We start from the raw sequence: 71,326 nt of genomic DNA on the forward strand, positions 1-71,326 counted from the left end.
AATGCTGCTTCTCAAGACGCAACGCAATCTGCTGGGTTTCCTAAGATTAGAAACTTTTTGACCAATCTGTCTGATTTTAATTCTTTGACTTTGTAAAGTACCTTGAGGTGGCGTGTGATGAATTGAATAGTGATTCTCTTATTGCAGTATAAAATAAGTTTGACACCTCTCAGTACTCAATGTAAAGAAAAGCCCAAGGAATAAGATAATGGATCAGATTAAAATTCATGTCACATTCATCCACCTTTACAAATAGATCGGTGTGCAATGTGGGTTCAGTGCCTTGGCCAAGGACCATTTGGTGTGTGGTGGTGTTTTTGGTTGGTCACCAGATGTGAACTTTTCCCCAGTATACTACAATCATTCAAACGTGCAGGAAATATCTAAGAATGAGAGACTTAGATTTTCACAACTTGGAAAAGGTTATTGTGAGTCAATGCTATTTAGCTACAGCTTCCATAATCATAGTTATGATTCCAATGTTCACCACTTTGCCAAGATCTAGAAGAAAACCGAAACAGCTGCCAATCAAATGGACACAAATTTATTAGACTGTTTAGAGAAGAGAAATCATAGAGATTAAGCCTTGCAACAGGCTAGAAACTGTTCTTTCATGTCTCTTTTCACAGTAAAGTTGGTTTAACATCAACATGTACTGAGAGGATGCCAACCCAGACGGACAATAGGACTCCAGAATTGATTTGCAAATGCCAACTGAACAAGCCAAATGCCTCCTGAAGAAAACGTTTATGGTCAGACAAGACAAAGATTGAGCTTTTAGGCCAGAAGACAATTTTTTAAGAAATCAATGCAATAGTTATAGGAGCACCAATTGCCAAGCATGGAGATGGCATCATCATAATGTGTGATACTGGTGCATGATATAAAGCAGGTGGAGTAATAAAGAAGGACGACTTCATCCAAATGCTCAAACCTTAATTGAAATGAACAGGCAAATGGTTGAAACCTTGACACAGTTGTGTGTTCCAGCAGGACAATGATCCCAAACACACATATTTAGAAGTCAATAAGACAGACTGACTACACTTAGGTGTGACTATGGTGGTTTTTCCTGGGTGTTTCTGTGTGTGACTAGCGATCTGTCCAGGTTGTACCCCGCCTCTTGTCCAATATGACCACGAGAGATAGGCAACATCCATGGACCCCACCCCAACCTCCTTCCACGTCCCTGCAAGTCTAAGCGGGAGTAGATAATGGTTGGATGATATGTCAGAGGGTTAAGAAGAGAGACTTTTTTTTATCTTACCCTAAAAACTACCATCATATCTGACCAGTAGCCAAATCTGACCAAATCAAATTTTACAGCATGTTTTGGAAGATATGCCAGCATGCCTCCATATTATCCCAAACCTCACATGTACGGATGCACTAAATAAAGGGGGTATAGACCTTAAGATTTAAACTAAGGAATAACTGCAGCGACGTAATGCTTGATCTTTGTTCCTCCTGAAACAGTCCAACAAAACCTCATCAGTTTATAATTATCACATTTCCCCAAGGTAAACCATACTGAACGGATGAAGAGCACAAGACATGCAGGGCTTTGAAAGAGTGAAGGTATTTTGGGAAGTCGATACTCTCAAAAAAAAGACTCATTTGTCACCCCTGTCTCAGGACCATATGTGATTGCTAAAAGTGAGTATGTGGTGGGGAGACTAGCCTAAGAGAGTGATGAACTCTGATTTAGCGGGCGGAGGACCTGAAAGGAGACTTTGAAGCAGCATCACAGCTCCCTCGGACACGTCCGCCCCAGAGATCTGCTCTTGTTTCTCCATCTTCCTCTGTGCCCCGTCGCTCTAGACGACCACTAAATGCTCTCCCACTTGAGGCACATGTTGATTATGGTGGATCCACATGAAGACATGTCAGTGACGTTATGAAGCACAGACCAATGTCTAACTTTTTGAATCAAGTCCACACTGCTGCCAGCTGTTTCCGCAGCAGTTTTTGGACTGTGTGTGTGTGTGTGTGTGTGTGTGTGTGTGTGTGTGTGTGTGTGTGTGTGTGTGTGTGTGTGTGTGTGTGTGTGTGTGTGTGTGGTTAAAAGCCCCAAAAGGGACATACTCATTTGTCACCCGTGGTTTCACATGTCTGGTATTGAGACCGATGACAAATCTCTGAGGTGTTTTTATATTTTATTTAATTTTATTTTTGTACATGCATTCATACTTGTTGGCACTTCGGTGGGTGATGTCATCCAAGAGAGGGTCTTTCCCTCGCTCTTTATGAGGTCTGCTGTGCCTCTGCAGACACTGACAGATTGTGAACTTGAGTGTACATGTAGAGTCTTTGCAAAAGTATTCTTCCCCCACAATTGTCTTTTGTATTTTATGTCGCAGACCAACACAAAGTAGAGCACAGTTCTGTAGTGATACATGATTTTTTTTTCTGAAATAGACAATCTAGACAGTGTTTAGAACCCCTTTACTCTTATATGCCAAAATAAAATCGAGTGCACATAACCCTGAAAGTACCATTCCCATGTCCTGATGCATTGCAACAATCCAAGTAGAAAAAGAAAAAGGAAAAATTAGTAGGTCCTCTGGGCTTACTCAATCACCAGGCCAGTTTACATTCATCTGCAGTGTACACTCACCTGTAGGCCAGCAGTCACTCTTTCAGGGATGAAGATGTTCTCATCCTGGATAGAGAGGAACATTGGTTTGAAACAGGAGTAAAGGAGGCCATTTTTGTGAAGAGAAACTGCCCGTCATTGAACAGGGGTGCAGCCTGGCAAATCTAACTGCGCCCCTCACAGTGCTGTTATTGCGAGAATAACTTAGCCCTCCAAGCGGCCATCAGACCACTAATGATCATTTGTTGGGCCAATGGTCCTCTTTTGCATGTGAGCAGGCAGTTTGATTGTTGCCCAGGCCTGCAAAAGGTACTGTTTAAGCCAGGCGTACACTGTACGAGTTTTTGCCCTTTTCGGGCCAATTCTTCAGTCGTACGAGAATTTTTTGGATTGGACCGAGTTTTAGCTTGATCATGCGTCCTGCGTCGTGTTATATAAAGTGGGTAATGAGGGGCGATTCGTCTCTCACAACCACCTCCCGATCGGGGATCGGGGATCGGGAACCGGGAATCGGACGGTCGGTTGAAAATCAAACAACTTTGAAATTCAGTCGGCCCTCGTGAGTGATCGTGCGCGCCCTTCTGTTGAAGCGAAGTTACGACCGTCTACGAGCCCATTTCCCCTGACCTCGCGCACTGCGCACGCGCAAACAAGTAGATTCTTCTTCGTCTTCTCAAACGAAAACATAGGAGTGGAGAGAAGCATGACGGCGGTACGTGTGACATGGAGTCAAACTATGGAGGATAAACTCTTAGAATTGCCAAAGCAGCGCGTTTCGTTCTAGTGAGCCTCATGTTTAACAGTGAGCATCGACACTTCTGCCTTTTTCTTCTTCTACTGTTGACATTTTTGCTTTGGGTAGATGAGTCCCAGGAGCCATCTCTCTAAGGGTGCTGAGTCTGACGTGTGGTTTTTGAACGCACTGTGCGAGCAATCAGGTCGCATCAGAGCGTCGGGCTGTACAGTGTAAGAACACATATCGTGAGCAGTGAACTTTTAAACCCTGCAGTTTCAAGTACAGTTTGAGCTGTATATGAGTACCACGACTGAAAATATGGTACAGTGTATGCCCAGCATTATAAGACTGAGTTTACTTGTAACTCCTCATAAGTCTCTTGGAGAAGAGAAGAAATGTTTCAACAAAGAAGAACCCGTCCAGAGGACCTAATTGACTTTTTTATACAAAGACGGTTGCAGCCTTATACTGTGTGATTGGTTTTCTTCAGCAGGAACATGGAAGCTGATTGGAGTTGGTTGGATCGATAGACCTTAAAGCGGAGTAATCTTCAAAGAAAATCTGTTGGAAGTTTCAAAAGACTTGAGACCAAGGTTCACCTTCCAGCCATGTAGCCAGAGCTACAGTAGAGTGGTTTAGATCAAACATGCCTTAGACTGGGCGGGTCGAAAACCAAGCCAGGACAACCTTTGTCCAAAGATGTTCCCCATCAAATCTGACTGAGTCTGACTGAAGTATTTTTCAAAGAACAATTGTGACAAAACTTAATCTTTTGTTTGTGCACAGTTGGTAGAGACATACCCCAAAAGACTTCTAGCTGTTATTGCAGTAAAAAGAGGCTCTAAAGTTGTCAGGTCTAAGCACCTAAAACATCATACAAACAGGGAAAGAAAGGCACAAAGACAATTAGTTTGGTTTCATTCTCAAGGAGAGTAGGAAGAGGCCGTACAGTTACAATCTCCAACTCACTCTGCCGGTCTCAGCGTTCTCCTCGATTTTATTAAGTTTGGGGCGTTTCCCAAGTTACATGACTGAGGCTGTAGTGAGGGGTGGGGAAACAGATAGTTACAGCCTCAGTTGTTAACAAAGATACACAGCTGAGCAGTCACGTCCAGTCAGCACATAATCTTGTAGCTGTATTACCATGTACACTCGGAGAGGATGTGAGTTTACACCTGGTCGACAAATAAAGTTACTATGTTACAATTGTCTTCTTCTTGCTGGTCATCTGCATCGTCACTGGGAGCCAAAAGAGGAAACTGTTTCTGCGGAGGAGCTATTGCAGTAGTTATTAACTGCTGCGTTAGATCTTCGAAGACATGGGATGCAGCAGCACCCACAAAGGGTCAAGATGGGGGCAAACACAGCTGTGGACACAAGCACTGATGAAATAAGGGTGCGGTATTTTCCAAAAACATCCAACCATGAGTCCCACATGGACGTGTCCACGCCGGAATGCTCCTGTTTCGGGGAGCTGAATATAACTTCACATCACATTTTCAGGGTTTTTTTTTTTTTTTACAACTTCTCCTTCCACTTCACAATTAGACAAAACATAAAATCAAACTAAAACACACAGAAATATGTCATGCATGGGTGGGACTGCTTTGTAAATGTGATTTTGGCCTGTGTGTGTTTATTGCATTTAGTGGACTTTTGTTGCAGACTGCAGGGAGTCTCTGGCATTCAGGCTCCATCTTACATGGCTGCCATCCTCCATAATGAGTCCCATTGCCTTTCTTTCGCCTTTGTACAAAAACTGTGTCCATGTATACCTTTTTTTGTTCATTCTGGCAAAAAAAAAAAAAACAGAGAACTTCTACCTCGCAGGCATATGAGGGAGTGTGAGATGTAAACTGGACGGATGGCGGGTTTAATCTGCCGTTAATCAGACCCACGGAAAACTCACTCAAGCATCAGATGCTGCAGATTGCTCTCTTATTCCTGGTAATTCTCGTTCTGTTTTTTTCAGTCATCGCTACGCTCTCTTCCTGAATCCCCCCGTTTCACTCTCCACCTGCTTTTTCCGTCTCTCCCCAAACCCCCCCAAACTCTGTACCGTGTCGTATGCGACGCTGAGAAGCCTGGATGATTAAATCGTAAGCCTTTTGTTTATCAGCTGAGCTATTACTGCTAATGTTGGCTCCCTTTCTTTATTCTAGCGTGTGTGGTGTGTGTTTGAGTCCCTGCATGCATGTGTGGGCAAGCTCTCAGATCAAACACGGCGTAAGACGAGCCCATAAACTAGCCTTCAGAACCACTTAGGATTTCCATTCAGAATTAGTGTGGAGGGGGAGGGAGCGCACAAAGGGGGAGTTAGGTACAGAAATCAGCTGCTCTGTTTATGTACCTTTCAGTGATGATTACCGGTTCAATCGGTCTGTTTTACAGAGGAAATATCGTAGTCTCACAGAGATTGTGCTCACTTATGCGTGTGTTTGTGAGACCGCGAGGCGCACGTGTTGCCGTTGCCCTGGTTTGCTCGGAATTAGAGTGTCAGTGCGGCAGTAAAGTGTTTATTTACTCGTATGTTCAGCCCTGAGAGAAATCAGAGGAAGCAGGGGACCAGCGCCAGCCCCAGACGGAGGGCAGACTGACGGTATGTGTCAGACGTACTGTATGGCCTTGGCGCTGGCCTGTGTTTCCACACAGCACACTGAGTGTTGTGTGCCGCGTGTCAGCCTGAGTGGGCCCACACTCTGGCAGGCAGACACAGTGTGCAAGAGGGGGATGTTTAGAGGTGAATAAGCAACATTATACACTCAAAACATTATTCTTATTACATTACCGGTGTAAGATTGAGTCATTCTTGTGTCATGTAGTTGTGCCACGTAGATGGGCGTGCATTCAGACAGATGTTTGGGCTCTTGTTGGCAGCTGGTTCGACTTGGTACATTGTGCCTTCATCGGTTGCTATAATGGGTAATCCTGATCAGGTGCTGGTAATCTTGAATAGCAAATCGGCTAATCACATGGCACCCACTTAATGCATTTAGCCATGGTGAAGATAACTAGTTGAAGCAAGCATCGTCATCATCAGAACGGGGAAGAAAGGGGAATTAAGTTACTTTGAATTGGGTATGGTTGTTGGTGCCAGGTGGGCTGGTCTGAGTACTTCAGGTCTGATGTTTTGGCATTTACATGCGCAATCATCTTCCAGGGGTTATGCAGAGAACGGTCCACATAAAAGAAGATTTCCAGTAGAAACCAAAATACTGTGTGTTGATGCCAGAGGATAGAGAAGAACGAGAAGACTGGTTTGAGATTATAGAAAGATCACTTTGGTCTTGGACTACTTGGTGGGGACTTGGGACTACGCTTCCTTCTGCACCACCACAACCCCCCAGGGACTTAACGCCAGCTCAGCCTTCAACACATTAAACCCAACATCCACCACCAGAAAGTCACCCAGCTCACAGAGCCATAGCCTGGCCAGCCAGACTAATTTTTGCTTTCTTTCAAAGGGTGTTCTTGGTTCTTTCCTTCTTACTTAAATACACACAGAGTTGGAAATCCTTATGTTTTTGTGACAAAAACACCAAGAATCATTCACCATAGTCTCCACACGACCGCTGCTTGCCATGTTGAATTATATTGTGAGATGTTGACAGCGGAAGTTTGACTGTCCCTTTTTTTTTTTTTTACATCACCTCTGTGGTTTCTCTGAGTGGTTTACTTTGCGCCTGTTCAGCCGTATGAAAGAGAGGCGAAAGTTAGCCTGGCTTGCCAGACTAACAGAAGCGGCCTAAATCGGTCAGTAGATCAACAGCTTCCTGACTGACAGGCAGCAGCAGGTGAGACCGGGGAGCATCTTCTCCCGCACATGAACCATCAGCACCGGTGCTCCCCAGGGGTGTGTTCTCTCGCCACTCCTCTTCCCTCGGTACACTAATGGCTGCACCTCAGTGGACCTGTCCGTGAAACTCCCAACGTTTGCAGACGACACCACTGTTACTGGTCTGATCCAGGACGGTGGCGAGCCTGCATACAGACGGCACTTGGATTGGCTGTCAGAACCACCTGGACCTTTTTTTGTAAGGGTGATTTTTTATTTATTTTTTTATTCCTTTTCCATATGGTAAAAACAACACAGACAAAAAGTGTAACACACCTGTAACACAGAGATTTTAGGGAGAAGCAGGACAATACAAAAATAAAAGGGCTAATTAGAAACATGTTTTGGTGATATTTTATTGCGTTCCCCTCTTTCCATTCTTCACCCACAGTGTGTTTATTTCAGTGGTGGCATTATCTCGCCTGCATTGAGATGGCATTTAGAAGAATGGAATATATTTTAATGAAATATTCAAGTTGATTCAATGGTGCTGAGTGTGCATTGTGTGCAAATATCGGATTCAGTTAGATCCATGATGTACATGGTGTCCTGTTAGGGGTGTGTTCTGTCCAGCCAAACCAAACCAAGCCAACTTTACTAAAAGAAGCAGGCACTAACCAAAGTCCTGAACAAAAGGAATGAATGGTTTAAAATAAATAAAAACATTAACATTTAGAACAAATAGGATACTAATCAAAGGTAGAGCAGATGATTTTGTATTGTATTACCTGTACATTAGTAATGTTGGACAAAGGTTATTGCAGACTTGGTTCCTAAACTGATCATATTGGTTGAGATCTTTTCCCCATTTGTTTATTGGCGTGTGAGCTGCATTAGATGATATAAGTTAATACAGGTTTCAGAGAGTTTTTTTTTCTTTGATCGTGTTATTCTATTGATGCTGTTCAGCATTATTTGGTTTTAGACTAATGAAACTTATCTTTGTTTTGATGGACTGTTTTAGTGGGATGTATTACAGAAATGATTTCCTGTCGATGTTGTACGTGACGATGAGCTATTGGAAAAGTAATATGTTGTTCTGGATGAAGATGCGGTGGAGGTGTGTGATGCCTTTTTCTTTCTAATTAATACCACCGAGGGGTGAATGACCTGCATTCAAGTCATGGTTGTTTGAGTTGTAGGTGAGAATGTGGTGCTGTCAGCTGTTGCGACGTCTGATTGTCTTAGTGATAAATGGTATGTCTAGACTTTTTACCTTCAGATCAGAGCACTATTTGCAAAAACAGTAGCTAAAAAAAGAAACTTGCTTAATCCGAGATATGCAAAACACCAGCTCTGAATGAACATGTAGAGTGTGAAAGCAGATGAGCTACAGCAGCTGTAAAACAACCCAGGTTATCACTGCTGTTAGCTAAGAACAGGATGGAAGTGAGGCCAGAATTTGCACGGGCTTAGCAAAGTGGACCGTAGCATGTTCCAGTAAATGCTGTCTGATCCAATGAGTCCCGATTACAGCTTTTATATTAGTCAGAATTTAATGTAAACAAAAAAAAGTTGTGAGTCAATGCAGCCTTGTCTCAATGATTCAGACCGATGGTAGTTTAATGATATCAGGGATATTTTTTGGTGCAGTTTGGTCCCCTTACTACCAACTGAGTATTGTTTCCATGACACTCCTAATAGTGGTTGCTAGCTCGAATCCTCCTAAACTGATTTACATGAACTAGACAGGGTGACTGGACTCCAGTGGCCTACGTAGTGATAAGAACCTAATCCTACAGAGTGTTTGGAGTTTGTATGTGTGAGGTGATTTTCATTCTCTCTTTGTCCAGGGCAAAACCCACTGCCAGAACCAATAAGCTCTATTTTGAACAAATTCTTACTTTTGCTCTAAACCCAGTTAACTATCCCTGTGCTCTACGTAGACACCACTCTAGACAGTACCCTGAATCCCCAGCTGTAATTGCCCCTTTTGTTGTTGTAAATAAATGTTACCGTTTTCTATCTCGTGCCCCTGTGAGATTTTTTGCATGTGGATGTGGGAAATTTAATGTGGATATTGGTGGAAAGGGAGATTTGCATAATGCATGTTTACCCAAGAAAATCTGCTGCAACAGTGCAATGTCAGCATGAACGAAAGTCTCCGAGGATTGTTTCAGAAACCATGTTGATGCAAAGTCATGGGGAAATAAGTGTAAATGGGAATCAGTGTTTTTTTCTTTTGGGGTGTGTGGTGCAATAGCTTAAAATAGTCCAGAAACATGACTATTAGGTCAATTGTGTGCAAACCTCCACGGTTAAGCAGTTATGTGTACAGATAATGGGTGGGTGCAATTCCCTTTTTCCAAAAATGTGGTACAAATGTTACTCATTGAGAACATATCCAGCAGTCTTTTCTGTTTTTTGTTTCTTCTTAGAGAGAAAAAATAGTTCCATACTACGGCCACCAGATGGCACTAAAGCTTTTACAATGATTTCTAAAAGGACACTATTAGAAGCCAAATTACATTTATTGGTTTTGAACCTCTTACAATTATCGGTCAAATTTACAGCCAACATTTTGCACCTGCAAATATTTGGTATTTAGAATCAGAATTTATTAGTTTAGCCACTGGTTTGTTTGTCTCTTTAATCCCCACAGCCACCGGAAGCGGTGCGGATAAAGCCTGGGTTGCAAACTGCGTCATACGCTTCAGCTGCGGAGAAAACACGACGCAAGAGCTGCAGACGGCCGTTGACAAAAAAAAAAAAAAAACAAAAAACAACAATACATATACATCCACCTCTTCAGTGACTGCGAGACCCGACCAGACGTTTCCGGTCCAGCATGGTGAAGATTGCTTTCAACTCGGCTCTAGCCCAGAAGGCGCTGGGCAAAGAGGTTCCAGCCGCTGCGAAGGTGAGCTAACGGGCTTCGGTGCGGTGGCGGAGCCGGAGCCCTCCTCTCAGCCTGGGAACAGCAGGCCCGAACCGACCGACCGACCGCACGCAAATAATGCACACGCATCTAGATGCAAAACCACGCGCAGGTTCACGGTAGTTATTCTGCACGCTGCGGCATGGTCTCTGCGGAGATCGCAGGTAATTGTGCAAAAAAAACAGCAAAAAAAAAAAAAAACGCTTTTAGACATGATGCACCTGACGCAGGAGACCACCAGGAGACCGCCCATATCCCCAACAGCTGTTCTGCACCTCTGCAAAGACTGAGCCAGGATTATAGGCTTGCGCCTTTGCATGATGTTATGCATGCGTTACGCCGTTGCTGCTGCTGTTCAATGGGTGCTACTGTGTATTATTATTTATTTATTTATTTATTTTTTTTGCCTGTGTGGGTGCAGGATCCAGAGCTGGCCTCTGCTCCGGCGGCCACAGAGGGCTCCACAGGTCGCTGTTTGCTCACCCTGCTCGGCATCGCCTTCATCCTGAGTGGGCTCATCGTGGGAGGAGCGTGTCTCTACCGATATTTTACCCCAAAGGTTGGTGTCAATCACTGACGACAATCTGAACGTGCATGTGGTCTGTGTGCGATTGGTGCCCCCCCCTCCCCCCTTCTTTTCACCAGCCCGTCACCCACAACCATAGACGCACACAGACCGCGTAAGGGACCACTGAATAAGATGTAAAGAAAAAAATAAATAACATTAAAAGCATACAGATGTATTTAACTGATAACAATTCTGACCGATAGACTAGTTATTGAAAATAAGAGGTCAGATAAGAATGCATAAGCATACAACTACATACTAAGGTTTAAAAAATAAAAGCTACAACTTTGGATTTTTTTTTTACTTCTAATGTGCAAACATTTGTCATTATGATATAAAGTATAAAATAAATGACTTGTTAGATAAATATTTCAATGTTTCTCACTGCACCCAAGCATCACTGACAGCCTCATAAACAGGAGGGGGGGAGTTGCCACGAAGCAACATTTGCCGCAGGCTTCTTCCCCAATAACAATAAAGTAATAAGAGTTTTAAGCTTTGTGAATATGCAAGGAGGGCTAAATGTTCTTCACCATTTTGTCCAAGTTTCTGTTCAGCTGAAATCAGCAATGATATGATTTAACGGATGAACGAACTAGCAGGGCCACGAGAACTGATAGTTGCAAACAATATAAATGATTGCTCCACGGGCGCCGCACAGGCGCCCGGGGAGACACGAGCGAGGACCGGGGTACTTGAGGACTGCCCTAAAGAAATGCTGTTAAAGCTTGAACCATCCTTGGCACCAGATTAGGCAGGAGGACAATGATAACAAAGGGCATTCAGAATGCGTTTCTTTTCATATGTTATTGCAGCAGGTTAGAGTTTGTCTCATGGCAAAGGTCAAATATTTTTTTTTTTATTATAGCACATTTCCAACAGCTCTAGCTGCAAAATGTGCTGTACAAGCGAAATGGCTCAATGTTAAAAAGGAACATCGTTAGAGGAAAAACAAGAATAAGAAACAAGATAGATTGTTTTTAATATCGGGTATCGGTTAGACTGATGTCAGTATAATCCGTATCGGTATCGGCCTTAAAAAGCCTGTATCGGTCGACCTCAAATTGTGATCAAGTTTCATCTTAAACCACAGGATATATATCCAGAAATTAGGGTCTCTGTCACTTGGTGTGTTTCCTTACTGTAATCTGATTTTTATGCTGTTTTTGGAACGATGGCTTCTTCTCAGCCTGCTCTTTCAACCCATGTCGGTACAGAACTCATTTCACTCTGGATGATGACAATCATCCAGAGTGAAATGATTGTTTTTACAGTCTAAAACACAGGTGTCAAACTCAAGGCCCGCGGGCCGAATCTGGCCCATCAAGGTAAATTATCCGGCCCTCAAGAGCCAAAAAAAAGGCATATCATTTCATAAAGTAGAGGCATATATCATTTTAAAGTGTATAAAGTGGCTAAAACTGTGCCCCCTGTAAGTGTAACTCACCCCGAAATCAACTTTTTTTGCAGATAAACTGTATAAACTGGGCCTAAGGTTGCTACTTTTATGTTACTGTGCATTTTTTATATTTCTATGTGAACTGGAATGAAATTATGTAATAAAAAGTATCGTCTATACACGTGCAACCGGCCCTTTTAATGACTTCATGACGCGAAAGTGGCCCCATATAGAAATCAGTTTGACACCCCTGGTCTAAAACAACTGTAAAAACAAAACACTTGGGTCATCTTTGTACTTAAAGAAATGAGTCTTCCAAAGTGATGCTCCAGGATTTGTGCAGGCTTAATGTGAAGGGGGCAGGCTATTCCAGAGTCTAGGACCAGCCACAACAAAGGCTCTGTCTCCCACAGGAACAAACTTAGATCTGGGAATAGACGGCATCAATTGTGTCCTAGACCTCAACAAAGAGCAGGTTGGATAGGTAGGCAGGGGGCACAACCATGTAGATGTTTAAAGACATTTAAAAACAAAGAGTAACATTTTTAATTGGACCCTGTATGAGACAGGAAGCCAAAACTGGGGTAATATGCTCATTTCGTTTTGTACCTGTCAGCAAACGGGCTGGAGACGCTGAGTAGAGGACTGGTGCAATCCAAAGTCCAGGGAGTTGCAGTAGTTCAGTCTGCAGGTGACAACCAAGTGAATGAAATGCTCAAACACAGCAGCTGGACGGTATGGCTTAGCAAGCTGTTTGAGATTTAAAAAAAACAAACTAGATTGGACCGCTGCACTCACCTACCTCCACAGTTTAAGGGAACTGTCAAGAAAAACACTAGGGTTTTCGACATTGTCCTTAAAATTGGAGGATAGGGGGCCCAGAGCACTGTCTGTAGCTGAGTTCCCAAAGAAGACAATCTGTTTTGTTTTCGTTTTAAATTGTTTAGGGAGACCCACTGTTTTACATCTACAAGGCAGCGCAATAAAAGCTGAAATGAGTCTGTCGCTGTGTTTAAGGGCAGATAAATCTGAAGGTCATCAGCGAAACAATGGACTGAAAGTTCATGCTTTTGAATAAACAAATCCCAAGGGCAACATATACAGCACAAACAAGGCCGAGCCCAAAACTGAGCCATGGGGCACACCATGACTAAAAGGTGCTATTTCTGAACTAAAGGGGTTCATGTTCACATAAAAAGTCCTGTCAGAAAGATGTCCACGAGCCTTTGTTGTAATAGGCAAGCTTTCTTATCCCTTTGGGGATTTTATATATATATATTATATATATATATATATATATATATAGATATATATATATAGATATATATATATATATATATATATATATATAGATATAGTATATATATATATATATATATATATATATATATATATATATATATATATATATATATATATGAATCGCTGTTTAGGCTGGCTCAAAGTGCCACGGGATGAGGTCACTACCCCTACATGCATGGTTTTTAATCCACCTGCCTCACTGTGGCTTCAGTGGAACTAATCACAGCGCTCTCTGCTGATTCCTCCTCCAGCTTTTGCCCAGAGACGTGTGCTGGGAGCTGAGTGTTCTGAGTTTGGAAAGAATTTTCTGCAGCCAGTCGTGACTGCTGATGAACACATTGTAACCTTGGTGGAACGCAGGGGTGCTGACTCTCAAACGCTTCGTCTTTTAAAGAGTGAGTGCGGGCGTCACTAGTGTGAGTCTGGCTTTGGTATCTGCCCCAGGATTTCTTAGTCAGTGAACTTTGGAATTAAAGTCTCGATACAAACCAGGTTTAATGTAATCCAACTTTAGGTCTACCCACAATAAAACCTGAGCAACCAATTTGGTTCCTAATCAAGGGTTGTCTTACCCTGCAACATAATGACTGTCAATTATACAGTCAAGCTAAAACTAGTGTTTACGTGCAGTGTTGGGAAGGAAGTAGAGTTGGTGAGGACGTACGCTGAGGGCCTGGAAATTTAGCCACAACTCCAGAGGAGCAAACTGTAAGAAAATGGAGTTGATTGATCTGTGAACAGCTTTAAGGTCCTCTGTAAGGCTCACCACTCAACTGTAATTTAGTTCAAATTGTAGTTGTCTTGCAATCGGAAGGTTGTGGGTTTGTATCCAGCTTTCCAATGTCACATTACCGATGTGCCCGTGGGCACACGGCCCGATCTTGTGGAGACGCGAGGATCTTTTCAGAGCTTCTCTTCAATCTGTGTTGCATCATTCCGTCGAAGATGTCTCAGACACAGAAAAAATCCACAGACGTAAAATAGTCAAAGGTTATTGACAAGGAGGCAGATGTGGGTGTAGTCCGCAGAGGGCTCACGCAGGAACTGGTAGGCGGAGATCAGAGCGAGCCTCGGTGTCCTGATGTCGGGTAAGCAGTAGAGATCCGTCAGGGGCAATAATCGGCGGGCATAAGCCTGGTCACTAACACAGAGGCAGGTGAGAGCAGGAAACAAACGCCGCATTTCTACTCACACAGGGCGGTCGATGATCTGGCAGAAAGCCAGAGGCTGGGGAGAGCTTATGAAGTGCAGGTGAAACGGAGAGGTAATGATTGGGTTTGGAACAGGTGGGCCGAACGAGGCTGAGCCAAAACAAAACAAAAATAGACATGGCAGGAGGAGGAACGTGCACATGAAAACCAAACTAAATGCTGACACGACAGAAACATTAATCATTGCAGAAGGACCAATTTCTCACGTTCTTACGTTTTGCTTTCTCAGTCCGTGAGGATCTACGTTGTTGCTTTAAAGATTCATATACACGAGCCGAGCCTGTTCATCTTGAAGAGCTGTTATGGTAAATGACTAACACTCTAACACTGAACATTTTGACTGGAGGCCCCTGAAGTGCTTTGATCATCAAAAATTCATGCAGCACTGCTTGAATTAAGCCCTCACTGCTGGCTTTGTTTACATGGAAATAAGTAATCAGAATAGGGCAGAATAAAAATGCATTGAGTAAACACGGTGATTGAAATATTGTGTTAAGCTCAATCAGAATGTAATTATATTCCGAATGAGACGGACGGTTTATGCCGATCGTTAATCCGAACAGCGTCCATCTAAACCTTTGTTCCAGTCATGTCATTGGGACTGGGGAAACCTGCCCTAATAGCACATGTGCCCCATGGCTCTCATCCTCAGAATCTGGTGCTGATCCAATGTGGGCGCTCAAAAGACACAGAATAAAACACACTTTATGAATGCTTTTTTTTGGGGGGGCAAATTTTATCAACCCTGCACATGTCACCATGCCACTATGCTGAATAAAGTCCGGTGCATGTAAAAATGCGTCATTGTCGGATTACTGACAGACAAAATGTTCGGCCCCCAAGTAAACAGAGTCCAATTTGGAGGTCATTTATGGCACATGCAGAATAATGATGGGCATGTAAACCATTTACATTGGGCATTGAAGAGGATATGTGCTACCGGCAGTTGCTGAAGCACCTGACAGACAAAACCGAGGGAATAAGTTGCCCTTGACAGTGGATTTCCATTAAAAAGTCACAAAGATGAACCCTTCACTAAAGGACCTCTTGCCATTCAGAAATCTCTGAGCAAACCGGTGATAGCCAAACACACACAAGCTTTTAAAAATACTGCTGGCATTGTTGCACCAGAGACAGAAGGTAGTAGTATTCAGGCGGTTTACTAGAGGACACTGCCTACAAAATATGGGGATGTACAGTCATCGTAGTATTCAGGAAGGAAACGTGTATGATCCCCCAGAGATTGTCTTTTGTTGTGAAATATGAGAATCATCGACAGAACAAAAGAAAAAGACCTTGTAAAGTTACTGGCTATAGCTCATTGTCATCATCCAGAGTGAAATGAGTTCTGTACCGACATGGGTTGAAGAGAAGAAGCCATCGCTCCAAAAACAGCATAAAAATCTGATTACAGTAAGGAAACACACCAAGTGACAGAGAACCTAATTTCTGGATATATATCCTGTGGTTTAAGATGAAACTGAACTCTTGATCACAATTAGATGTCGACTGATACGGGCTTTTTAAGGCCGATACCGATACGGATTATTCCGACATCAGTCTAACCGATACCCGATATGTGCCGCCGATTTTATTCTTGTGGCCGATTTTTTTTATTTTATTTTTTCCTTCCTCCATTTCGATGGCAAAAATGACACGATAATAACAAATTTTACACAAGTCTCGAAACTTGATTATACACCAGCTAATATTAACAATTCAGGTGTAACTGCGGTTCAGACCGCTGTTACACCAAAGCACATTTCACAACTCTTATGGCAGTGCTTTGCTTTGTGAGGGGGAGAAAAGAGCTTCTTTAGTTGAATGGGGAGCAGAATAAAAAACACTAACCACCGCTGTAGTGTATGGACATTACTTTATGGAAATCTAGGTGCTGTACACGTAGTGATTGGTAATTACTTTTATGTGGATGGCAAATTCTCCATGGGAACGAACACACGCACAGCAGTGGCAGCTCGCCAGCTGCAGATCAGACGTGGGTTTTTAGATACAGAAACAGACAGACGTCGCTGTTTCCTCTTGCTCACAGTGAGACGGAGACAGACTTTCACAGGCCAAATAAAGCTAAATTAAACAGTTAAAACTACATCAGAAGTTGAAAATGTACCCTTGTTGTCGGCACCCAGTCTTACAAAACTACCAGCCACTCTCTCTGCCAGGGATGGAGTGGCTATATATGAGCTCCACGTGATCTCAAAGCATGGCTGCTGAATCCCTAATTAATCGGTATCGGCCGATATGTAAAAAAATACAGGGAGAAAAAACCCCAAAAATATCAGCCGACCTCTGATCTCAATGACCTTCGTTGGTCACTTGGGGGGGGGAGCGTGCAAAAGTGAGAACATCACCCTTACTGAAGTTTCGGGGTGGTGCCATGTTTACTGCAGGAGCAACACTATTTAAAAAAAGGTGTGATGAGGAAATGTGTATGTGTGAATTTTAAAGCAACATCTCTAGGTATCAAACAGGAAGTAAAAACTTATAAATCCGTCTTGCAAGTGTCCTGAGCAAACCACCACGTTAGTTACAAAATGGCTTGTGGGTAGCAAAGTCATAGTTTTAAAGCGGTCGTCACAAAGTCCCTATATAGGAATAATTGTTTTTAATCTTCTCTTGCGGTTTTCCTTTATCTCATCTTTGCATGATGGTGTGAATGATTATTTTTCTGCCATTGCTCGCTTCCTGCCTGCACCTGTCTCTGTGCGTACGGTGTGAGTGTTATATCGGCTCTTTGCCTGTGTGACTCTCCCTCCGCCAGCGGCTGTACCATGGCGCCATGCAGTTCACCGACATGTCCACCGGGGCAGAGGGCCAGCCGTACTACCTGCCGCGGGTGGAGGAGGAGGTGGAGATCTCGGACAGCATGGCCGTCATCAGCGTGCCCCCACCTCGCTTCCGACCCGGAGACCCCGCGTACATCCTGCACGACTTCAACAGGGTGAGAGCCGGCCGCTCGCTTGGTGTTCGGGTTCCGTGTTCGGGTTCTGTGCTGACGATCCTCGTGTGTTTTGCGACGCAGAAGCTGACGGCGTACCTGGATCTGACCCTGAGGACCTGCTTTGTGATTCCCCTCAACACCTCGGTGGTGCTCCCTCCCCAGGATCTCATTGACCTCTTCTCACAGCTCATGGTCAGTACTCTTCACTTCGCGCTGCGATGGTATAGTGCACGGGTCTTTGGACCTTCAACATCAGCTCTTAAGAACTCTGGCTAAAGATTTTAAAGTACCAAGAGTTTTAAAGAAAAAATGCATGTAACAAATGGAGGTTTTAGCTGTTTTTTTATGGATCGATTGGCATTAAATTTCCACAGCAGAAGTATAAAAAGAAGCAGCAACTATTCTTTTGATCTGTTTTCCTTGTCAATAGAAGAGAACATATCCATCCTCTTTTCTGTTAAAAGTTGTTAAAAGTAAAAATTACAATTTACTTTCGTCTATAGATATCATTAACTCATTTCACTGTGGATGATGACAAATCAGAAATTAACCCAAAAGGTCCTGTAATATTTGTGGCTCTAAACACGTTTTATTTGACCAGGCTGAAGGCAAAATGGCTTTCTGGATTGGAAAAGTTGCAGACCCCTTGTATAGAGGCTTGATTATGAATAACTGTAGAATCAAGCTTTTTAAAGTATGCTTGAATCAATAGACCAATGATTAAAATCAGTCAATTTTCAGATTATTACCTCTGTGCGGCCTTCCTGTTGCTACCTAAAAGTCTTGCTCTCTCTTCGGATTCTGAAAGGACCACAAACATGCCTCAATATGTAAAATAAAATACACTTTTATTTTAAGTACCTGCTTATATTTATGTGTTTCTTCTGACTGTTTGCCACTGATACTGCCACTGATACTGAAACTAGTCAACATTGAGTCATCTTCACTTAGGAACAATTTTGTCAGCATAATAGTGGAACAGTTAAAGCTGTTTCCTCTTTCTGGTAGGGCTTAAGTGTTCATCCTGTGAGAAAAAACTGTTATTTCTTAGTTTCCAGCTCGCTCATCACCAGTCAAGGTAGATTGAACATAAAACTGTCTGATTCCAGTCTGTGCAGTCTGCAAATTTCTGTGCTTTTTTTTTCTGCTAAATCATAATAGTCTTGTTTGTTACAGCTACTAAATCGATCAAAGAACCTGCTCTATATCTTTTTCAGCTATGACCAGCATTCGTGTCATTTAATTCTTGAACTTGACCTGATTTTACACACTAAACTGGTGTTTAGTGTGTAAAATCAGAATCAGCCAAAACTGGAATCTGCAGACAATCGGGAATCGATGTCTGCCAGAAATGGATATCTCTCTCGTCTTATGCATTCTAGGGCTGGGAGATAAATCGATTTAATCGATTAATTCGAATTTCCAATTCTTTAAGATTTCATTTTTGGAAAATCTGGATTTTATTTTGCCAATACACTCATTGGGTTTCCATGAAGAGAACAACATGTGATGCTGAATATATGTTTAGGCAAATGTATTGTCAAAATATTGTTAAGTGGAAACTTTTTTTTTACCATAATACGAGGCACTTCATTTACTTATTTACTTTTTTTTTAACTTAGTTTGATGTTCACAAGTGCAGTGAAGCCTGTTCTTAGCTCAATGTGTAATACCACTAGCAGCAAATGTTTTGTTATATTTTCATTGTTTATAATGGCACGGCTGCCATCTTGTTTTACAAGCATGTTTCACAGCTTGTTTTTAGTTGCACTTTGAATTCAGGTCAACTCCCTGACAAAATACTTGACATAAAAAGCAAGGTTTTAAAATAATTTCTTTTTATGAAACAAAGAGGAGGAAAAAATCGATTAATCGGATTTGGTATGATAAAATCGGAGATTTATTTTTTAATCCATATCGCCCAGCCCTAATGCATTCATGCTCAAGAGTATGTTTATCCTTTTTTTTTTTTTTTTACTTAAAACTGTAAGCAACTTGAAAAATTATTGAAGCAATGTGGCAGATAACGCGACTGGAATCTTTGAACAAAATTTTTTTCAAGATTTCTTCTCTGAAGCATCAATATCATTTGAGTCGCAAATCATCTTCATCTTATACCTTACCTGTATTAGTTAATGATATACTGTTATAGCTGTTGGGTTGTAAATATAACACGCGGGATTCAATCTAAAGGAAATAACTCAGTCCATCATTACGAGTCGAAATACCACTCTTGTCATTAAGCCACTTGACAGAAACATCAAAGCTTAATTTATTTTATTTGTTAAATGACATCTTAGGTGTTGTTTTTTTCACACTTTAAAACTGTAGTTGTCCACACTCTGGCTCATAGACTTCCTCTTAGCCGTTTTGCATAATGTGATGTGTACTGTAAAGCTGCTAAGAATAAATATGTAGAAAAGTGACTGGGAAATGGTGTAAGAGCAGAACGGCACTGCTGCCATTTCGGTAGTGAAAAGCTGTCCATCTCTGTTCCTCTTTCTGACGGTTCTTAACAACTTACTGGCACCTCAAAAGTATTTACAATAAATAGTTTTACATGCAAAATATATGACGCATTTTCCCAGATTTGCCCTATTTTGGTACCATAGCTTAGATATATTTTGTGCATATTTAGTTTTCTGTTTTTATAGATTTGAGCAGTGCGAAATACATTTAATGCGATCTAAAAGAGGAAGCCCCCAGCTTCTGGGTGTTTCTTTGATAAACAGATTGTTTTTAATTTTAGATTAAAGACTTGTTTAGTGGTGCACTACAATGGCTTCACTTGTTCTCTTTGCCCTTTACTCTAGTCTGACTCATACCGCAGCTACCTGGTGCACGAGGACCTTGTGGTCACTGAGCGCATTGAGGATGTCAAGCCTCTGGGCTTCTACATCCGCCGGCTGTGTGATGGAAAGGAAACTTACAGAATGCAGCAGCGATCCAGCCTGCCAGGTACAGATGAGCTAGATAAAAACGGTTTGTGTGTAGGCCAACCTATCTGCCACCTTGACATTAAGGCATCAAAATCTGTGGTGCCTTGCAGAAGATTTCGTCCCCTGTAAACCTTTTTCCACATTTTGTCCCATTTACATCCCCAAACCTTCTTGTGTTTTTATTTGGATCTAATTTCATACACTAACACAAAGTATTGCACAATGTTTTTTCATTGAGTTTTTTCCCCAAAACAAAAATCCCCAAAAAAATTCTTGTTTTGAATCAGCCCCATTTACTCTGATCCCCCAAGATGAAATCTAGTGCAGCCAACTAACAGAAGGCATCTATGTGTCGTTTTGAATGACACTTGCAGTGTTTTTCCAGAAATCACCTTTGAACTATTGTTGCTTTAAATAGCCGCTAAATTGCACTTTCACTCAGAACTATTTGCTTACACAAACTTTGTTTGTTCAGAGATATGTTGGCACTCTGATGCTCTACTGTCTGTACAAGAACCTTCACATTAGTTGGTTCCCCAATAGAAACTGAATACATATTGTGTTGCAAAACTACGGGTTCATTGTCTTTGAGGTCTCCCAGTCATGCTCAGTGGTTTTTTTCTCACCTAAATATAGTTCCAAAATATACATTTGTTTAGCAAGGGAAACATTTTATGGGGTTTCCCTTCTTCGACTCGTGGTGCAGACCTGAAGAGGTCCTGTCAGCCAAAAGGGAAGCTAGACGGCCAAAACAACTTTGTTTTGGTGTCATCTTAAAAAAGAAAACTAAATAAAAAAAAACCCACAGAATCTCCAAACTCATGTGAGCAAACCAATTAAAGCCCCTCAAATCAATTGGTAAACATTTTCTAACGAACATGGGACGCTTCCAGAAAATGTACGAATCGGATAAAAAAGTGAAGCTAACAAGTGAACAGAGGGGGGGGACATCTGCGTTCACGCCCACCTACTTTTGAGCTTGATAAACTTTTTAAAAGACACCCTGACTTGACAAAAAAATATATAAATAAAACCACAGCAGCGAAACACGTTTAAATATTCACAAACGGAGTTTGTGCGTCTTTTGTCAGGCGGAAACATCCAGAAGCGCTCCGCCGACGACTGCTTCACCATCCACCACTTTGAGAACAAGTTCGTGACGGAGACCCGCATCTGCAAGGCCTGATGAGGAAACGGGTGTGACTGCAGGTCGGAGAGAGGAAACGAGGCGAGCCTGGGCGACGGACGGACGGACGGAGGGAGGGAGGGAGGGAGGGAGTGGATGAACGACAGCGACAGGAAAACCCAACTTTCAGCAGAAAGCTACTTTTTGTACAAATCGTTTTGCCTCCCTTGCTTCTTCCCAGCTTGTGTCGAGTGAGTTTATGTTACGGAGTCTCCGCTGCCGTGCTTCCCTTCACCCCGTATAGGTCGTAGCGCTCTCGCTCAAGTATTCACTACCTAGTTTTTAATTAACGTAGACGCACTAAGTTTCATTTGTTCCGTTACAAGCCGTTTTCGTTTCTGTGGCTTCCTGCAGACCGATCTTATCGATGTTATTATATCACAGCTCAGAGCTGTTGGAAACTCTACTAAATGTTCTAGTCACGCTGAGAAGGTGTGAGATGTGTCTTGTGTCTTCTGTGGCCACCTTTCACCGAGCAGCTTGAACAGCGCGTTGCAACTGCAGTGTTTGGGTGGAAACGTCGCAGCGCGTTGACCTTTATGGTTGCCAACGTGGAGAAATGTTCGACAGCTGCCGCTCATCACTTTTGTAGATATTTCCCAGAGTGCCCTGCTGCTCTCGGTGGGGGTGGGGTCCTCCTCTGTCCTGCCGTGTTATGATTTAGTGTAACTGATGGTAAACATTTAGTATTTTTTATTTTTTTTGTGTGTTTTAGGTAGAGACATTTATATATGTTCACTAGTAAAAAGGACGAGTTAAGCTAGAGACACCGAGCTAAAGGGAAATTTCCCATTATTTGAGGCGAAAAGGTTTGATCACCTGGTTTGATTTAGGAATTTCTTGGTATATTTAATTTTAACCTTGATTAAAAAACAAAACGATGTAATGCATTGTTATGGTAATTTGTGAGATTTGAAGTTTTTACATTTTTCACCGGGACTCATACGCTGCTTAGGTTTATTTACATAAAAAAAACGATACGCTTGAGTTGGAAATCCCATGAGAAACAAACAAACAAAAAAAATTCAGAATATTTTTTGAAAGGGCTTCTTGCCAAAAAAAAAAAGAAAAAGGGAAGAACAATGAACCTTTATCAGTTCTTTTAGTGGTTTCTTCTGGGAATCTCACACAGGAAGACAATCAGTAGGAAGTGCGCTTGTAAAGATGGGCTCCTGACTGCTTTTCCAACGAACTCCAGTGAAATAGAAATAAACCTTGTGTGAAGCTACTGAACTGAATTTCATTTTGTTGTTGAATAAAGTTGCTTTTCTTAACCTACATAAAACATTTGTCTGTTTTTATTATGGCATACATCATCTATGTAACTTAATTGTATGGCAGCTGCCCGTCTTCACCGGGATTCATTATAACCTCAGTGAGATCTTCCTGATAAAATAAAAATTTAAAGGAGCATTGCTCAAGCTTAAAGTTTTCTTTCCCATAAATGCCCTTGCAGTTGCTCTGAAAGAAACCCCGACTTGTTTCCAAACAGACACCTTCAAGGTCAACTGAGAGCTGCACCGACCCACAAGGGCAAGCCAGATGCCTTGTGGAGAAAAGGTCATGGTCAGAAAGAGGAAGACTGAGGAATCAAAAGCAGACAGTGTAAAATGTCAAGCATGGTGGTTGAAGTATCATGTCCCCCCCCCTCCAATTCAAAATACCCAGCCAGATCTGAAGGAGGTTGGCGCCTTTAGCCGGTGTCTGGGGTTGTGTGTGTGTGTCTGCATGTACAGTGCAGTTTTCACTCTGTATGGATGAGAAAAAAAATCCCCAATAAATTTAATCTGATTCCTGCTTCTTGGAATATTAATTTTAGGCTAGCGTTGCAGAATGAATCCACTAAAGGGAAAGCAACAGTTCAAAACTACATGAAAGCAGCAGCACAACCCTAAGCTCACCCCGAGCTGTTAACTCATCCTGTTGTTGAATCAAAAGGAAATGCCAGGCAGCTGGAGAAGTCTTTGCTGCTTTTAAAAAAATCTTGCCTCTGAGAGCTGACGTTTAACATCGGAAGACGTTTAGAACGGGACCAACCACATAAAAAATAAAATGCATTTTATTCACATATAAATAGGGAAACGGTTTCACATTTGGTGGCATAGTTTCTGGTATTGATAGATAACTTGTGTCGTCATGCACATGCACAGAGACTTCATCTGGACAATTAGTGGTTGTAAAGGTGCCGCCTCCTCAGCAAGACTAGTCGTCCTCTGCGTCCTCTCCTCCGGTCAAGCAGGACAGACGCCTGTTAAAAGTCTCGGGCATCTCCGGCTTGCTGAGGCGCCTCCTGAACTCGTCGCTTGTGAAGTAGTACATGAGGGGGTCCAGGCTGCAGTTCAGGCTGGCCAGGCAGAGCGTCATGATGTGACTCCTCTGGATCTGATTTCTCAGGGAGCAGTCCTTCAAAGTGTCCGCTTTCACCAGGAAGTCCAGAGGCATGGTGACGTGGTAAGGGGCGAAGCAGAGCAAGAAGACGATGGCACAGCACAACACCATCTTCAGCGCCCTCCGCTTCTCGCCGTGGTCCGGAACACCCTCGCCCGCCACCTTCCGGAGGCTCCCGGCAGTCAAAATTGAACAGGCCACCACCACCACGAGGGGGATAATGAAGCCCAGCAGTTCTGCTAGGATCAGCAGGACCCAGGCTACTTCGGCAGGGATTGGTCTCATAGGCAGTTCTGAGAAACACTGGGATGCAGAGGTTTCCGATTCGGACTCTCTCAGCCAAGGGAAGACCAGACAGGCGATGAAGACTATCAGCCAGCCGGCGGCGCATATGAACACGTCTCCTTTTTGCTTCGATGAGTTGTACTTCAGCGGGCACACAGTGAGCTGGCAGCGACGCACGCTGATCCACACCAGGAAGTAGATGGAGGCGTACATGTTGACGTACTTGAGATAGAAGCAGATCATGCAGAGCGCGTGACCAAAGGACCAGTGGTCGTTCATGTAGTAGTAGATGCGCAGAGGGAGGGACAGCACCTGGGGAGAGTCAACGTGTTTAGGAACGGCCGGGAGAGCACACAAATCACTTCAGTTATTAATGCATAAGAATTATCTTTTTTTTTTTTCTAAATTATTATGTAATTGTTTTCTGAGCACATGGTTTTTAAACATTCTTAATTAGAACCAATGTGAGAAATTTGGTAGAGGCTTTTCAAAAACATCCATAATCTCTCTCTCTTTTGCCATTTGGCCACATTAGGAGCATAGACTTTAATTTGTTTATTGTAATCTCATGTGATTTAAAAAAAAAAAAGTGATAGCTGATTGTGACGTGAAAGAAAACGCGGCATTGACCTTGAGTCATTGCTTTATACAAGAGGCTTTCGCTGCGATCCAGCTCGTTCAGATTTAATGGACAGCAATGTGTGGACATTCATTTTCAGGTCTTATCGCGAGTTCTCGACGGACCCGAGCTTTGACCGGGCCGTTCTCAAGTTTTAAGCGGATCTGGCTGTATGTGCAGGGTTTCTGCCCTGCTGGCAGGGAAACCTCTCCAGTATGAAGTCTTTTGCAGGCTCCAACAGGCTCTGTATCTTCCTCCATCCGTCTACCCATTGGGTCCCACCTGAGGGAAAACATTCTGCTACCACCATCGTTCCAAATATTTGACGTGCCTCCAGCGTGGCAGAATGGCAAGCAAGACTTGTTTTGGCTTTTGAAGTGTAGAGTGCGCTCCTAGAAGTATTTTACCTGGTTAGGTCTGCAGCCGCTCCACCTAAGCTATGAAAATCTGCATATTTCTAAGGTTACTGTGGGACTCTTTGCTCCTTCTCTGATTGAAGTTCACCCTATTTGGGTCTGTCCATTTAGGCGGACGGCCATGTCTTTGTAGGTTTATAGTTTTACTCTCATCTTCCCAGTTTGAGAAGATGGAGTGAACAGAGCTCTGTGAGACGTTCAAAGCTTGGGATGTTGCTTTACGACCAAACTCTGCTTTGAGCATCTTCAGCTTCCTCCCTAGCTTGCCTGCTGTGATCCTTGGTCTCCATGATGCTGAGGTGTGATTGAGTTCCTTCTAGGTGTATCCTAGGAAAGGGGCTGAGCACAAATGCATGCCACACATTTAAGATTGTCATTTGTCCAAAACTTGGGAAATCATAGATGATTTTCCTTGTTGGAAGTTCAAGGGGTGTGAATGCCTGTGCTTTTTCAGCCACATTTCAATTCTGCTTCTTTCTGTTTTACGATGCCCAACGTGAACTCCTCTGTTTTAATTGTTCTTATCACTGTTTTATTTTGTTTGCCATTTTTATGATTGCCGGTGTCATTGCGAAGCACTTTGGTCAACTGTGGTTGTTTTTAAATGTACTTAAAAAAAAAACTTTGATATTTGATATTGTGAGCTTAACAGGGGAATTTCGTGTTTTGTTGTTGAAAACAGAGACACGCCTTTAAGCTGTGCACGTTCACCGGCTGAAACTTTAACCTCATTAGAACTTAGTTCATTTAGTTAGTTGATGTTTACAGGTATTTTTATCAATAGCATTTATCGTTATTTTACCTCAATTCAATTATTCCTACTCCAGTCAATAGCTTAATTGCCTGTCCTCAAAGTTTTCAAGTCTGGAATTTATACTCTTATCATATTATTACTAGGGCTGGGCAACGATTAAAATATTTAATCGCGATTAATCGCCCTGATTAATCGCAATTAATCGCGATTAATCGCATTGTATTTACAAACTCCAAAAATGAATTCAAAAGTAGTGTAAAGAGCACTTTTATTTTAATGTTCTGCTGCCATATGAACAAAAGTGTTGTAACATTTGTAGCACTTATTTTATACTGGATATTTTCAACCCATCTATTGAATTTAGTGCACTAGTTGATCTTTTCTTCATAAGAGAACAGCAAGCACTGCAGCCAAAATATGGCCTTTTTTGACTTGCTGTATATTAGCCAGTCCCTAAGCTTGATATATCATGAAACTGTTGACCTTTTGGGTTTTGTGGTTTTTATTTTATTATTACAATTAAATAATAATAATAATAATAATAATAATAATAATAATAATAATGTTATGTTCAGTGTTTTTTCGCTAATCCACCTCTTATATATTTCAATCCTTATGTAATTTTGTCTGTGTTGTGTGCACCTGCCTGTTGCTTTAATCCTATAAATTTCCCCGTCGTGGGATAAAAAAAAGGATTAGCTAATGTTATCTTATCTTAAATAACACTTTTTAATATATGTACTGGGTTCTTTCAAGGTCCTAATTACATGTTATGTGTGGGCTCCAGTAACATCCATCCATCCATCCATCCATCCATCCATCCACTGATCTACCTGGATGTTCCCTGGAGGACTGAAACGCCTCAGTCAGAGACGTCAGTCTGTGGGTCTGTCGGGGCAGTGAGAGAAGTTTCGTCTCCTCTCTCCGTTTCTGGGGCTCCACGTTTTCATGTTTTTTCACGTGCTTAGATAAATTTGTTGTGTTTCCACTGAAATTAACCGGCTTTTTACAAAACATACAGCTTGATTTCATTACGGTATTAAAATAAAGCCAAACGGTGCTACTTCCCCCTGTTCATGTTTTTCCGCTGCTGCGGTCTCTCTCAGCTGTTTGTTTGTTAAGTTTGTGTGAGAGCTGAGTGGGCGGGCCAGGCTGAGCCTGCGTGCTGATTGGCTGACGCCGCTGAGCCATGTATGAGAGGGGAGGGGGAGCGGGAGAGTGCTGCCGTGACAGCGCGCTGCAGTCAGCACGTGCTGACTGACACTGACTGAAAGCATGTGAGTAACATGCGTTAATGCGCGATAAAATAAATATCGCCGTTAATAGTCTAATGAATTAACGCGAAATTAACGCGTTAACTTGCCCAGCCCTAATTATTACCTATGTATGCTGAATTGCCATATATATCCTGAAATCTGTTGGTTATAGTAATATTTATAATTCCTAATGCTGTTTTTTAAAATAATATCAATAATTAAAATGTGCTTTAGTATTGGCAGTTTAGTTTCTGCTCTGGCTTTAGCTGTGCAGGTAATCGTCAGAGCTGAAGTTATGGACCTTGCTTGCTTTCTTCATGACTTTAACTTGGGACAGCCAATCAGCTTGGTTCTATTAATTTATTTATTTTTTGTTAGTTTGTTTTTGAAGGTAAAGGGTCCATAGAGTTTGTGATAAAATTTTTGCAGCAAAAGGATTGTTGTGAAAATGTGGAAAATGGGCTCTATTGTACAGCGATTTGGGTTGTTGTACAACATGTTTTTCTTCTTCTGGTATGGCTTTTTGGCCTCTGTCATGTAATGTTCTATCAGCATAACATCAGGTTTTGGCAGAAAACCTGGCAGCCAATAAACCGCATTGCAATTTTCCATAGCCACCTTACCAGTTGCTCAGATCCTTCAAAGAGTACAGCAGCTTCCCAGAAGAGTTCAGTGTTGCGGTTGTCAGAGATATTTTTCAGGAGTTTAATCCTTTTAAAAGCTTAACGTTTACATCGTTTTGTATTTCCAAGCGAACACTTTAAACAAGTCTATCCCCTCCCAAAAAAATCACACCCTGATGAAGCCAATCAATTACTTCGACTACAGGCATGTCTTGATGACATCAAAGCCTGGGTGTCTTTAAATTTCCTGCTTTTAAATTCTGACAAGACAGAAATGGTCCTCTTTGTCCCAGAGTACATAAAAATAAACGTCTTAATCCATCACTTAATCTGGATGGCATTAAATTGGCCTGTGGTAATAAAATAAAAAACCTTGGTGTTGTTTTTGACCAAGACATTTAAATCCCATATTAAACAGGTATCCAGGGTGTCCTTTTTTCACCTCCAGAATAATACCAGAATTAAAATATTCTGTCCAGGGGTGATGCTGAAAAACTAGTCCATGCATTTGTTACTTCAAGGCTGGACTATTGTAATTATTTATTATTAGGAAGTCCACAAAACGCAGTTTGAAGCCTTCAGATGACCCAAAATGCAAAAATGCTGCAGCGAGAGTTCTGATGAAAATCAACAAGAGGGATCATATTTCTCCAATTTTAGCTTCCCTTCATTGGCTTCCTGTTAAATCAAGAATAAAATTTAAATTACCTTCTCCTTCTAACGTATAAAGCCCTTAATAATGAAGCTCCATCATATATCAGAGCTCTGATTACCCCATATGTTCCTAACAGAGCACTTCGCTCTCAGACTGCAGGTCTGCTGGTGGTTCCTAAAGTCTCTAAAAGTAGAATGGGAGGCAGATCCTTTAGCTATCAGGCTCCTCTCCTGTGGAACCAACTCCCACTTTTTGTCTGTGAGGCAGACACCCTGTCTACTTTTAAGACTAGACTTAAAACTTTCCTTTTTGACAAAACTTACAGTTAGTGGCTCATGTTACCCTGAGCTACCTCTATAGTTATGCTGCTATAGGCTTAGGCTACTGGAGGACATCAGGGTCTATTTTTCTCACTCTGCTGAATTCTCCAAACTGTTCTCCAATTTGCATATTTGTTATTTAACATTGTAACTTGTTGCTCTCTCTTTTTTTCTCCCTTCATATTAGAATAGAAGAATAGCTATGACATCATCCAGGGGAGGCAGATCATCTGCTATTACCATATAACATAGAAAGGATTCCTGGATCAATGTGTGCTTCTGTGCTTTTTGTGTCTCTGCTCCGTCTTTTTTAACACCCAGTGGGTCGAGACAGATGACCGTTCACACTGAGCCTGGTTCTGCTGGAGTTATTTCTCCCTGTTAAAATGGAGTTTTCCTTTCCACTGTCGCTTCATGCATGCTCAGAATGGGGGATTGCTGCAAAGCAACAATGCAGACGACTGTCCACTGTGGCTCTACGCTCTTTTAAGAAGAGTGAATGCTGCTTGTCAAAAATTGATGCAATCTGCTGGGTTTCCTTAGTAAACTTTTTGACCAATCTGTCTGGGTTCCTTCCTTCCGTTTCATAGCTATGCACGTGTTTGCCTCGTTCTGCCACATGAAATTCAAATGAAACATCAAACTGTGATGTTGACACAATGTGATGAAGGGAGCGGGATTAGCTTTGCAAGAAAAAAGTATTTGGAGAGATGATGATCAAGATATAAATCTAAAAGGGCTGCATTCCAATTCCGAGAAAGTCCCGTTTTTCCCCAAAATGCAGTTGTAGTATTTTGTCAAAGCCATTCAGTCTCATTAAAGCTCCATTATCTGCTCTGAGCACTTAGGGACATAAACCAACACTTTAAAAGCTGCCAGTTAAAAGCAGCAGAGAAACACTCATGTTGTGCTTTCTTCTGAAACCCACAAGAGGATAGATAAATCAATCAATTGCATTCCATATCATGTGGAAATACATTTATTTTTCTCCTCAAACATTAGAAAATCTATCTCTTAGTGTGAAAGGTTTCATTCTGACAGGTGTCTTCCTTGAGTATTAGGCTTAGTGGTAATAATAACTACCTATCCTGCTTCATTTCTAAAAGTCCACAATAATTTCCAAAGGACAACTTGGGCATTGTATTGTCAGTCGGTTAAATTAGGCAAATTTTTTTTAACGCATTAGTTATCGGTTTGGTTATCAGGCTAATCACATGAATCTCCTAACTTTGCTACTATTGGCTTGTCACATGTTCCTAATATTGTCCAGTTATTGAAGAAACAAACTGACACGTGAGGGAGGCTCAACTATCATGCTTCCTCATCGGCGTGAAGTATTTTAGGTTGATATGAATTAAAATATCAGTTTAATCTTTAATCCAGCCATCATTTTGCGATTACATATCTTTTTACATACATACTTACATAGATAAGATCAATTGTCATCCTTGAGAAAGCGCTTGTTGAAAACGAGTTAAATGTCATCCACGACGTGCGAATAGATGATGTCAAAGGAGATAAGGCAGAAAGTGAGCGGGAAGGGAAGGGGTTACCTGAAGCAGATCGGCCACAGCAAGGTTCATCATGAACACCACAGCCCTCTTGGTTTCCCGTATGTAGATCCTGAACACCCACAGCGCCAGAACATTCCCGAGCAGGCCAGGTGCTAAGATCACGCTGTACACCACTGCGTACACATTGTGCTGGTAGTTCTTCAGATCGCTGTCGTCAGAGCAGTTGATGCTGTGGTTCATCTTCAAGACAGAAAGATCTGCCGCCTTTCTTTAGCTGCAGCCAGCTGTTATCAGAAAAGCTGCCTTTGGTTTGTTGAAAGTTTCATTCGGGTACCCATGCCGTCCATTATGCTGAGAAGGGATCCATACAGTGCGCCGTAGTCCCAGAAACTTCCCAGCCGCTTTGCAGACAGAGAAATGACGTCTTCAGGGTACGTTCGTGTCCAACGCTGAGAGAATGAAGGTCTTCAGGCTGGTACAGGGTATTCTGATGGAGGAGAGGAGAGTGAGCGAACTTAAAAGTAAAAAAGCGTACATTTTATCTAGAAAAATACTTCATAAAGATGTTGGTTACGCGGTCAACACAGAGAAAAATATTTGGTCTCTGGGTTTCGTAGCTGGCCTCGTGTCCCAGGGAACGTAAATACTGAACTCCACCTACTCTCTAGGAACAGAGATGTACCTTTGTTGGAGATGAAGTAGCCCTGCCCTTATGTAAACAATGATAGATTGATGTTTTGTCACCAGCTGGTCGCACGATTTGCATGCTGCCCAGATAGCAGATCGGGTGCTGAAAACCCGTCTTTTTACTGATTCAACACTAACGTCATTGTCACAGAAATGTATGCAAGCACACACGTACGCCTGTTGGAGGTTTTCCTCAAATTGTCACGCCTGCATGTAGTGCAGTGCAATTTTTTAGGGCCCTGTCCGGTAAATTATGCAAACTCCGAGGGATGCAGATGATACATGTTCTCACACAGTGTTTACGGCTGAGCGTCTCCACTTGCACGACAACCCATCTCCAGCGTGTGTCAAGTAACTAAGCACAAAGCACTAGTGAAACCAGGTTAGCATAGGCTCGACAGCATGTGGTTTACAGTACTCGGTACGCTGCCCCGAATCCGCCCTGTTTGATCAAATGGGGATCTCTTCTGTGGGTAACACCCGTCAGGTGTTCCGGCACGTTTGAGGGGAGAAGTAAAAACAAGTGAAACTTGTATACCTCCCCAGGAAACACTCAGTAATCTCTCGCCTGCTGCAGAGACTCGTGGGTGTTGCTATATGTGCAGCACACAGGTTGTGCTTTAAAACTCGTTTACACTTGATGCTCTTTTTCCTTCTTTTACTGTCATGCTTCATGTAAGCAGATCTTACTTGAACCAGATGAATCTCAGTGTTATAGATATATTTCTGAACATCCCACATAGCAGACAGGTGTGGGCCAGCTCTGGCTTCAAAGGGACAGTGTGTAACTAATTTGGCTTTTAATTAGCAAAAATTAAGTATTGCTTTTATAAATACATATTCTGGCAAAGTCTAATAATGTCACATCAAAACTGAAAGTGTTCTCATAACTTAGAATTAGCAGTTTATAAATACATAGGTGATGGCGAACCCAGTGGAAGGTGCCATGTCGCGTCGCCATTTCGGATTTCAGATGCCAAAAGGGGAGCAACTTGTCAGCCATACAAGTTTTCCCTATCTGTTTTCTATATGAAGACATGCTGTCAGTGGAGGAGTAGTAGTAAACAAGCAAGGACGACCGTACATCATTCTAATTGCCGTTTTTTGTTGAAATTAAGGACCATACATATTCTTTGCCAAGCGAGGGGGAAGAGATAGTAACCAAGAAAAGAAAAAGTAGTAATAACCAGGAGAAAACACGTCTATATCAGTGTTGCTTTTACCAGGTTGAGACAAGTCAGGAGGGAGTGGGGATTCAAAAACGGACATAGAGGTTGCAGGTTTTCTGACGGACAGGTAGGTTAATTCATTATAACAGTGAAGTTTATTTTGGCATTATACTTGAAAACAGGGGAGTGTAGTCCAGCAACATCTCTGTCCTTCCAGTACACACACACACACACATATATATATATATATATATATATATATATATATATATATATATATATATATATATATATATATATATATATATATGGTGTTTTATTTGTTTGTTTTGAAATCAAATTAGAAAAATTACGATTCTAAACATAAAAAGGGATTTAGGTTTTAAAACAGAAGTAGCAATAACAGAAGTAACACAACAAGGTTATTTTTGTTCTGCGATTTTGTTTTGAAACTAAAAAAATCCTTGATCTTCTCCTATGATGTAATTTACTAGTTCCACCTTTTGGCTAAGTAAAGAAAGACCTTGATTGGAAGGAACAGGTTTGCTTTGGAGCCATTGAAAAGTCAGCAGGACCGAGCTCAATTTGTGGAAGCAGCATCTGATACTGGCACTTCCGGTGGCAGCTCCAGCTACTTGTGGCACTTCCTATTTATTTTTCCTTGCCATCAAGATCTCTTCCAACTGGCACCAAAAAATGCTATTATTGGGCTTTCTTCGTCTGGAAACAGACGCATACAACACCTTACGGGCCTCAGCCATGCTGAACTGGTTGAACTCGCACAGCTGACAATACGCCGATCTGATTGGCTGAGCAGCAAAACTCGAATCACGTGACCTCTTGGACCGGAGCTCAAGAAGTTATGTTTTTTTTATTGGCTATAACTTATTAATGTGCAAGTGAGAACGTGGGAACATTGGCGTTTTGAGATCACTGCTATACTTAGCAACTGATTCCAGTGCAAGAAAGTTGCCCCCAAACATCCCGTTTGCCAATAATGAGCATTGCTTCCATGAAAACAGCGGCAACTGCCATGGGATGTTGGAGGCTTTGACAACCGGTCTGGCATCTTGGTAGCATCCTGGCATTCTCTGGAATTATCGTGGCATCTTTGTGGCACCCAACGGCCACAGACTTCCTAAGTGTGCCAGCGTGTTTTCACATGATGTTTTTACCACATTAGTTTTTCTTATCAAGAGTCAAACCACTCACTCAGTCACCTTATGACTTTATTAAATTGTTTTGAAATGTTTATTAAATGATGTGAATTTAGCCCATGATTAATTCAAAGTAAATATAGAATCGGTATTAAATAATTGCAAAACCAAAGCATTTGCCCATTAACAGAAGTGTGGCAGGCGGCCTGCCACCTTGTGGCAGCTGCATGCCACTGCAGCTGCCACAAGGTGCCAGACCTGCCATTAGTTACGGCAGCTGGACTGGCGGCGTTGTGACACCCTGTGTCAGGCGGCTGGCGAAAGTTCCACAAGCTTTTATTGGAAATTATATCAATAACACATGATTATTTGGAAGTAGTTACAGAATTAGAGGCATCTATAACAAATCGTTTGCCCACACACAGCAACAGGAATGCGGCAATAGCCATGACATCTTCTTGGCAGTGGCATGCCAGTGAAAGTGCCACCAGAAGTGCCACTGTTAGCTGCCGCTGCCACCGGAAGTGCCACTCTTAGCTGGAGCTGCCACAGGAAGTGCCACTTTTAGCTGGAGCTGCCACAGGAAGTGCCACTCTTAGCTGAAGCTGACACGGAAGTGCCAGTAACTGATGCCGCTGCCACAAATTGAGCCTGCTGTCTCTCAGAAAAGTTCAACCTACAGAGCATATATTTGATTGGAAAAATTGTTTAGTATTTTAAAAAATATGTTTGGAAAGATGTTTATCCCCTTGGAGTGAAACTGTAGGAGTAGTTTTGTTTTCTTGCTAGCAGACTGCATTTTCACAGTCAGAAAATAGCTAACTCCCTATTTTTACTAGAATCTGGGAGCAGCGGGGAAGGCATCATATGTATTTAATGTTTTCTCATTAAGTACAGTTTTCCCCCTCAAGACACAGTCAGAAAACATAAGCCTTAAGATATCAAACAGTATCCTCTCTGCTTGTAAAAGCCAGTGGTGGGCACAGCTAACCAAAAAGTTAGCCTTGCAAACTCAAACTCCGCAAACGTAAATATTAGCTAAGCTCCTGTTAAACTGATGATAAATAAGGAAATTTGAGGAAGCTAACGGTAGCCGCTAACCGATAACCAAAGCCTGTCACCAAGTCTGTGTCACACGTCTGCAGACAGATGTTATCTGCACCCATGGTGCCATGAGAAACACAGCATGTTTGAGAGGATAGCTGTTTGTGTTGTTTTTTGCAGAACAGTGGAAGGATTTGAGCATTCTCACATTCTATCCCTCTGTGCGTTAGAAAAAAACAGTGTCACTGTGGGTTGGAAGCCAGTGTTGCCAGTTCTTGTGAGAGGAACAAGCAACCAGCCCTATTACATCTACCTTGTCAACTGTATAACCGAACGCGGCCAACGTTGCTGATAAAAAGTGGGTGGGTCGACACTCCTGGAAGCCTGGAACACAGTGCTGCACCACAAAGCACCACAACTATCTATTTTATTTTAGAAAGTTGTGTGTTGGGGCTATAGATGTTCATTTTTCATCTTTTAATAAAGTGCAGCTGTCATTTTTTTACTTTGTTGATTGCTGTTCATAAAAACAGTAGAAAGTCTTAATGTCTTAATGACTCATGTGCCACGAGTGTTGTGCTGCCAATACAAACAAGGCAGTAATATAGTTTATTATGATGCAGTTTTTATACATGGTACAATATATATATACACTACCGTTCAAAAGTTTGGGGTCACATTGAAATGTCCTTATTTTTGAAGGAAAAGCAATGAAGATAACTTTAAACTAGTCTTAACTTTAAAGAAATACACTTTATACATTGCTAATGTGGTAAATGACTATTCTAGCTGCAAATGTCTGGTTTTTGGTGCAATATGTACATAGGTGTATAGAGGCCCATTTCCAGCAACTATCACTCCAGTGTTCTAATGGTACAATGTGTTTGCTCATTGGCTCAGAAGGCTAATTGATGATTAGAAAACCCTTGTGCAATCATGTTCACACATCTGAAAACAGTTTAGCTCGTTACAGAAGCTACAAAACTGACCTTCCTTTGAGCAGATTGCGTTTCTGAAGCATCACATTTGTGGGATCAACAGACGCCTCACAGGTCCCCAACTGGCATCTTCATTAAATAGTACCCGCAAAACACCAGTGTCAACATCTACAGTGAAGAGGCGGCTGCGGGATTCTGGGCTTCAGGGCAGAGTGGCAAAGAAAAAGCCATATCTGAGACTGGCCAATAAAAGAAAAAGATTAAGATGGGCAAAAGAACACAGACATTGGACAGAGGAAGACTGGAAAAAAGTGTTGTGGACGGATGAATCCAAGTTTGAGGTGTTTGGATCACAAAGAAGAATGCTTGTGAGACGCAGAACAAATGAAAAGATGCTGGAAGAATTTCTGACGCCATCTGTTAAGCATGGTGGAGGTAATGTGATGGTCTGGGGTTGCTTTGGTGCTGGTAAGGTGGGAGATTTGTACAGGGTAAAAGGGATTCTGAATAAGGAAGGCTATCACTCCATTTTGCAACGCCATGCCATACCCAGTGAACAGCTCTTGATTGGAGCCAATTTCATCCTACAACAGGACAATGACCCTAAACACACCTCCAAACTGTGCAAGAACTATTTAGAGCAGAAGCAGGCAGCTGGTATTCTATCTGTAATGGAGTGGCCAACGCAGTCACCAGATCTGACCCCATTGAGCTGTTGTGGGAGCAGCTTGACCGTATGGTACGCAAGAAGTGCCCATCCAACCAATCCAACTTGTGGGAGCTGCTTCTGGAAGCGTAGGGTGCAATTTCTCCAGATTACCTCAACAAATTAACAGCTAGAATGCCAAAGGTCTGCAATGCTGGAATTGCTGCAAATGGAGGATTCTTTGACGAACGCAAAGTTTGATGTAAAAAAAAAATTATTTCAAATACAAATTATTATTTCTCACCTTGTCAATGTCTCTATTTTCTATTCATTTAACAACGTATGGTGGTGAATAAGTGTGACTTTTCATGGAAAACACAAAATAGTTTGGGTGACCCCAAACCTTTGAATGGTAGTATATATATATATATATATATATATATATATATATATATATATATATATATATATATATATATATATATATATAGTATTTATATATATATATTCTAAATATATATATTCTAAATAATATATATATATGTTCTAAATAATATATATTTATATATATATATATATATATATATATATATATATATATATATATATATATATATATATATATATACACATACATACATATATATGTCAGAAAAAATATGTCAGAAATTATTTAGAACCTTTGCAGTAATCACTGCAGCAATCAAACCATTCTTGTAATTGCTTCAAATATTTTTGATCATTTCACCTGATTTGCTAATTTATCTTTGGACTCTTGCTTTGCCACTCCAAACCAATAATAATAATGGCAGCCAGAAATATCTTGGGAAAGTAAAAAAATATATTTTAAATCTTATTCTACCAGGGGTTTGAGTAATGTAAAGCTTACTTGTAGGTAATGTTAAAAACGAACATTTCTGAAACAAAAGGTGCCTTAGGACAGACACTCACCTAAATCGTTAAGGTACTTCCATATTTTGTTATTTATTATTTTTCCAAGAATATATATATATATATATATATATATATATATATATATATATATATATATATATATATATAATCTAATAATATAAACCTAATACCACTACTTCTGTTATTGCTACTAGTACTAAAGATAATAATAAATATTAAATGGAAACGCATATGGCTATAATCCAATACAAGTTAGGGATGAACTCAACATGTCTAACTGACCTGCAGGGGAGAGCAGCAGGATAAAAATGTGAAACATCGGCTGTAAACAGTCGCTGGTTCATTCACCTTCAGTCTGTTTCACTGCTTGATTCTGCAGCGGCTGTTTTCCTTAGTGCTTCAGATAAAGTTGGAAGTTTTGTGTGGAAGTTTCCATGCTTGGACTTGGCCTCTTTCAAAAGTTAGCTGAACAAGCTTGAGGGGGTGTAAAATAACTAATGGGGTGAGCCAAGAGAATAAACAAACTTCTGCTACTCTGATTATTTTTAGTCCTTTTTAGGGGGAGATATGGGAGAGCGCGAGAGAGGGGGCTGAAGTAGAGTGCAGGAGTTAAAATCTGCTTTTTAAGGTTTGACGGTTTAGAATTTCAAGAAGTGTCTTGGTTCCCTGTTTTCAGCTGGAAATATGTGCGAAGAGGTTTGAAACCGCAGTCTTATTGCAACTCACTCCGTTTAATCAACTTCAACAATCTTGAGTCAAAGTAAAAGTTAATGCATTTTAAAATGTATTAACTTTTTAAAAGGTCTCACGCCATCATATGTTGGAGCCAGACAAATCTGCAGATCTTGAAAGTATTTTTCCAAAATAAATAAAAGTTGGCCTTTTAATTAATTTTGGTGAATATATGAGCCTAGTAAGGCCTGAAGAAAAAGCAGCTTTATTTGCTGACCAATGCGTTTCGGGTCATGGGAGGCCCTGGCGGCGGCCCTAAGCCAAAACTCGTTGGTCAGCAAATAATGTTTCGTAGTACTTGAAACGTTGCTGAAATGTTCGATTCGTCAGATTTTTGACTCCCCCTTACAACTTCGGAGTCCATGAAGTTGTGCTGGAAAGACATGATTCTTTTTATTAATTTTCAAAGTGGATAGAGTCAAGCCCCAAATTATTCATACGCCTGTCAGATTTAGTCAGATTCATTCAATCAAGACATACAAGCAACATCAATTTAGCAAAAAATATGATCTATCCCATCTTATTTATGTTTTAATTAAAAAAATATGTCAGAAATAATTTAGAACCTTTGCAGTAATCATTGCAGCAATCAAACCATTCTTATAATTGCTTAAAAGATTTTTGATAATTTCACCTGATAGTTTGCTAATTTATCTTTGGACTCTTGCTCTGCCACTCCAAACCAATACTGGCAGCCAGAAATATCTTGGGAAAATAAAGAATAAAAATATTTTAAATCTTAATCTACCAGGGGTTTGAATAATGTATATCTTACTTGTAGGTAATGTTAAAAACGAACATTTCTGAAACAAAAGGTGCCTAAGGACAGACACTCACCTAAATCGTTAAGGTACTTTCATATTTTGTTATTTATTATTTTCAAAGAAGCACAGAAAAAGAATGGAGAGAGCACACGGTAAACAGATCATGTATGGAGAAAGCATATGTGAGCTCTGTGGAGGTAAACAGGACAGATTAGCCTTCACAGACCAAAAACTGTCGGTCCCTCAAACCGTCTTGCAGCGAGTTTATGAAACATTTGGAGGTTTCGATGTCAGGGAAGGACGAATCCAAACGTTAGGAAAGGGGGCACACCACAGCTAGCGCCATTTCTGCAACAAACAGCTTGAGCAGAACGATAGCAGCCATCGACTACAGCTGTTGTTTCTTAGAGGGTAAGAAAACGTTTTTTTTTTCTTACAGTGATTTTTACTTTTTATGGGTCTTTTTTCTTCCAAACATCTCCTGATGTCTGCAGAGAGAATTCAACCTATAACCTTGCTCCCCAATGGTTCCTATTGCATGTTTAGCCTTGACAGTTAGCATAAGCACCAAGTATCTTTTTCACATTGTCCAAGCACAATGACTGAAACTGTAACTACCCACCACTTATTACAACGTCATTACTGTGGTGTAGTTAAACCATCGTTGGTTAAGTGAAAAACATCACACTTGCCAAACCACTGCAGGGTTCGCTGTCACAGAGCAGACTATTCCATTGAGACATTTGTGGGGGTGAATATGTTGACCTATTTCAGTGTAGCAACTCTGCTCGGAACTGGAGAAGAATTTCCAATGTATATATATATGATTGCTGACAGTTTTCTTTTATACATATAATTGTGTTTTCTTTTTACAGTTTTTGCCACAAGCTGTTTAGGGTGCCAGTTTGGGGGGGGGGGGGGATCTCCAAGCCAATCCTCTCAGAAAACATTTCTCCTGACTTCCTCCTCCTCACTGGATAAAGAGCCAAAAATCATCACTTTATGAACTCAAATCAGAGGCAGAGATCAGTCTACCTCCTGCCTTAGGTGGCCATTGTTCTAGACACGTTCTGTCTCTGCTTCTTTAATTCTGTCATTGACGTTTCTATCATTGAATACGAACGACCCGAGCTACAAGTCTGAACGCATTAAAAATGAAAGCGTTTTAAGAATGATGATGAATTGGGCCCTTTAAAATGTAACGATGAAATGAAGAAGATGACCTGACCTCTCTGGAAAGAGTATTTGGTTGTGTTTGGACGCAGGATTCAAAAAGAGCTCCCAGTAGACTTTCAGTCCTGAGAAGAAATTTTATTCTACTGAACCTCTGACCTCTTCGGGACAGATTGGCCACTTAACGTTCTCGGTATAACAGAGGGCGTCTGTCACTTTCAGAGGCTGTGAATGTTATCTTAAAGTAGTTATTACTGTAACCCTAATTCGACTGGCTTTTACTTCCTCTCAGTTTGGTTGGAGATTTGAATAAATGAGCTGCCCATCACAGCCTTTGACAGTAACAGAGGTAACAGCTTCTGGTTGACGCAACGTGATGAAACGGCGCTCGTCTGCGCATGGAAATGGTCGATTTTTTTTATGTTTAGGTAGGGTTAAAACGACGAGTTTAGTGTCCAGGATGGCAAGCAAAGTAGTAGGTTTCGGTGCCTTGCGTTGGAACATTTTTAGCTCTGAGATCCTGTCGATGGAAACATCCTTTCCATCAGCTGTGACTCACCTCGCTGAGGGGGTTACACCTTTTCCAGTTAGTCATGATCAGCGGTCTCATGTAAGGGTACCCAGGTTCCCTCCACGTGTGCGCGGGACGAGCGAACATGACATGTGACACTCCTCATGAAGTACACTTCACAGGGACTGAAAGTAATCCAGACACCCTGGTACGAACACATCCAGCGTAATAGGCATTCCTCACTATGGAGTAACGTACGAGATCTCCCAGGAGATATGACTCCACACTCAAAGCATCCAGCTGTTTCACACAAACCACCTTTTTTTTTTCTTTTGAAATAAAAAAAACAAAACATTTCAGAACATTGATGGTAAGTCTCACCTCTCTTTTCAAACTTCATGCCGTCTCAGCCTTTAAAAAAAACAGAAGGGTGAAGCATCAGCCAACACACTCTCTTCTCGTCCTCCCCTCCTCTAACATAATTCGCTTCGTCTACCCTTCCTTGTTCTGGCACATTTTCTTCTCTCTTTTGTCTCACTCTGTACTTCCTTCCAGTTTTTCTCTCATTTCACTGTCGCTATACGTCGGCCGCCCGTCTTTATCTGTCTCCAGAATGAAATGGGGATTATAGTACAAACACAGAGCTTCCTGTGTAAGGAGGAGGGGCGTGGCTTGCTGGGTTCTTTTTTTTTCTTTTTTTTTTTGGTTAACACCATCAGTTCTGCTATTATATATCTTTGAACAGACGCAATCATGCTCATCCAGTATGACTGTTCCCTTTTCAGCGCAGAAAAAACATCAGAACATATCAAAAGTAGCAAGCTGAAGCCTAATTTGTTTCAGGCAAACACGGCTGAAACACTAAGTGTTATTTTAGGTAACCGAAAGAACTAAAGTGTTGCAAATTAGTTTCACAGCAGGAAGATACGAGGCGGGTGCACTGTTCTGTGTTTCCAGAGGTGGGCTGAGCTTGGTTTGATGTCAGAGGTGGTTGGGTTTTTTTTTTTTTGCAGATGCAGGAGCAGGTGGGTGTTTGGGGGCCCAGACCCCAACGGTTATTGCCTTTCAGTGCGTCTGCAGCAGCTGCCAACTACAACCACGCTCTTTGACAGGAAGTACGGCGAGAAACGAGACGTGTCAGTCTTCTTTTCTTTTCTTTTTATTTATTTATTTAATGCCCATCAAAGCAACCACAAATAAAACAACAACAACAACTCTGGAGACAAATATCAAAAGTCCCGTGAGAAAGAAAGCGTCACTTTTATTCACAGTAAAGTACAATACACTGTCATGTAGCTTCTTTTACAGATAGCTTATCTGAAACGTTAGCATTGTGCTGAAATTTAAGACTCCGGACAAACAGGTCTAAAAATAAACACGTTTTAATACCTGAGAACTATTATGACGAAACATGTGGTCATCATTTGTATTTTCTCCTTTCTTCTGGTGAAAGGTTTCCAGAGCTGGAAGATCAGAAGCATCTTGTCTAATCCAAACCTTCCTAGGCCTCAGTTTACAAGTCAAACTGTTCGTGGGCAAGGTTGGAGCTCTGGCTTGCTCCCAGACTGTCGCTCATTTTGGTTTAAAGCGACTATTTTTGTTGTATTTGTTCAGTTCAGCATAATTAATACCTGAATGAAAAATGCAGGGCCTTGCAAAAGTATTCATACCGCATGAGATTTTTAACATCCCGTCACGTTGCAACCACAAATGTCAAACGTATCAGTTTATTTCTGTAGTGCATCTTTGTGAAGTGGAAGTAAAATTATGTTTTTTTTTAAAGCATTTTTGCAAATAGAAATCTAAAATCTGTGGAAATCGCATGTTTCCAGAACCCGTTTTCTGATTGCCCCTAAATAAAATCCAGGTCAAATAGCATCCAGGTGAATTACAGGTTAGCAGCCTCATGAAGACCCAGAAATACAGGGTCAAAGGGAACGGCGCGGAGAAGTTAAAAGAAGAGTTAAGACACAAAACAACATCCCAAGTCTTAACGATCTCATAACGTTGCAGAGAATGCGTTATCTGAAAAATGGAAGTGTGTTGCGAAAGTCTAGCAAGCCAAGGCTGTCCACCATAATGGATAAACAAAGAACATTAAACAGTCAAGCAGCCCAGCCATGGCAGCTCTGGAGGATCTGCAGAGATCCGCAATTCACAGGGGAGAAAGATTTGACTGGATAACAATTAGTCGTGTTCTCGTGAATCCAGCCTTTATGAAACAAATGCATAAACTGTAAGCAGTCCCATTTGCTTTTGGCCACAAGTAAGAAGAGACAGTTTCCCCCAACAACCACAGCTCCAGTAAACCTATTTCAAATGGGATTGTGGTCTGCAGAAGCATGTAGATGGCGTTGCAACTGGGAAATGTGTGCATGCAGGATGCAGGGTCCTGAGGAGCAGGGTGTGAGACCACCGACGTAGGAGAAACAGCAAATGTGTTGGAAAAATATGACCAAAATAAACTTTTTAGCTCACACGCAAACGCAATGTGTGGTGGAAACCTAACACCGCATGTTGTCTTCAAACACGGCATTCCCATGGTGAAACATGGTGGAGGAAGGCCCATGCTGTGGGGAGGCGTTCCCCCGATGGAGCTGAAGGCTGATCCTCGAACAAAAACCCGTGAGAAGAATTAAAAGGCTTGAAACCAGGTTTTAGGTTAACCTCCCAGCAGTGGAAGGGGTTAGACTGAAGCAGGTCCGTGTGTTTTAACGGACCAGTGAAAGTCCAGAAAAACAGTTCCAATTCAGAAGTATGACTGAAAAGCTGATGATCACAGACGCGCTCCACCCGATCTGAGAGAGCGTGAGCTATTGTGCAAAATGGATGGACGAAACTGTGAGGGGACCAACGAGTGGCTCAACAACAGGCTGAATGCAGATAAATACAATCAATTTCAGATTTATTGTGGTTAAATTAAAAAAGCAGTGAATCCTTTTTGTGCCAGTTTACTATGATGACAGTAAAAGACTCTACAGCCATATTCAATAAATTAGAATATGCCTTTCTAAGAGGCTTGTTAGTCAGATTAAAAGTCAGACCTTCTGGGGGGAAAAACAGCCTTTAAGCCAATATTAAACATACTCTTCCTTAAGCCCCATTTCTGCTTTGAAAAAATTTAGCTTTTATTTTTATTGGTCTGGTGCAATATTGAAATCCTAAATGCTGTGCTTTTATTAGTTGGAGATGGGGGGAAAAAATAACAATTAATAGATATAAAAACTTTAAAAAAATCATCCGTCTTTGTTGATCTGAATAATGTGTTCCTCTTAGTGAATTGAGTTACTGAAATAAATGGACGTTTCAATGATAATTTTAATGTATTGAATATGACTGCATGTGGCTGCAAAGTAACAAAACATGAAATACTTCAAGAGGCAGTATAAATGTTTTTAAAAGGCCCTGTGGGGTCTTCTCTCAGTAATGCTATTCCCTCTCAGAGCAGGTGCTCTCCATCCTCAGCAGTCTGGCCTGGGCAGGACACTCCTTCGGGGAGGTGACTGGAGAGGAGACGAATGAGGAGGAGAAGGAGGAGGTGCGCCTGAGGTGCATTCTGAATTCAGCATTTAGAAAGTAGTAGAGAAGTGGGTTGAGGCAGCAGCTCATGCTCGCCAAGCAGAGAGACACGGGATGAAACTGCTTGACAGCCAGCCTGGTGGCACAGTTTTTGATGAAGTCCTGCGAAACCATCAGGTACAGCAGGAAGTTGATGTGGTACGGGGCGAAGCAGAGCAGAAAGAGACCCGAGCAGCTCAGCACCATCCGCAGAGCTCGCCGCTTCTCGCTGTTCACATGCTTCTCGTGGCTTTTGTCTCCCTGGCCGTTGGAAGTGATGGACTGGAGTCTGCTACGCGTGGAGGAGCTGGCGGCGGCGGAGTTCTGCTGATTCTCGGCCGGCCTGTGGTTGAGGGACCAGGCTATGCGGACGGAGCAGTAACTGATGCAGATCAGAGGTATCAGGAAGCCGAAGAGCTCGCACCCGCTCATCATGGACACGGCCAGGGGGACGGAGATCTTACGCATGGGCAGGTCTTTAAAACAGCCCGCCGTGCTGGAATTGGAGATCGTTGCGTTGCGGCTGCTTCCACTGCTCCGCATCAGAATGAAGGGAGAGCAAGCGATGCTGACGAACACCCACACAACGATACTGATCAGCAGGTCGTAGCGACGCCTCCACCGACGGGCAGCAAACGGGTTGAGGAGGAAGCCGTATCTCTGCACGCTGATGCACACCTTAAACACAAAGAACATCAATCACAGGGTTTTTTTTGACAGCCTCCCACCAAAAAAAATAAAAATAAATAACTATATATATATATATATATATATATATATATATATATATATATATATATATATATATATATATATATATATATATATATATTATGACTTCCTCATCTTTTAATGCCCCTTACTTCCTATTTTGTCCTGTTACAACCACAAACTTTAGTGTGTTTTATTGGCATTTTATGTGATAGACTGACACAAAGTGATGGATTATTGTAAAATGTAAGAAAAAGTATAAACGGGTTTCAAAATGTTTTAGGGAATAAACATATAAACAGAGAGGTAGGCATTTCTTTTCAGTCCATCATATCAAAAAAATAGAAATGGCTTCTGAAAGCAACCAATTGCTTTCAGAAGTCAGGGATTACGTTTTTGCTCTAAAGCATAATTTAATCTTAAATCGACATCCTGCGTTTTGAACACCTCACAGAACCATCACAGGGTTCAATCTATCATTTTAGAACGGAAAGATTGTGCTACGACTGGAAATCTACCAAGACATGGCCGTTCAATAATCTGACTGGCCGGGCAGGCAGGGAGAGCGTCACTCAGACAAGCAACAAAGAGGTTCACGGTTACTCTGGAGGATGTGCAGAGATCCGCAGCTCAGGTGGGAGCAACTGTCTACAAAGCAGCTATTAGTACATTTCACAGATCAGGTATTTATGGAAAAGTAGCAAGAAGAAAGTCGTCATTGAAGGAAGGATGTCAGACATGTGGTCTAGTCTGATGAGACATCCTGTTAGATTCTGCTTAAGAGTGATGAGGAGGTTCTCCTTCCAGGGAGATGATGATACTAAAAGCATAACCAGAGCTACATTTGAATGGTTTCAAAACACATTCATGAGTTAGAAGGACCCATTCAAACACCAGATCTACATCTGCATGATTTGGAGTAATAATTGTAACTAGATTTTCCTAGAAGCACTCTAAGCAATCTGACTGAGCTTCTGTTATTTTGTCAGAAAGAAATGAACAAAAATGACTCTGACGCTTAAGGAGCTGGTAAAGAGAAAAGTCCCACATCATCTCGGCGGAGGGGGCGGGATCAAAAAGGCACATCCCAGGTTTTAGAGTTGCTTTTTAAGGCTGTTTGTGTACGCTTATCACAGGGATAGTCATTGCATGGCTCACCGGCCACACGGTGGGAGGGGTGACCAAGCGGTTTGAGAGCCAACTGTTTGTGTCTTGGAGAGGGACCAAAGGTCATTGGTTTGAAACTCAGTCTGTCACTCTGGGACTCCTGAGCAAGACCCTTGACCACAGATTGCTCCCCACGCGTCTCTCAGCGTTGGATGCTCACCGCCCCCTAAGGGACGGGTTAAACACAGAGAGTAATTCCCCCTCTCTGGGACTATAAAGGCAAATATTTATTTTATTTATATTTACATGCGGCTCACCATGCCTAATTTGGTGGCTTGCGCGGACGCTTGCAACAACACGCCAGCACGGCCACTGCATCTTTAAAAGGAGCTGCAGAAAGACATGATGCACTCTATAAACATTTGCATTATATTTCTCATTTTACCTCAGGTGCAGTTGTTTCCAGACAGGGGACACTATTTACAACACGCTGCCATACCATGAAGGTATTTTGCAAAACGGGAGGATTTATAACTAAAAATAAGGCATAAAACATACACATGAGACGGTGAGGATAAAGAGTCTGAAGAACACAAAAAAATCAACATGAAGATGTTGGAGCAGAGAAAAGCACACCAGTGACAGATGTTCTGAGTCAAAGAAACAACAGGTACGATGTTTGCAAGGTTAGCACAGAGCATTTCAGGAGAAATAGACAGACACGTTCTTTTTTTTTTTTCCCTCACGGCAAGGATCTTCATCGCTTCATAAGCAAACTAACCCTCTCTGGCTTCAAACGAAGTGACTTGCACATCCAAATTTCAATTAAAGTTATGTGGCTGCCAGCAAACCTCAACAAGTAAAATGATTCATGAAAAAGGATGAGTCATAACTTTTCTAAGCAGCAAAGTCTTATCCACAGAAGGACCTCTACTGCAGAACGTTTAGCAGCCGCTTCTTTTGGGATGCCGTGGATTTTGGGGTGAGCTGAAGAAGCCATTCTCAGGCTCAGAAATAGTAGAAGATGGCTCTCTGGTGTTTAGAGACTTTGGCGACAAGGACGCATTTCGTAGACAAATGAAGGTATCACAGTTGTCTGACTCAGCGATAATAAAGCAGATGGAAGACACAGGAAAGGACAGCGGTGACCACTGTTGTCTGATCTGCGTGTAGCTCCATGTTTCAGCACAGCAGCGGATGAAAGCACAGATGCCACACATGTTGCTCAGTTTTGCTTCCCAAAAGAAGACTCTTTGCAAGAAGAAATGCTGTTTTTACTACGACCCCAAGGCCGAACAAGAGGTGAGGACACTCCGAATGGCCTTTGAATATTCTTTGGCGGAAAAACATGGGACACTCTGGGTGTGTGAACTAATGGTGCCCCGAGCATGTGAGCCGGGGAGAAAGGTCTTGTTGGCCTCATGGAAAAAAGAGATGCAATGTCAGCTTCCACTGCTTCATCCATCAAGAGTCGCTTGTGTTAAAGTTCACCAGCAACAGATTCCAAAATATGTTTTTTTAGGTGGTGAATTATCTAGTTTCCAGGCAGTTAATGAAGACTGACACCGAGCAGAGCGATCTAGTGATGCCTGTCCTGTGGAAAGGAGCGATTTCGAACATTTTTTGGGCAGCAAGAGGAAACGGCAGCCAGAGTTGAACGACCCACACTGATCACCTGAAGACTAGCAACTTGCAACTCCAAGGAAGTGACAACTTTCCACGCTAAACCTTGGCCTTTAGCGGCTACAGGCATTTAGAGAGCATTCTAAAATAAAGTTACTGGCCCGTGGAAACATGACAGAGAACTCTTCCTCTTCCCAAAACTCAGAGCAACAGCCACAGGTGATCCGTCTCATCAGCAGCACTTCAGCCACGGGGGATTAGTGGCAGTGGAGGAGCTGAAGGGCGAGTTCGGCTCCAGATTCTGTGATGTAAATAAGCCTGAGGACGTCACTGAAAACCCCCCGTCAGCGGGAACTTATCCTCAGCTACACCCCCCATCCCACAGCTCTGCGCGGACAGTCACGCCGCACTTTGAAAGTGGAATAACTGTGCTTCAGATAAACGGGATCCTCGGGGTCAGGTGTTGGTCACCTGTGCGGTTTGGCTTCTGAAGCAGATCACGTTGAAACCGCTTGTTCAGAAAGTGATGTCCTTCTTTATGAGCACAAACACCCGGGAGCGGAGATGGGTAGTGATTAGTTACATTTACTCAGTTACATTTACTCAGTTACATTACGTGAGTAACCTTTTGAACAAATTGTACTTCTAGGAGTAGTTTGACTGCACTGTACTTCTTACTTTTACTTGAGTAAATATTATGAAGAAGTATCCCTACTCTTACTTAAGTAAAATCTCTGGCATTTCTATCCACTGTGAGTAACTTTGCTGAATAAAAAACAAACCTGTTTCAACCAAAAATGCACCAGAGACAAGTCTGCAGTTTCTATTAAGGTCAGACTTCTTGTTTCTACACAAGCTTTGTTCTTTTACTGGTATTTTCTGTCTTTTGAGCTGATCGAGATATTTACAGGTCAAGTATCCGTAAAGTAAACAGATATAGTTATTGGAAGTACTTTGCACTGTCCTAACTTACTGTATATACATTAACTGCTTGGTTTCATAAATTTTATCTTGAAAAAACAAAGTGTTTCTTCCGCCTGAATGTGTTACTTTGTGATTGTTATTGTTTGTAAATGTTTTGTTAGTTGTTAAATTACCAGAATTTGTACCTAATGTAATATTTTTGCCAACCAATTACATAATTTTTAAATATTAAATCAGTTGTTATAAATATTTACTCAGTACTTAAGTAGCCTTCGTACCAAATACTCTTTTTATACTCTTACTGCAGTAATTTCTGGGTTGAGTACTTTTAACTTTGACTTGAGTAAAATAATGTTGAACTACTGCTACTCTTACTCGAGTAAAACCTCTGGTTACTCTACCCACCTCTGCTTGGGCGTGAGCATTTTCCACCATGATCACTGTCAAGATAGAGAGAGAGCAGAGGACCCGGCCCAGCCGTGCTCCTCTCGCATGCCTCCCTGTGATTGCAACAGCAAATTACAAACGCATGCGTATCCTTCACTTCCGCTCGCCACTGCACTGAGGTAATTTTTTTTCTTAATAGACAGTCTGCTGGGTGTGTTTTATATTTGGTTTGTGGGATGGACTGATTTTCATTTCATTTTTACATTTGTTAAATTTTGCTACGTTGTGGCTCTCCAACTGGACTTTGCTCTTCCAACCTGACTCTCATGAACAAAAATAGTGAGGACCACTGGTCTATAATATAAAATAATTTACTTTACCCTGTAATATACTGCAATTCACTGTAATTTTCAAGCTGTATGCAAACGAAATTTTGTTCTGTACGCACTCTGTCCATACAAAATGACAAATAAAGCTGCCTAAGTCTAAGTCTAAAATCCACCAATGATATACCGAAGCCGATTCCTATAGCTTGACAAAATCAAAGACAAGCCTAAGAGGCTCAGACACTTCTGTAAAGCGTTTTAGATTTATGTTAAAACATAACGCTAAATGAATTGGACTTCTCCTTTTTCCCCTCATAGCTTCATCAGAACCTTTTGGAGTGATCTGTCCAAACGGCACCAGGACTCTTACCAGGAACACGATGGCGGCGTACATGTTGAGGTATTTGAGATAGAAGCAGAGCAGGCAGAGGCTTTGTCCGAAGGGCCACGTGTGCGTGAAGTAATAGTAGATCCTGAGGGGCAGAGAGAGGATGTGGACCAGGTCTGCCAAAGCCAGGTTTATCATGAACATCACCGCCTTGGTCTTCTTGCTGTGGAACGACACGCAGAAGAGTCGGTTTGGTTCTGCAGAGCCTCGCGGTGTTACGCAACAGTTGCGAAATATCAGCGGTAATATGTGTAGATGAAATCGTTTTAAGGGATCTTGAGCAATTTCACTTTGCACCTTATGAAGCTCTGTCAAAGATAAGTCTAAATCAAAATGAATTGCTTATAGCATCTAATAACAGCTTTGACCTCCTTCGCGTGGAAGCCTGCCTGACCTACCTGAAGTGTTTGCAGAGGACCCAGAGAGCGGTGGTGTTGAGGAGCAGCCCTGGGATGAAGAGCAGCAGGTAGAAGTAGGTGTACATCTGGTCCATACTGTGGTTCCAGCTGGTTAAATTGTGGCCACATAACAGGGAGGAGGAGGAGGAGTGGTTGGACGATCCACTTCCACTCACACTCATTATTATTTTGTTTTTTTTTATGTTTTTGTTCTCCTAATAACACTGAGGGTGGCGGCTCTTTTCACTTCATGTTGTTACTCGTCATCGCAACTGAAAGAGAGAAAGCAGAGAGGTGTGAAAGGCCTAAAAATAAATCCTGTACAAGTTGGTCTAACTTTACGAAGTCGCAAAAAAGTGAAAACTTCCTTCTCTTTTAATAGGTCATCGATTCAAACAGAGTCCATCGAATCTCTTAGTAGGTGCTTTTTGCCAGCAGTGCTGAAGTGAAAGATCTTCGAAATGCATCAGGGCCGTTAGAAGACGCAAAGCCAGCATCCACATGTGAACATTCAGTTTCATAATGAGCAGGTGTTTGTCCACCTACAGACTGCTGCTCCACCCGCTAACAGGAACGCGCGACGAGCCCAACATCTGCTTCGAAACCCGTTTATTTACATCTGCCAAGGAAAGCACGGGTCTTTTTGTTCCTGAATTTGCCCATTTCTACAGCTAAGGCTTTTCCTGTCGGCCCACCGCTGTCTAGAGAAAGTTCTTCAAATCTCTATAGTTATTCGTGGCGAACAGACATGCTGTCATCGCAGACACAGACAAACTTATCGTTGCTCTTGGTAAAGGGGCGTAAACTTATTTTAAAATGTTTTACTGCAGTGACAGACTCCCACACAGAAAAGGAAAAACTGGCTATAATTCTAGTGTGGTTTTCTGATGGGGGGTGGATCCCAGGGAAATAAATAAGTTATTATAATAATAATAACAATAAAAATAATAATAATAATAATAATAATAATAAACCAGTGACATAATTGTTTTTACCCCTGCCATCAATGCTTTCTAAAAAACATTTTGCCATTAAGACCGCACTTAGTCTCCTTTCCCGTTTTCCCAGGGTGAAGCAAACACTCAAAGAGAAAGTGAGAAATTGATCTTTTTGCTCGATCACACTAGTTCATCTGCTCTCTCCTCTTCAGCCCACTCCATAGTTGTTTTGTTGTTTATCTGCTTTTTCCTTTTCATAGGACTTGGGTCTGAGGACTGATATGGCTGATTTTCTGTCTGGTGTGCTTTTGGGTTGATTTGACCGTACGTTGTGGATCCTTGTTCTTTTCTCATTGGCAGAGTCCGCCCAGCTTTTGGGTTAAAACGTCCTGGTATTTGAAAGAAGGCGTGATGTCACGCACTTTGACAAATTCCCCCCCGTCATTGGAGGAGAAACGGGTCCGCAGCAACACGCATCCTCCACTTAAAAATAGGAATGCGGTGCCTTTCCACACACTCATCTCATCCAGCGTTTTACACCCAAACCAATGTAGCGCGAATAAAATAAATAAATAATGCAATGGCAATATTAAAACAAGACGTTGAGATGACAACATCAGCTGAGATAAGTCCCTCTTCTCCTCTCAGCTCTGTCTCTGCTATCAGGGTGTGTGTCTCTGCTGCAGCACCACAGTGTCCAGTTATTGCATTTCAGACCAGCCTTTGCTGTATTACTATTGAATATGTGGATTTTGGTAAGGCAATATTCAGTATTCCACCCGGAGTGTCTGTTGCAGAAAAGGTCAGTGTCAGTTTCCTCTTACCAGAGCACATGGCTCCAGGTAAACTCCTGTTAGCATTGAGCATATTATTATATATTTACTAGAAGTCTTGTTCACAAAACCTTCCACAAATTCATTTTTTTTCTTTTTGACTATTTTCTGATCATACAATGGACGCTTCGTTTTCTCATTTCTTTTCTGTCTGCTGCTGGCGTTTTCTTGAAAGGTCTCGGGTGTTTCACCGTGCCTTTGGAGATATGGATTCCAACCCACATGCAGCCCGTCAAAGATAGTTAACAATAGGATAGGTGGTCTTAACGGCCTATAGGAGCGGTTTCCTGATGATCTGGAGTTAGATAAAGAAAGACGGTTGTTGCACGTTTTAGTAGCACGCTCTGCAACAGTAAAGTAGCTCCTGAAGTTAATGTAAAAAGTGTGAAACTAAATAATTCAACAAATCTTATCAAATCAAAGTGTAACACGTGTTAAGACGCTGAACCGTGTCTGCATGCTGACGGTTTGAGCTCAACGGCGTGTCAAAGGCCCTGACAGCGAACGTGGCAGATTGAAGGTCGATAAAGACTGCAGCAGGAAATCTAATTGTGGAACGTTCATCTCAGAGTTTATCAGAGAGACATCATCCTTCCCTCTACCAGCAAGGGTGGCCCACACCCTTTCTATGCTGGTCCCCACAAGGGGAAGAGAAAGATACTGACACTTATTTATTTTATTTATGTGACCCGATTTGACCCCTGATCGTGCTGATCATCGGTTGCACTTGTTACACAGCAATTTCCCATGATTTAATTTTATTTATTTAAAAAATTAAATTAAATTCTGTTAATAAGCCTCAAACATTTTAGAGCTGACAGGAGATGCGCTTCTCATTTCTCCACCTTTAAGCCTTCCGAGATCACGCACTGGACTGAATCGCAAACGAAGAACTTCGTCGAATTTTGCCGACCTAACCCGCGGCGCACATCAATCAAGGCATCGCTCACATGTTGCACGGACGCATTCGTTTGGTTGAGAACAGAAACAACAAATCCTAATCGTGAATAAAATGCAAAAATGTGACAAACCACAAGGACGAGCAGTAAACTTCCTCACAGACGTTATATTCAAAGAGGACATTAGTCTTTACCTTGTCTTGCAGTATCTTCTCCTCAAATCATCGGCGGGCGCACAAAGAGCAGTCCGGAGCCAGAGATGAGGGCCTGCGTCCACATGCTCCAACCGCTTCAGCAATGCACACCCCTCCTTGAGCTGCACAGAAGCAAACACACACCCTTCTTCTCCTTCCTCTTTCGTGTGCACTTTTGCACGAGGCAAAGAAACCTGTCCGCCGGGCCTGTGAAGTCAGCAAATCCCTCTCACTAATGTGGTTTGCCTGTGCAACTACACGAAAGGGTGGCATCTGCTGTGAGCCGTTGCAGGCTTGACTCTTGGTTTCAGAGTCATGATCATGGGTGGAAGGGGAAGCTCTGCCCTCTGTGTCTGCTGTGGTATTTTTCTACCGTTTGACACGTCACTGACTCCCTGGCAACGGAGCGAAGCCTGACACAGAATAGTGTGCACGTGTGGTTAAGAGACAGCAGAAACAGACCGACCGGGCCCAAGAGAACATTGTTCTTCTATAATTATCACGATGCCTGCAACAGGTGTCAGAGCGGATCTAGAGAGTCAGCCTTGCTCCCTGCCGCACGTGTGCAGGCAGTTAACCCTGCTGTGCTGCAAAACTGTGTAAATGTTGACTCTAGATGAATGTGTCCTTACAATTATGCTCACCGGCTTCCTCTGTTTGGATGCTACTTCCCTTTTTTGAAACCGTTCAGCCAATAATTATTTTTACAGTTCCAGGGTGACGCAGGGTCTCACTCACACAGAGAAGCTAAAGGTTCCCAGGTTCTGCCAATGAACTGTGCGGTTTATACATATATATGCAGTACACACACACACACACACACACACACACACACACACACATATATATACATATATATATATATATATACACACACACATATATATATATATATATATATATATATATATATATATATAGATAGATAGATAGATAGATAGATAGATAGATATAGATATATATATATAGATAGATAGATAGATAGATAGATACATATATATACACACACACACACATATATATATATATATATATATATATATATATATATATATATATATATATATATATAGGGGGTGGACAATAATGAAACTGAAACACCTCTCATTTTAGTGTGGGAGGTTTCATGGCTAAATTGGACCAGCCTGGTGGCCAATCTTCATTAATTGCACATTCAACCAATAAGAGCAGAGTGTGAAGGTCCAATTAGCATGGTAAGAGCACAGTTTTGCTCAAAATATTGCAATGCACACAACATTATCTTGCATCCACATTAACTGTGGATGCAAGAGGAAGCTGTCTGAAAGGGATGCTTGGGTGCTAACCTGGATTGTATCCAAAGAACATAAAACCACGGCTCCCCAAATCACGGCAGAATTAAATGTGCACCTCAACTCTCCTGTTTCCACCAAAACTGTCCGTCGGGAGCTCCACAGGGTCAATATCCACGGCCGGGCTGCTATAGCCAAACCTTTGGTCACTCGTGTCAATGCCAAACGTCGGTTTCAATGGTGCAAGGAGTGCAAATCTTGGGCTGTTGACAATTTGAAACATGTATTGTTCTCTGATGAGTCCACCTTTACTGTTTTCCCCACATCCAGGAGAGTTACGGTGTGGAGAAGCCCCAAAGAAGCGTACCACCCAGACTGTTGCATGCCCAGAGTGAAGCATAGGGGTGGATCAGTGCTGGTTTGGGCTGCCATATCATGGCATTCCCTTGGCCCCATACTTGTGCTAGATGGGCGCGTCACTGCCAAGGACTACCCAACCATTCTGGAGGACCATGTGCATCCAATGGTTCAAACATGGTATCCTGAAGGAGGTGCCGTGTATCAGGATGACAATGCACCAATACACACAGCAAGACTGGTGAAAGATTGGTTTGATGAACATGAAAGTGAAGTTGAACATCTCCCATGGCCTGCACAGTCACCAGATCTAAATTTTATTGAGCCACTTTGGGGTGTTTTGGAGGAGCGAGTCAGGAAACATTTTCCTCCACCAGCATCACATCGTGACCTGGCCTCTATCCTGCAAGAAGAATGGCCCTACACCACACTAATAAATTATTGTGGTCTAAAACCAGGTGTTTCAGTTTCATTGTCCAACCCCTGTATATATATATATATATATATATATATATATATATATATATATATATATATAGAGAGAGAGAGAGAGAGAGAGAGAGAGAGAGAGAGAGAGAGAGAGAGAGAGAGAGAGAGATAGATAGATAGATAGATAGATAGATAGATAGATAGATAGATAGATAGATAGATAGATAGATGCTATAGTTTATGTCCTAATATGAAGGTCAGCCTTGAACCTTGAAAAACATTCCCCTAACCAACATCTGATACTGATATCATCCTGGCTGCTCTTAAAGGTTAGAATGGTGTTCTGCGTCATGTACTCTGTCTTTCCGCCACTAGATGTCGCACTCGGCCGTCACAAAGACTGAGCGCTCCCTCGGGACAGACTGATCCTTTATTAGCGCTCCTTTTCTTGGAGGGCAAGCAGTAGTAATAGGAACGAGAGTCCTTGTGTGCTGAATCACTACAATCAGTTCAATAAAAATGAATCATTCATAAGATTCGTTCGCTGAATCATTCAGTAAACATGTACATTTTTGGTTCATTTGCAGTCAAAACAGGCATGGTTTTAGGTCACAGTTAGTATGCTATAGGGCTTTGACTGCACTTTCTATTCCTTTACATTTAAAACAGGCTATCATGTCACTTTAGTGGCACTACACGTGTGCTATTTATAGAACTACAGACGCCTATTTTGTTCCTTTCCGGTTAAAACAGGTCAGATCAGACGGACTTTACAGGCTCTCACCTTATGCTGAAGTTCTACCAACTGGTCGTCAGTCTGCTCAGGTGGAAAATGGATAAGAGACGACTCTAAATACGACTTTTGAATCGAAAAGCTCTCCCTTTTGAAAAAGAAATATGAGAAGAATTCTCGAAGGTTGTTCCTCACTTCGTATGGCCTGTCTGCCCGCATTCTTGGCAGAGTGTTTGTTTTGCTTATTACGGAGATTGCAGTTTCTCGCATCCTGCTACACCCGCCTCCATTGACCTGCAGGGATAAGTTGTGGCTCTGGGAATACACATTGTACAGGTGAGGTGTGCAGTGTTGTCAGTGTGACATGTGTAATCGCCTGGGTGGATGTCTCCTGAAGGTGTTTCAGTGTCAGTGTGGTTGTGGGGATGTACCGCTGACGGTGCCAACCAGTCATGGAGTGCCACACAGGTTTTGACAATATGGAGCGGCTGATGGATTGGCGGACGGCCCGAGAGCCGCCATCTGGATGACAAAAGGCCAATTAAGCGTTCTCAGTCGTTGTTCGTTGGGTTTGAACAAGGATTCAAGTAGGGCTGAACAATTAATCGCATTTTCAATATAATCGCGATTTAAAAAAACGCAATTTCCAAATCGCAGAGTCTGCAATTTTTGGCTATGTAACAATTAGGGAATTAGACACGTTCATTAGGTGTTGGTAAAATGTTTAACGTGGGTTTGCCTCCATATGGAAGGGAAGACAGTTGCAGCAGTGAGATAATCTAATTTTATTACTTGTTTTAGAGTTTATATAATCATACATAGCATTAAGTACAGGTCAATCAGTTTAATACATAGACTTGCTTGTTGGTTGCACTTCATGTTCAACAAGGATTGATGTCCAAATCAACTAAAAGCTGTTCTCTTGAACAATATTCTGATTAATAGAAACATTAAAAGTTCTTGTTTTAAATAGTCCTTGTTTACAAACATCTTTATTTAGAGGCCATTTTTGTTGCTTGTGGTTAATGCAGAGAAAAGTCAAAATTGCAATTTTGGTTGAAATATATCATATTTCTGCTCTGAGTTTAGATGCTGTGGGTGTTTTAGCAACTACTCTGCACAGCGAGGAAACAAATAGATTTGTTGTTTGTATATGTTTAAAAAGACATGATAAATTAAACTGGGGGGAAAAAAATCGCATTAAATCGCAATATTAAGAAAAAAAATCGCAATTAGATTATTTTCCAAAATCGTTCAGCCCTAGATTCAAGGCCAGTTATAAACTTCTGTTTGTATCATGTGATTAAAACAGAGGAAAAAACATGGAATGCCAACCAGATTTTGGCAGTACAAGGCCCTAGCTGTTGGTGTACGAACATAAGTGATTTTTGGTTTTCATACAGAGAGCCATCTGAAATGGCTTTAAGAGACATGAGCTCCTAAATAAAACTACTATTATTTATTTTTGTTGTAATCGTTATTTTTTTCCAAAAATTAAATTGCACATTGTATTGTGCCGGATGTTCAAATGACAAGAAAGTGGCTCCAACAGAGACCTGGAGAAACGGTAGGCAAATCGCTCCTCAGCTGCAGTACTCTGTGTGTCCAGTAGGTTCGCCAATCTTGACTCACGGGGTTAAAAAAGGCTGCGTTCCATGCTTCAACGCCGCTATTCCTCGAACCCTTTCCGGCAAGACATCTGCTCTACTTTTATTAAGATTCCAGGAATCAGTGTCCCCCTGCATCCTGAATGTAGAGCACAGAGGAACTTTATAACTTTTCATGGCTCTTTAAGCAACACACACACAAAGTTAATAGTAGCTTTTTGTGTAGCAAAGAAGTTCAGCACATGGAAATCTGATTTCCCTCCGTCTATTCATTGATGGTTTGTGGAGTTGAATGGCTGCATTCCCCTGAAAAAAATCATGCATTGTCTTAGAAAACGACACATCTTTTTGGAAATGTAACATTTATCTTTTCATTCGATGTTATTATTATCCGAGATCATGTCGCAGGGTCATCAGGTCCATGAGAGCAACCCATCCTTCTCCCCAGCAACCTCCTCCAGCTCATTCTGAAGGATTCTAAGGCATTCCCAAGCCAGACGGCAGCCACTGAGCTCTGCTGCCCATTCCTGAATTGTTTGTGCCCTGTATTCAACTGGTCTGTGTGTTCTGAGTCAAAAATGAGACACAGAACACGTTGAGGTGGAGGAAGCCATCAGCAGAGAGACAGCAGCCACTAGCAGAGAGTTGGTAGACCTTTGCAGAGAGCTATGGTAAACGTCAGAGTTTTATCGGGCCTTCCTTGGAGTGACAGGGAAATGGTCCATGCCGGGTGTCTGATGAGAGTGACACGTGTTTTTTTTTTCTTTTTTTGTGTAGGTTTAAAGTTTTTCTGGAAGAAGAAAAAAATCGCTTTTCAACCTGTTCCTACCTGGACTTGTTAGAAACAGAAGCTGCTGTAATCTCAAATTACAAAGCAACCTTTTCTCACACCCACTCTACACATAACACATATAGTAGCTTGCATATCGTGTCCCTAATACAATCCTCTACTGACAAGTAACTACAATGAGACAGAACATATAGCCGTGTGAAGTAATTAGTACACTTTATGAAGGTTTTTTCTGGTCATAGTACATAAAATGTACTAGTAATGTGGAGTGCAAGCCAAACCAACAGAGAAGTCACACAAACACTCACATGCTGTCTTAATGTATTCACACGGTCAGAGGTGCGCTTTTTATTTACAGATTTTTCTCTACTATAACATCCGTTGGACTCCTACACCCAATGGTTTCCATTACTTCATTGATCTTTCATCGTTTTTATGTAGATTTCCACTGAATGCAGTCCAAATTGAACACCTGCCGCGACATGTAGCAAACCAAAAATTGAGAAATAACATAAAACATGTCTAGTAATTTCACTTCTTTCTTTTTTTTTTACAACACAATTAAGTAAACTTACGGTTTTGCTCAAAATCTACAATGTGTGATAAATAAAGCCACAAAATAAGGAAGTGTTTCTAAACCATCAGTCCTAATTATATTGGTTAATTTAACAAATGTGTCCTCAATACATTCTGGAAGCCGGTACAGCAGGTGAACGCTGCACATTTTACAAGGTTGATGTCATAGCCGCTCCTTTTTTGGAGGCAAACGCCACCTTCCCTTCAGCCTCCTAAAGGCATTCTCAACCACCACTCACGCAAAGCTCAAACTGTGGTTGAACCGCATTTCTGCTGCAAGCCGTCTGGTGTCACTGAATGGCATCACCAGCCAGTCCTGCAGAGGATAAGCAGCATCCCCAAGGTTGGGAAACCCAATGTCAGCCCGCACCAATTCGCTGGAAGAAGGCATCCCTGGATAACCAGCTCTGATGCAGCAAAGCTGAGCTGGTGAGAGAGCTGTCCTAAGACAGAAGAGAGTGACTTTAGCTGTAAGGTAACAAAGCATAAAAGGGGGGCAGATAATCTTGCAGATGACTGACTAAACTGTAACCCTAAAGTAAGAACATGACTGCACATTATGAACAACTAGAATCGTTCAACTTCTGAAGAAGTTGAAGAAGGCGCCCGCCTGGTGGTGCGCGTAACCGTCAAAGGCAAGGCTTCCGAGTTCCTTGATGAACAATTACTATCCAGTCTCCTTAGACTTAACGATGTTCCTGCCAACTTGCAAGCTGAATAGATAAATGTTTGTTATCATAAATAAAGATTGGGAAGCGTTCTTAATCAATTTGAACTGGTGATGTCTTGTGTTAATGCAATTTTCCCACCAATGGGTTTTGGGTCTCACCCAGGGTCTCCTCCTAGTGGGAGATGCCCAGAAAACATCCAAAGGGAGGCACCCTGATCAAAAGTCCAAACCAACTCAACGGGCACCTTTCAATGCAAAGGAGCAGCGGCTCTACTTTGAGCCTCCCTTCAAATGACAGAGCTCCTCACATTACCTCTAAAGCTGAGCCTAAGGAGGAGCCTCATTTTTGGTTTTACTTTTTTTGCACAGCTCCTAACCACAACCAGAGCAGTTTCTGTATTACTGCAGAAAAAAGCCCCAAAGTGTCTGTTCATCTCTCTTTTCATCCCACCATAACTTAAACTCCTGCACTTGAGATAGAGACGGACCTCTCACCCAGAGGGGGCAGTCCATAAATTCCAGTTGAGGACCATGGCCTTGGGCTTGGACTCACACACTCAGCAGGGAACCGCTCCAGTGCACACTGAAGGTCATGGCTCTAAGAAGCCAACAGAACCAACCACATCATCCACAAAAAAGCAAAGATGAGATCATGGGGTTCCCAAACCATATACCCTTCTCTCCAAAACTACACCTTGAGGTCCTGCCAATGAACAACACAAACAGGACATGTGATAAAGGGCAGCCCTGGTGAAGTCCATCACACACTGGGGACAGGCTCAACATTGTGCCGAAAACGGATGTTGCTCCTGCCTTTGGAAAACAAGGATTGGATTGACCCTATAACCCACCCGCAATTACCCTTTATGGATCACAGTTGTACCTGAACGTTTGGGTACCAGGTTTCGCCTCATGTTTAGTCCGCTACATGCCGAGATTCAACCATAAATGATCAATGCAAAGCACCTCATGATCTATTCATGGTGACGTGGCATCCACTGAGAACCCCTCCCCCTCCACACCAAAAAAAAGCAACAAAAACAAACAAACACCCACATGAAGTTTTTTAAGAATTGGCAGACATTCCACTGCATAGGCGTGATGGATAGTGGCCTTTCAACACCTGCAGGGAGGTGTAGCCTCTGTCCCCTGTAGGTTATAACAAAATGCAATGCTCAGAATCTACAGCAGCATCTTGGCCAATCATCATCCTTGGCCAGGAAATATGTGATCCCTGAAACCTTCTAATTCTCCCATCTACAGTGTCTTCCAACCATGCCAATGCATCCACTGTGCAGCACTATGCACACATGTATTTGGCCGTTTACTGCAATTAAAGTAATTGTCTCACACCATGTCACAATAATGTGTTAATCTGTGGAACACACCATACTGGTGATCATTGGGGGAGGAATGTGATGTAAGAAAACCCTGATAAAATGTTGTGTGGACTTTTATTTAAGATTTAAGATGGGTTATGGGATTTTTTAAATTTAATTTTAAAGGTAGTTATTGTTAAAAGTGCCCTGCTTTAACACAACATTAACCATGATGCACCTGTTTGTTTTGTAGTTACACTTCCATGTAGTTTAGGGACACTTTCTGTTTTCGGTGTGCCTCAGAGCTGTAAGAGTGCTATCAACAGTGCAGGAGCTGCTATAATTTGCTAATCCTTGGTTGGTCTTGTGTGTATGTGCTTGTGCATTCTTACCATATAACCACATATACACACACACACACACACACACACACACACACACACACACACACAATTCCTAAAACGTCAATTCCTAAAATGCTTTATGTCGGTGCATGTTTTTGTTGTTTTTATTTGGGGAGGTGGGGGGCTTTTTCTCAGTGGAGGCCACGTCACCATGGTGAAAAATCCAAAGCAGCTCATGGTCCACACCTGACACCCTACCACCCTAACCCCACGTTTTGTACATTATCAATCTGGAACTGTTCCCATTAAATCCGTTCTCTTAGCTGACTGGGCAAAGCGACAGCTAGTGCCCGCCTACCAAAGTTTGGTTTTAGCCAATCACTGTGTCAAATGAAAATTGAAGCAGCAGGCACCATGAGAAACCACAAGAAGGGGAGCTAGTCAAGGCACTTCTTCTGTTCTTCTTTCAAAGAAGAAATCGTGGATTCCTACAAAACAGATGTGACGGAAGCAGCTACGCGTAGTCCTCTTGTTTAAGTTGGTTCAGCTGTGGTCTCGGCCGCTCTTGCTTTCTTCACAGCTGGTATGTCCCATCTTAAACCATAATAGTGCAACGTGATTGGCCCAAATCGTTTTCGGCTCATGCCCGAACAATTGAGACCACAACGGAACACGATGGGTTCTTGTGTGTTTGTGAACGCACAAAGGCAAGGCAAGGTTAGCAAGCTCTGCCACAGTGATAGAATCACATTCTCATAAAAAATTTGGCAGCCACACCTATATGCATCTCTTGTCACAAACACTTGGTCTGATGTATTTCTCCTCTTTTTTAAAATCTTCTCATTTTATTCTGTTTTCATTTATTTTGGTGGAGGAGGGATTTGGGGTCTGATTGGCAAAGGACAAAAATGTATATGGTTAAGCTCTTACCGTATGTCATGTTGACATGTTTGTGCATATAAAGCTACATAAAGTTACACATAAAACAATAAACAAACACTCATATTCCTCTAAGTTCCTGCCCAGTACTACTGTGCTCCTCACTGCCACCCTTGACCCCGGATCCCACAAAGTAATTGCTGTTTTGTGCCTCTGCGATTCAAAATACATGGTCATGCACACATGCCGGAGGTTCCTGTCAGTGTTAACAGATCTTTTTACTCACTTAGTTAACATACCATTGCAGAAGATATTCATGTCTGAAGGATTAGCAGCATAGGCTATGAATTTCTGTCTCCAAAGACTAAACAGGCAGCTCACAGAAACGCTGTCTCTGCACACAACTGCTGGCAGCCTCAACAGCTGCACATTTTACTCCAATTAATAAGCACTGGTAAAAGTTTGATGATCGGTAGGCTAATTTATGCTGTAAAAACCTAGACAATGGGCCGATCTACATATCACCACTTTTTTTTTGTACTTGTGTTGATTTTGGATAAACTGAAAAACTTTATAGCAACCATTTGCCCTCAGCTAATTAGCACAGCTTGTTAGCTTAGGAAACATCATTCAATGTATGGTAGGCATCTGTAATTATAGTGACTTCTGTGTATTTTATTGGGATTTTATGAGAAACATAGAGTAATGCATACACGTAGAGTGAAAGGAACAGGGAGCATGGTTTGCAGAACTTTACACTTCACATTGCATTTGTATGCACTCCTTGAGTGAACATATGACTGGCCAATAAAGTCCTGCAAAACAATCTTAATTGGAATGACAGGGCCATTCTAACACATGAATGTCCTATGATCTTTCCATTGTAGTGTCTCAGACTATATGTTAAACCCTCTGCCCCAGTATTGTCTTTTACAGTTCGTCCTCAGATGTTTCCAGAATTAGCCTGTATTCAGCAGCATCCATCTTCTCAACCTGTCTGACCAACGTTTCTGTTCCTGCTGAAGAAAATCATCCCCAGTGCATGATCCACTCTTTCATAAAGCACAGCTTTGTGGAGTGTGTGACAATCGGTTGTGTGCAAAGACATTGTTTTATATCTTGAAACTTAACCACAACTTTATCGCTGATCTATCGTGTTCATCTTGAGCTTCCTATAAAATGCACCGACGTTTGGGGTTGAAACACATAACACTTACAAGGCTCTTTTAATCGGATGTTTAACTTTTCCATTTAAGATGCTGCTGTGACCAGGTTTTACGTCCCACTGGGCCTCCAGACTAAAAGGATGCACACACTTTTGCATTTCAGAGACAAGTACTTGACAAACGAATGCACATAAATTCAGCAATTTGCATTGTTCCGGATCTGCTGATTCACAGCTGTTTTGTAGGCCTGAGATTTTGTAAGACGGAAATGTTTGGGTAAACAGAGAAGAGTGTTCATTTGTACCCTGGAATGTGAGCATATTTGTTGCATGTAAGAGACTTTGAGCAGATCTGCAGTCTAATGCCAGATTAGGGCAGAGAGCCCTCATTCAGAGGCAAACAATGGACCATTGCTCAAGTCATAATAAGCGTTTGGCCTGTGACACGGCACACAGGCCAAGGTCCTCAAATAAACAGGGGCCCTCCTCTGCTCCGCTGTCCACTTGGTGAGCCAGAGTGGAAAAAAAACTCCTCTGCAAGTTAAACTTTACAGTCCTGCTGGTGGCCAAGACCAGTTCAGGGCAGGTTTGACCAAGAACAAGCAATAAGCTTGGAAAAGAGACGGCGAATAAAACCATTAAAGAAAAATCCAAAAGACACTTGGTGAAATGAAACTTCTACAGGAGACACATTTAATTTAACAGGTCAACATAATACTGGTTTATACAGTAACGGCAGATCTGAACACACTGTACAGTCTCGTCACGTCAACAACACGATGCACTTTAAGAGCTCGAGCTTTCTAATAACGCCGATTTAATTACAAAAGCACTACACAGCTTATTTCAATACTGTCAAAACAAATCTCCATTTTATGGACAGCTCAGTGTTTTTGTGAGAGCTACGGCTCCTCGTTTGCGTAGACTATCGCTGCGTGGATGTGCGTGCGGCCCTCTGTGTTGTAATAAACACAGATACATTCCTCTGTTCTCCAGTGCTGGATTAATCCACAAAGCCCAGGCCATACCTCAGGACTTACCTCTGGACTTAACTAATCTGCTGAGCTATTTGTTTTCCATTTCCACTATTGAACAGCTGATTGCTTTGTTGTTCAAGTTCAGGGTTGTCCTTTTTGGCCTCTGACAACACTGAGTCATAGCTGACTGTCATTTATTGTAGCGTCTTTTCCATTGCTGGACACCAAGTGAGTGTCTCTGGGGGCTACTGTGTCCTGGGGATCATTGTCACTGCGGGGTATGCTCTCAGGACGCGAGCCGGACCCTTTGTTGCCTATGGTCAGGCTCTTCTTGAAGCTCTCCGAGGTGAAGTAGTAAACCACGGGGTCCAGGCAGCAGTTGAGACTGGCCAGGCACAGGGTGATGGGGTAAAGTGTCCGGGCGAACCGTTCCACCGTGCAGTTGGCCAGGGCCTGGGTTCGCACCAGGGCGTACAGGAAGAGCAGGAAGTTGTACGGGACGAAGCAGATGATGAAAATGCTCAGGTGGACCACGATCATCCGTAGCACGCGCTTCTTGCTGTCGCAGCCAGGGCCGGCGCTGACCGGACGGCGCAGGGTCCGAAGAACCAGGGAGGAGCAGACCAGGTTGGCCAAGAGGGGGAAAAGAAAACCCACAATCTGGAGAGGCAAAAGGAGAATTAATTAAACATTGGAAATTATTCATACTTTAAAACGTTTACATTCTGGCGTGTTAAACCAACTGATTTATTACATTTTTATTTTGATGTTAAATGATGGATCAATACAAAGTGGTTCATAAATATAAAGTAAAAGGAAAAAGCCGGAAACATGGTTCCCTCAGTGAACAGCGATGCTCCAGATTTGTCACAAACTAGAACTTGGGTCTGGACTTTGACTGAGCCATTCTTACAAATCAACATGCGCTCATCTAAATCGTGGGAATGTAGCTCTGGTTGTGTATGTTCAGCGATGCTCTGCTGAAGGTGAACCTCCACCTCATTCTCAAGCCTTTTTGCATCGTTAAACAGTTTGTGTTTTTTTCCAGTACTGCCTTGTATTTAGCTTCATCCATATTCCCATCGACCCAAACCACCTTCGCTGTCCCTGCCAGAGAAAAACATCCCCACAGCAAGATGCTGCAACCACCATGTTCCACTGTGCTGTTCAGGGTGATGTTCGATGTTAGTTGTTTGCCACACATAGTATTTTTGTATCTTTAGACTGGTTCACACAGCAGGAGTTTTAGCCCGATTTTCACCCCTATCTCCCCCTTCCGAGAGGCGCAGATTATCGGCATTTCTCTTAAGGATAATATCCTGCCATGATCTGCTCCCCTTTTTTCTTTTTGTCATGTTTTTTCTCCGTTAAAATCAGCCCACAAACTATCGCCGTTATTCTCCCCCATCGTTGATGTTTATTTACTCTGAACACATGTTTGATCTTGTGAGGATTCGCAAGATTTCCCGTCCTACATCTTAAATGAAATCTGTTCGTGTTTGGTGAGTTGTGCTTGCTCTCTGACCGGACGCCACACGCTGTACGAGCAAACCTGTTTTATCCAGGACTTTTTATTGTTACGTGTGGTGTCTCTCGGGTTTTGATAATCAGCCGACCATTTTTTTAAATCCTACTGTGTGAACCATCCTTTACTCAGAAAGTTCAATTTTAGTCTCATGTGAGCAAACCACCTTCTTCTGGGTGTTTGCTATGTCCCCTTCATGGCTTGTACCAAGCTGCTAATGAGAGTTTTAATTGCTTTCCTGGAAGCCTGTGTGATTCATGCTCAGCTCGTCTGACTGTCGATTTAGGTGGATGGCAACGTTTTGGTAGGTTTCAGTTGTTCCAGTTGCGGTTTTTCATACCATAGTCTGGGGGAATACTTGATTCTGATTGGCTGCAGGGTGTCTGTTATAAAGTGTTATAGGTCACCTATAAAAAGTTCTGGTCAAGTAGCCTGATGGTTCTAAACTATTGTGCTGGCTCAGCCATTTCCGCTGGTAACGATAAGACAGTTGACGCTGGTTACCTTGGAAACGCATCACAACAAGAGATAATAAATAGTTCTCTCAACCACTTCCTGTGAAAAACATACGATTAAACAGTGGGAAAAAAACATTCATGTATTAACAATTGATTTAATATTTATTTATTTTGTAGATGACCATGGTATAAGCGGTATAATGCCCTTTGAGGTGTACATTATCAGAAATTAATGCTGTAGTTGGTAATCCTGTTCAGAAATACTTTTTGTTACACTGGGTGAAATAGTCCTCCTATCCTGACAGTAGTCGATACGTTATGTTTTCAGAAAAACAAGATTAAAAATTAGATCTCTGTGAGAGCTGCAGGTCTGTAAAAACTCTGACAAATTTGTCAGAGTTTTGGTCCTGCACACCCGGGTATCCCCTTATCTATTGGTTGTCCCACATGCTAATCATTCTGACAAGCTCACATAACGCCAGTGTGCGTGCACGTTCCTAATTAGTTTCTGCCCTTCTACTGTTTATGCATCTGGTTAGCTTCATGGTTAGCTTGATGTTAGTTCATTGTAGTTCCACTGCTCTCACCGTATACTTTGAACATGGCTGAGACACCAAGGAGCAAACTGTGTTCATGTTTATGAGAAGAACAGGAAGGCCTCAGTAAAAAGAAATAAGACCAGAATGGATTTGGCGATCCCTCTGAGGAGCGGAAGAGCAGATAAGACGATCTTGCGCTTGCACAGTTATTCAAAAAGGGGCTTGGGAAAAAAATAATGGACTTTGCATCGAATGGTTTACACCTCCACATCATCCATTAATTTGTGATAACGGACACCTCGTCAGGCATTATCTTTAAAACTTCTTAACAAACTTTACCCCTGGCCTCTCAGCAGTGCTCCTTGGGCTTCACGATGCTGTTGGTTCTCTGATGTTCTCCAACAAACCTCTGGCGGCTTCACTAAACAGCTGGATCTATGCTTAGGTTAATTTACAATCAGATGGGCTCTATTTACTCATTAGCTGACCTCTGAAGGCATTTGCACTGGATTTTATTTAGGAGTCTTAGAGTAAAAAAAAAAAAAAAACAATCTTAAAAAACGGGTCACATTCCTTCCACTCACAGATATACAACCACTTTGTGCTAGTCCATGACATGATATCCTAATAAAATACATTGACGTTTTTGGCTTCGGAGCACAGTTCAGGTTACCTCGATAAAGATGGTGATCTTGGAAAGGTAGGTCTTCCAGGTGTTTTTGGAAAAGCCCTCGAAGCACGTGGTGGCTCTGTGTCTGCTGTTGATAGTGGAGAAGAAAGTCACCGATATCCCTCCGCCCACAATAGTGAGCCACACTGCAGCGCACACCAGCGCCGCGTTCCTGCGGGTACGGATGGAGCGAGAGCGGAACGGGTAGACTATAGCCAGGAAGCGGTCCACACTGATGCACGTGAGGAAGAGCATGCTGCCGTAGATGTTGGTGATGAAGGCTGTTCCCGAAACCTTGCACAGCCCGTCTCCAAAAGGCCAGTTGCGGTTGACGTTGTAGAAGACCTTGAATGGCAGCGTGAAAACGAAGACTAAATCGGAAAACGCTAGATTAGTCATAAACATGGTGGTCTCGTTGTGTGTCTTCATCCGGAAGCAGAACACAAAAAGGGCAGCACAGTTGGTTATGAGGCCAGAAACAAAGACCACGCTGTACACCGTGGAGTACAGGTTGTACTTGAAGGAGTCGTCAATCCCACAATCCTCCACGCCTGTTTCATTAATAACCAGGCTGGCCATAGTGACAGATGAGATGGAGAGGGGGTCTTCACTGATACAAGATATGAAAGATACCAAAAAAAGATCTTCAGCAAAGGGGAATTCAGAGCAGAAATCTGGAGATCCCAGGCGTCAGCAGGGGGCGCTCCACCCAAGCCCCCTCCAAGTCATCATGGACCCTCAGATGCACAATCAGAGTCCGACTCAATCAGGACTGTTGGCTGACTGGTCGTCCTGGGGAGAGAAAAGGAAAGTGCAGTTAGAAACTTGCAGACTATAAAAGTTGTTCCCTATTAGTAAAACTGAATATGCAAATAAATAAACAAGAAACAAAGTAAATATTAGAAATCTGAATATAAAGAACAACGGAGGGCTGTTATTTATTCAGCACTGATACGAGGTCAATCCTGCGTCTGCAGAGCACACATTTTCTCAACTAATGCTTCTCTGTTTACTTTATATTTATAATGTGTCTAATTCAGTAACTCCATACGTATTTTAGCATCAAATAAACCATTTATCATGACTTTGATCTACAATGCTAATTTTCTTTTCTGGTCCTGACCAAGCAGACATTCCTGATTCTAATGAGCGGGTCAGCTCATATTTAAGATCAATGTTTGCCTTTGAATCAGATATTCTTTTTACAATGGAGAGCATCCATTGAAATCTGGAGATTTCTGGCGGTGGTCAGAGGGCCCAGAGGCGCCGGTGCATGGCAGCCTCGCCTCTGTCAGTCTGCCCCAGGGCAGCTGTAGCTACTAACATAGCTCACCACTGCCAGGGTGTGAATGGGTTAATGACTAAAACTATAGTGTGAAGAGCTTTGGAGGTCGTCAAGAGTAGTTAAAGTGCTATACAAGTACAAGTAATTTACTATTTACCATCCCACATAACCAGGACGGAAAAAAATACTGCTACACTGTAGGTGGTCAAAATAAACTACTTCAGGAATAAATGTGATGTTACTATGATTCACGGATTTGTTCATTCAGAGTCTTCCCCCAATGAAATGTGTCATTGTGGATGTAGTCTGGCTGGACTGAGGATCATATAGATTGATGTAGACAAGAACTTTTCTTTCAACTCGCTGCCATAAATAACAGCTTGGAGGAAATGAAGCACATAGCTGGACCTACCATCTCCAAGACCTGCTGCAAAGAAATTGTGTTATTTTGTTTGTTTACTTGAAGAAGCGGATTTGTAATTCAGAGCAGGAGAGGACTGTTTCGAAGCTGTATAGTTGCAAGCATCACTAAGTATCCCTCAAGTCATTGAACATCCTGATAATGATTAGCCATTAACAACAGAACTAATACCTCAAAGATGTCCTATTAAACTTTATTTTAAAAAAATACTTTATGTTGTGTAGCTGTCAATAAAGATTTATTTCCGTTTCAGCCTTAAAATAAAAGGTTTGACAGTTTGACAATGCAGGTTTGGGGTTATTAGTCACCATACTGTCGCACATCATGCGGAAACGGTTGCGTAACATCTGCAGAGGCTGTAGACAGATGTGTCTAAAATCTGAGAAAAACAACATCAAGCCTGTTTGGCACATTTTTAGTCCAACTCTGTGCCGCTGCAAAATGTCCCAGTTAAACTGGCCTTATGTTACAAAACATAGCCCTCCTGCAAAGAACCCAGCCTGTCTGATTTCTGCTGATCTCGTTTAAACCCCGTCCAAGTCTGCCAGCCTTGTCCGGTGCCAGCTGCACTCTCGCATCTTTACTGCATTTTCGCACACCTTCCCCAAAAGCCTCCGTCGGCCCTCACAACGGCCTCGCTGTACCCATCACCTGCAGCAAACACACATTTACATATGGAAAAGCCTCCACACGCGAGAACACAAGCAGGCAAACACTTACATGTGCCAGTCCTCTCACAGGGCACTGTGTGCCGGGGCCGAGCCGCAGGACCCCCTGGCAGTGCCAGCGTGCTTTTTCTGCACCAAGCTCAGCCTAAGCTACACAGAGCTGGGCTCAGTTTGTTTAGGGGGCAAGAAGAAGAACCTTCAGCTCTGCTGCAGCTCAGGAGCCAAGTTATGCATGTAGTGGATTACAAAAAAAAAGTCTTGCTGAGGGATTTCAGTCCTAAGAGAGAGAGAGAGAGAGAGTGCATATTGTGTGCAGGTTGTGGACAGCTGCAGAGTTACAAGGGTTTACCCCCACAGCCCGGACACAGCAGTGACAGAAACAGGCCTCTGGGACCTGCTGATATGAAGAGATCAGGTTCGGGCTCAGCTCACATCCAGCTGTTCTTTTCTCTCACAAGCAAGGAAGAGAAAGGGGTACGGCGAGATGAGGACGGGTGGAAAACAAAAAAAAGTCCTGTGTTTAAAACCGAAATCTTTGGGTCACAGAAGATTCCGTTTGGACCCTGTCACAATCAATCAGACCTGTAAGGACTTCCTAAATCTGGAAGTTCCATATATTGAAGTTTTATCCAAGCAGAAAGAGTTTTACAAACAAACAGGTGAAACTATGCCGTTGTTTTATTTGAAGGTGGTTGTAGTCTAGATAATTTGTCTAAGCAGCCAGAACTCAACATGAGGGAAATACAGACTTGACCCTTTCTACCTAAAACAAAGAAAGCTTAATAACCAATCAGGGATTTGTCGGGCAGACCGCCAACATTTATCTCAACAGCCTTTATTTTGGCAGATCAGACCTGGATAAAAGTTAAAGAAAACTCAAGCAGCATGTCATTGGTTTAGAACAGAAACAAGACAAAAATGTTGACGTGAGAAGAAATCTGGTCCAGTCTTACTATAGTCATGTGGTAAAGGGGGGACAAGTTTGAATAACAGCAGTGGTGAGCACAGCTAAGCAAAAAGTAAGGGTCACAAATTCACATAACACAAACAAAGTTTACTACCATTGATAAATAAGGAAATTTGAGGAAGCTAATGTTAGTCACCAACCGATGACCAATGGCATTGGTTGGTCACTCAGACAGCTGCTCGCACTCACGCAGCACATGAACAATGTGCGCAGTACTGCATATTTTTAGGGGAAAACTGTTTTAATTGAGAATAAATTACTTAAAATTTTTAACTTTAAGACAGCAGTAGTAGCATTTGAAAATAATATTTTCTGTCCCTCTGTGCCCAGAGAGCTACATTTTAGAAAAAAGTGTGTGCAGCCAGTGTTGCCAGTTCTTGTGAGAGAAACAAGCAACCAGCTCTATTACGGCTACCTTGTAAACAGTATAAACAAGCCCAGAGTCGCTGATAATAAGTGGACAGGGCAACACTGCTGGAAGACTGAAACACAGTGCTGAGCGCTTCCCGGAGATCCCTTTTCCCCTCTGTCATTATGCTCTTTAACAAACGAGCAATAAATCCAGACTGTTTACTTATTGTTGTAACATCAATATTATATATAATGTGCACTATTTTTAACTGAATGGCATAAATAAAAATCTGTTTTATCACAGTTGTGTAGAAACATGTTTTCCTATCCATAACACGCTGGTTAAATGTCCCCTCGAAGATTGTCATAGGGCAGGCAATAAGCTGGCGGGTGTTTTGTATTGAAATGTTAGAAAAATAAGAAAGACCCTATAGTTTTGAGTCAGGCTAAGGTCAGGTTTGTGCTGAGGTTATATTGCTTGATGACTTAATGTTTTAATCAATTTACAGTACTCTTATCTAAACTAAACCTAGTTAAATGCCAATCAAACTAAATTAAAATGTGCTGGGAAAATTAGCATTGGTTTTAAGATGCCATAGCCTGACTAATTCCACAGCTACAGCCTTTATACATGGCTAATCCTATACAAAGCAGAACTGCAAAATAGTATAAAATCTAAGAAAGTTTAGAAATTTTGAAAGTCTTCCACATTTTTACTTCACTCTATTTGAACATAGGAATAAAAAAATGTAACATAGTCATAACTGTGTCAAAAAGTTGTAATATTTTTGCAGATGCTGGAATAATTATCACTTTGCTCTTTTAAACAAAATAGGCGGAGGGCTAATTCTTTATTTATTTTAC

The 71,326-nt window shown here is 42.0% G+C and overlaps 4 protein-coding genes across 5 annotated transcripts; 1 reads left to right on the forward strand and 3 right to left on the reverse strand.

Annotated features, from left to right (window-relative positions):
* Positions 1-9,799: 9,799 nt before the first annotated feature.
* LOC105929189 (integral membrane protein 2A) lies at positions 9,800-22,894 on the forward strand. Its single transcript, XM_036127747.1, has 6 exons — positions 9,800-10,027; positions 10,467-10,604; positions 17,305-17,484; positions 17,566-17,676; positions 20,298-20,442; positions 21,515-22,894. The coding sequence occupies exons 1-6, from the start codon at positions 9,956-9,958 to the stop codon at positions 21,607-21,609; spliced, it is 741 nt and encodes a 246-aa protein (XP_035983640.1). The 5' UTR covers positions 9,800-9,955; the 3' UTR covers positions 21,610-22,894.
* A 756-nt stretch (positions 22,895-23,650) lies between these two features.
* Positions 23,651-40,780, reverse strand: gpr174 (G protein-coupled receptor 174). Its single transcript, XM_012866795.3, has 3 exons — positions 40,557-40,780; positions 30,479-30,926; positions 23,651-24,594 (listed from the first exon to the last, which is right to left on the reverse strand). The coding sequence occupies exons 2-3, from the start codon at positions 30,677-30,679 to the stop codon at positions 23,812-23,814; spliced, it is 984 nt and encodes a 327-aa protein (XP_012722249.1). The 5' UTR covers positions 30,680-30,926; positions 40,557-40,780; the 3' UTR covers positions 23,651-23,811.
* Positions 40,781-41,171: 391 nt separating this feature from the next.
* Positions 41,172-55,429, reverse strand: p2ry10 (P2Y receptor family member 10). 2 transcript variants are annotated; one of them, XM_036127743.1, is made up of 5 exons: positions 55,303-55,428; positions 52,462-52,583; positions 49,598-49,869; positions 49,182-49,362; positions 41,172-44,411 (listed from the first exon to the last, which is right to left on the reverse strand). In XM_036127743.1, exons 3-5 carry the CDS (start codon positions 49,777-49,779, stop codon positions 43,605-43,607), a joined length of 1,170 nt encoding a protein of 389 aa, XP_035983636.1. In that variant the 5' UTR covers positions 49,780-49,869; positions 52,462-52,583; positions 55,303-55,428; the 3' UTR covers positions 41,172-43,604. The 2 variants fall into 2 exon arrangements, with proteins under 2 accessions (XP_035983636.1, XP_035983637.1); XM_036127744.1 differs by lacking the exon at positions 52,462-52,583 and having other exon boundaries at positions 55,303-55,429.
* Positions 55,430-63,266: 7,837 nt separating this feature from the next.
* On the reverse strand, positions 63,267-68,051 carry lpar4 (lysophosphatidic acid receptor 4). The gene is made up of 2 exons (XM_036127746.1): positions 66,774-68,051; positions 63,267-64,238 (listed from the first exon to the last, which is right to left on the reverse strand). The coding sequence occupies exons 1-2, from the start codon at positions 67,347-67,349 to the stop codon at positions 63,756-63,758; spliced, it is 1,059 nt and encodes a 352-aa protein (XP_035983639.1). The 5' UTR covers positions 67,350-68,051; the 3' UTR covers positions 63,267-63,755.
* Positions 68,052-71,326: the final 3,275 nt, after the last annotated feature.

This window comes from Fundulus heteroclitus, chromosome 23, assembly GCF_011125445.2.
Source record: "Fundulus heteroclitus isolate FHET01 chromosome 23, MU-UCD_Fhet_4.1, whole genome shotgun sequence".
In the NCBI taxonomy this organism is placed as follows: domain Eukaryota; kingdom Metazoa; phylum Chordata; class Actinopteri; order Cyprinodontiformes; family Fundulidae; genus Fundulus; species Fundulus heteroclitus.

Excerpts from the sequence above, each read along its gene's own strand:
- LOC105929189 (XM_036127747.1), top strand. The coding sequence starts at position 9,956 with ATGGTGAAGATTGCTTTCAACTCGGCTCTAGCCCAGAAGGCGCTGGGC. Across the intron at positions 10,028-10,466 it reads AGGTTCCAGCCGCTGCGAAG|GATCCAGAGCTGGCCTCTGC; the intron begins GTGAGCTAACGG and ends GTGTGGGTGCAG. Across the intron at positions 10,605-17,304 it reads ACCGATATTTTACCCCAAAG|CGGCTGTACCATGGCGCCAT; the intron begins GTTGGTGTCAAT and ends TCCCTCCGCCAG.
- gpr174 (XM_012866795.3), bottom strand. The coding sequence starts at position 30,679 with ATGAACCACAGCATCAACTGCTCTGACGACAGCGATCTGAAGAACTAC. Across the intron at positions 24,595-30,478 it reads CTGTGGCCGATCTGCTTCAG|GTGCTGTCCCTCCCTCTGCG; the intron begins GTAACCCCTTCC and ends GACTCTCCCCAG.
- p2ry10 (XM_036127744.1), bottom strand. The coding sequence starts at position 49,779 with ATGAGTGTGAGTGGAAGTGGATCGTCCAACCACTCCTCCTCCTCCTCC. Across the intron at positions 49,363-49,597 it reads GTCCTCTGCAAACACTTCAG|CAAGAAGACCAAGGCGGTGA; the intron begins GTAGGTCAGGCA and ends GTCGTTCCACAG. Across the intron at positions 44,412-49,181 it reads ACGCCGCCATCGTGTTCCTG|GTGTGCATCAGCGTGCAGAG; the intron begins GTAAGAGTCCTG and ends TTTGTGTTTAAG.
- lpar4 (XM_036127746.1), bottom strand. The coding sequence starts at position 67,349 with ATGGCCAGCCTGGTTATTAATGAAACAGGCGTGGAGGATTGTGGGATT. Across the intron at positions 64,239-66,773 it reads AGATCACCATCTTTATCGAG|ATTGTGGGTTTTCTTTTCCC; the intron begins GTAACCTGAACT and ends TTGCCTCTCCAG.